The 72,089-nt window shown below is 36.0% G+C and overlaps 1 protein-coding gene across 1 annotated transcript; it reads right to left on the bottom strand.

Moving 5' to 3' along the window:
- Positions 1–13,879: 13,879 nt before the first annotated feature.
- On the bottom strand, positions 13,880–52,863 carry cdh12a (cadherin 12, type 2a (N-cadherin 2)). The gene is made up of 12 exons (XM_043254324.1): positions 52,563–52,863; positions 43,522–43,913; positions 39,015–39,309; positions 34,809–34,928; positions 33,502–33,669; positions 32,823–33,010; positions 26,540–26,793; positions 23,382–23,518; positions 22,691–22,812; positions 21,463–21,577; positions 17,166–17,417; positions 13,880–15,287 (listed from the first exon to the last, which is right to left on the bottom strand). Exons 2-12 carry the CDS (start codon positions 43,753–43,755, stop codon positions 14,770–14,772), a joined length of 2,403 nt encoding a protein of 800 aa, XP_043110259.1. The 5' UTR covers positions 43,756–43,913; positions 52,563–52,863; the 3' UTR covers positions 13,880–14,769.
- Between the last annotated feature and the right edge of the window lie 19,226 nt (positions 52,864–72,089).

The raw sequence follows: 72,089 nt of genomic DNA, 5'->3' as shown, positions 1-72,089 counted from the left end.
TTGAATAATATTGTTTACACTCTCTGGGAAAATAATAGTTGAATTTTAGCTGGGAATGTTGCCAGATATGGTTGATTTCATTAAATGAAGGTGAAAAAAAAAGTGGATTTATAATTATCACCCAGTTAAATCGGCTGTGTTGTTGGTGACAGTTTACATTGTCCCAAAAGCCATTAACTCAAATTAACTTTTTGCACACGAGAGAATTAATCTCTTCATCCTCATGATGTTCTTCCAAACAACCGCTAACAAAAAAGTTCACACTGTATTATGCATTCCTGTATACAGAAATACGATAAAACAAATGATTACATTAAATAATTGTTTATTTGACCATTTAGCCCTGTGGTGTCTCTCTGAGAATTTACTAAAGGTAGATTGCAGAAAATTGTTTTTAAAGTGCCAAACAAACTCAGCAGGGGAGGGCTTTTATTTATTTCTCACTTATTTATATATTTGTTTAATGGGTAAATTCTCTTGAGCTCTGCAGTAGGGATGCATTGCAGTCTTATCTAAATGCTAATCAATGTAGCCTGTCAAATTGTGGAACATTATAAATGACAACTAATAGATGTAATTCATTATAGATACAATAAAATGGAGACTAATTTAATCTGTAAGTTTCATAAGCCTTTTCGTTTATTATTATTATTACTGTTGCAGATAAATATTAATAAAGAACCCTAACCATGGCATTTTGGGTCCTTTTTAAAGTCCTGTGGTGATAAATTGACAGAACATAGACAGATAAAGCGCAAAGACAAGAAGGACCGTAAGGTGCTAGAACACACAGCAAACAATTAAAAAAATAGTACAATTTAAAAAAACACAAAAGCAAAGCAGCACAGGTCAGAACCGTTGTATTTAGTACAGCTTGTATCTTATTATTCCGTAATTATATTTGCTTTCACATAAACCTTTGAACCGATTTGGGCATATGAAGACAAAAGTCTTGACACACACTTGTAACGTGGTTAGATGAGCTGATTGTGATTGTGTATGTTGTATTATTCTAAGTGCAAGGGCAGTGTGACTCTCATCATCGGTGCACCTGTTTTTCGGAACAGCTACCATGAAACCCCAGTGTGAGAGCTTTGGGGTCAAAATAAATTAGCGGCAGTGATTCTGAAGCCTTGCAGAATGGCTGAGAGGGCTGTCAGGTAGTCCAGATGGTGTTTTCAGCGGAAGGTGTGCAGACAGAATCAACACACCCCTCTTTTCAGAAATACCTGGAAGTGTGAGGCTGGTAACAAGCAATTTTAAAGGCTCCTGGAGAAAGAAATAATATGAGACAATGCCAGTCCATGGCAGACCGAACTCTATAGCGACCCTACATGTGACAGGAAAGAAGCTCTGGAGAAAGAGATCCCATTAATTACAAGCTATTGTAAGCAATTTTATGGTGGATCCTACGGTTCCGCTTGAGTTTTTCTCTGCATCTGATGGAGGGACCTTAATATGTCGCGCTGGATGATAAAAATTGTAAATAGAACTGTACCCTGTGCTATTCGATAGCAGTCAGCATGTGCTGGTCTGCAGGGGCTGCCTGAGGGAATGAGCAATTTCAGGCTCCAGAGCTGCGGTGTGGAGGGAGACCCGCTCATGTGCGCAGAATGTGGATGATATCTCTCGGAGAAAGACAACATCTGATATACCTGTACGGCATGTCCCGGTCCTGGAAAGATAGATGGATGTAGAGATGTACAGATATAGATAAAATCATATAATCAAAATTTGTTGATTTGTTTTATATTAAACATTAATTTTGTTTATTCTACTTGTTTTCATTCACTTATTTTTGCAAACATGTAGTAGAAATCATTTCTATAGTATTGCAATGATTTCCACTAAAGCGGGCGCAGTGAGAACCCAAGTGCAGTTTATTTACAAGTGTGAAATCCAAACATAATCCAAACTGACGACTTGACATGAAACAAAGATTTGACTTGAAATATACTTCACTTGGCATGGCACGAAATGGATTACACTCACCGACAGCGGGATTACAAAATCAATACATGATAAAATACAATAGGACTAACATGGCTTCTCACACCAACAGTCACATGACATGTACAAAACAATAGGCAAACAGATCTGAGAACCACATGACTAGACAATTAACCAATCAGAACATTACATCTACACCAGGCAGAGATACACGAGGGCAAGGGAAGCATGAGAGCAACAGAAACTGTGACGAACGTCAAAATAAAAGAAATAGAACATGAAACGAAACCCAAAGCAAACTTTACAAGTATACGTTCTATCATTCAAAAAATTGCGATTTGAGATTTTTGTATTGTTTTTAAGAAGAAATGTCTGGGCTGCAAAAAAAAAGTCTTAAATCAAGAGCTAAATTAAAAAAACCTTTTTACACTTTAACTCAAAATGTGTTTTATTCATGTGGTGATATAGCTGAATTATTTTTAATAATGCAGCTTTGGAGCTCAATAAACATTTCCTATGATAATTTAAAAAAAAATATTCATTCATTCATTTATTCATTTCTTTATTTTTTGCTTACTTTTTTGGGACGTTTTTAGATGAATATAACATATAAAAGAAAAACTTCCTCATCCTTGCTGAATAAAATAATACTTACAATGTATTAATAACCAATCAATCAATCAATCAATCAATATTACTGACCCCAAATGGTACAGTAGGAAGTAAGATATATAGATAGATCTCTCCCTCTCTCTGTCCTTCACTTATTCTCACTCTCTCTGAATACAAGTGACAGCTGCTTGAAGCTAGTTCCAACTGCAGGTATACCTGAAGAATAACATCTTTGGAGTGAACCCTGGCCATTTCTGCCTCTGTGGCCACGAATGTTTAGCCATTTATGCATGATTTCCTCAAATTTCTTTCTTTTAAATGGCAGAATATATGCGAGGGACACGCGTAATTACAGCGGTGTGATTAGTCTGCTTTTTAGAGCTGTGCAAATGAAGATAAATGTACATTTCTCTAGTGCTAATGGCAGATTAAAATATAAGGGGATACAGGGTTAAGAGCAAGGTGAGTGGCAGCATTCTGAGAGGAAACAGCCTAATGATGACAGTAAGAAATGGGCCACACTCACAGTGGGGAAGTGGAGGAGACAACCAGTTTACAGCTCACACACGTCAGACATGAGACAGATTGACGTGTACTGGTGTAAGTCAGTGGTGTAACACATTCTTTCCGAGGACATCGTTGTGTGAAGAAGCAGAATGGCAGATAAGAATCCTGTCAACCCACCGGAAAGAAGATTTTAATTGGTTTGTTGACTTCTAACTAATTCTTACTCAAAGGTATAGAAGACCCTTAGCAGTGTCGGAGCGTCTTGTTACATCTTCTATCGACTGAAAATGACTGTTATGACAGCAACTAAAAATCAAGGGAGTACTGATATTTGAAAAAGTACGGGGGAAATAAAGACAACAACACTAAATGCTGATAAAATGTTTTTTTTTTCTTCTGTGAGAGCTTGGATGCAGACGCTATGATTGACACAAGACTTTAAATCACAGAGATTGATGTATTACGGCGTGTCTATTTACGACTATCATTATTCGTTTTTTACCAGTCCTAGGGAATATTGACCATGACAATCACAGACTTTCTACCACTGAAGCGAAATGAGAAACCTTGACCTTAACCTTTCAGACAAAGACCACTTTGTCATCTCCTGTTACTGTTGTCATGGCCACCATGGCTTTGGGGGTTCTTGGTTTCTCCACTGAATGGTCCATAAATCTAGCGAGCGAGGAGGGTTGCTGGTTCGGTGGGCTCTGGTGGAGATGAAGAATAGTGCCGCTGAGATTGATGGAAAGGAACTTGATTAGGGGACAAGAGGTGATTAAAAAGCTTGCAGAGAACTGAAAAGGACTCCCAGGGGAAGTGGACGGAGGACTCTGAGCTTTGGTATTATTAAGCAATATATTTGTCTTCTCGTGTGCAAGCAGAAATGTGCTAGCCTGTTCAATATGCTAATGCCGTTTCATAATCAAATGCAAAATGTGAGCATTTTCTGCAGCAGAAATATTGTTTTCATGATTCTTTGCGTTTGCATGCGTGCTGCAAACATGCTGACATTTTCTGAATATAAAAAAGAGCAAAGAATAGCAACGGGTTCTCTAGCTTTAAAGGATATGGGTTGGGATTACTCACGCATGACCAGTCTAATCTCTAATAACCCACTGCGCTTTCTATAGTGTGAGGTTGTGTGCATATGGTAAAATTGGAGGGATTTGTGGCCCAATCTGGAATTTGCTCAACCTGAAAGAAATGCATTGATGTTTACGTTTGCAGATGCGGTTTATTTCCTTCCTCAATATATTGCTTAAAGGGATAGTTCACCCAAAAATGCAATTTCTGTCATTATTTTTATATTTACTCACCCTTATGTGGTTCAGCTTGAATATTTGAAGGAAATACTTTTTGAGAAAAGGTGCAAATATAGGGAGGAGAAGAAATTGTTAGAAGATGTTATTTTTGTTTTCTTTGCGCTCAAAAAGTATTTTTACAGCTTCATAAAATTATGGTTGAACCACTATGTCACATGAACTATATTAACGGTTAATGTTGACATAGTTTTGGTGAACTGCTCCTTTAAGCACATGCTGGAATCTCACTAGACATGCTGCTCTCTTTATAAGGACGATTTTAATTGTATGAAATAATTTTATGCTGTGACCAGCTTCCCAAAGCAAAAAGGAAAACGGCCTGATTTTGTGATGGTGATGAACCCACTGGTCCATCTTTCCCTTCTAACGTCATATAAAGTGCCGAACAGTAGTACAGTGCTTTTGCTGTTTGATCATGTTTTTTTAATTTTTTAGGTGTGTTGATGCCCTCTGGGAGAAAACACAACACATTGTTGGAAAACACAATCTGTAGGCTTAAGCCTTAAATGGTGAGGCTTCAAATGAATTTGAGTAGCACTTGTTTTGAATGTATTTGGCACTTAATATCTAATCATTAAAAATACCGCATAAAGTTTCAGGACAAAAGTATGTGAAGCCATTTCTTCATAGAAATCCTGAAATTTGATCAGTCTTTTCCATGTTCTTTTTGAGTGTTGGAAGCAAGCTGTTTTCCGGTGAATGTGCTAGACTTTGGAGTTATTACTAACAAATACAAGTTATTGATAAGAAATACTAGTTTGTGACATCAAGCAGCATAAAAAAGTAACTATTTATGCTACTTAGTTACTTTTTATAGAAGGTAACATGTTACTTTTGCGTTACTTTGTAAATAATATACCTCTGTAATTGTAAATAATGCCTCCCGATGCACTCCCGATTTCTTTCAATATGGGGACAAGAGACATGAAATGGATAAACAAAGTATCTAGGATTACTTTTTTGAAAATATATAAAATAAGTGATATTTTCTTGTAAAAAAGTTTTAACACTATTCTTTAGCATCAACAATGTACCGAAAAACAATCTTAAGTGATCTGACTTGATTTTAGCTGACTCCTGACTCCAGTTAGCTGTTGCTGGAGTCACTAACCTTAGGATTTACACAGTGCGTAAAAAACGTTATTATTATTATCATCATTTTTTTTGTTTGCTGTTTGTTTGAGCTGTGTTTGTTTATTATTGTGCTAACATGACCAATACATGTGAGAATCCAGGTGAAATGGTTTGCATACTTTTTACTGCAACGGTTCTCTAAAAGTATTTTACCAGGGATGCACAAACCTGTCTTTTTACAACAATGTGAAATAATTGTAGTGTTGTGCGGCAGTGCGCTTCTCCAGCAAATGCATGAAGACAAGACTGCGCCCGTGCAATTACTGAGAAATTCATTTTTACTGTCAATATCCTAACTGGGGGTAAGAGAGTATGGATCACATACTATAGCGCTTGGCAGCAGCTTGGTGGAGATGGAGTATTAAGCTTCCATCACTTAAATGAAACTGTTGCACTATGATACAAGAATCAATATTAATTTCAGTAAAGAACAGAGGCTTCAAAACAAAGCTGCCTATCTGTTCTCTCCGATTGGTTCTTTATATAAAGCGAAATAACACTCACTCAGCAGGAGAGAAAATGCTTTTCACTTCCTAACAAAAAGGCATCACTGTATGAAGGTAAAAATACAAATAAAAAATAAATAAATAAATAAAACATGGTGTGCTTTTCAATGTTAACAAGTGATCCCTCTTGTCAGGTTATAAAAGATTCTTTTGTTCTGTTACAATGAATCAGACATGCATTGATGACTGCAATGGAGTCAGTTTATGCTGCAGTAGTGATTTAATACAGTAATAGAGCTGTGAGGGAATGATATGGTCTGACTGTGATAAAACAGTGTTTCTTGACATTTTTTTCTTATGTACCCCTAAAGGCTCGTTCGTATAACTCTTACCAGTTCGTTGGCACCAAACCGAGATGTTTTTGACCATTATAATGGGAATGGGAAAGCATTATTTTTTAAAAAGGCTATTATTGCATCTGTTTAGCTGTAAACAAAAAAAAACAATCAATAATAAATAAGGACTCACCATCATCATGTCACCTCCCTTTGATGAGACACCTGAGCTTGTTTGTCAAATAATCATGCCTGTCAGTCAAAAGTTGATTAACAATCATGGAGAAATTAATTAGCAAAAGACCTTAAAATGAAAGATTTATTTTTAAATGAAACGAGATGGGTTGTGTAGCAAAAGAGAAATCATTTGCAGATTTTGTATTGAAGAAATATATATAGATAGATATATAGATATATAGATATATAGCATGTATCTGTATGTAAATTGTGTGTATAATATGATATGTAATTGCTAGAGTTTAAATAGAGATCTATGCTTTGGAAGAGCTAAATTTGACCTTATTAGACTTAAATAATAAAATAAATAATTTTAATAAAAGTTTAGTTTAATTAAAATGATATTAGATTATATGAGATATATTATTTGGCAATATTATCTTTTTACCAATGCTTGGTCTTCTAATTGGTTCTATTGAAGGGTTTTATATTAAACAAAAAAAAATTATAATAATAATAAATGTTACAGCATGTTAATTAGTAGGCAAAATGTGGCAAAAAAAAAGGTTGTGGCAAACATCACAGTGCTCTTGCAACAATTATTAGCCGAACACATTAACAATTCTCTGAAATAACACATTAATGTTTCTCTCTGCATATAAAGAGCTTGTGAAATGTGACAGCATCTGGATGGAAATACACATGTTTAGAGTGAGTGTCTCATCCATTTAAGGAAATAATGTTTATGAAGACCAAAAGTAGCCACTGTGAATAGACTATAGCTAGCTTCTTGTGACATTGGTGCATAAATCCTAGTTCTAATTTAAAACTCCAACAATTACAACAAATCCGATATCTCAGTTACATACTGTATTTAGTTGAGAAGACGAAAGAAGTATCCTCAGCAGAACAGAGCTGCTCACACTCACAATGTTTTGTTTAAAAATAAGACATGCTAAGAAAACGGTTACAATTTTTGTATTTAAAATTCGTTTTTAGAAAGAAATCATATTAAACCTCTGGAAATCTTTCAGTGTTCAGATCATTGTGACACCAAGACTCTTACCAGTTCAACTGAGAAGGAGAGATTTTGCTCACTTGTCAAGAACTTTTTTTTTTTTTTAACATGAGGTGCTATTAACAGATTTCCTCATATGAATATTTGAATGAAGGTTGCAATGATGTGAATTGTGCTCAATCAACACTCTTCCGCCAGACCCGCAGTTGTCAAAATTTGTCGATTGTGTTATAATCGGCAACAAATACATTCACACAAAGTATGGTGTCATTACTTGTTCATATTGCATCAATGTTTCTTACAGCTCCAGACTTTTTTATGCATGCCAAACTGTTGCTGTGTATTCGGTGCAGCTCTGTGTTTGATAGCCTCTCCTCAGACAGTAAAAAAAAACATTTATCACCATATTTAAAACTGTCCTCATGCAGACTCAAGAAGCGTCGGTATATTGAGAACACTTCCAGACCGCTTTTTTTCTCTGAGAGAAGAGAGAGCGCGACAAGAAGAGAGGCTTACCTCTGAATCCCGGATGGCTGGGAAAGAAACTTTTTAGTGACATATTTAGAGCAATGAATGTGAGTGTGATTCAGCAGAGACTGAATCGTTTCCTTAGAATTCATAGGGCTTGCAGAAAACAATGCATTTGTAGTGCGGAAAAGGGAATTGGGGCCTTGTTATGGAGGAGGGAAGGAAAATATAGCCTCCGAAACACCCACGTGATCCAAGACAAATGTCTCTCATTTTTATTAACCATGACCTATATATTACTTAAAGGAATAGTTCAGACAAAAACGAAGATTTAGTCTTATTTTCTCAGCCTCGTGATGATCCAAACCAGCATGAAGGTCTTTCTCTGATAGAAAACAAAAAGAGTAATTTAGCAGCGACAAGTTTAGCGCTAGTCAGTGAGGACCATTAAAGATTAAACTTTCAATATTAGTAGTAACTTTTCAGTTTTCTGATAATTCAAATAAATCTGAAACCAAGACAAAACACTTGAGAAGCACACTCTTAAAAAATAAAGCTGCCTTAAAGGTTTCTCAAAGCAATGCTGTAGAAGAATCACAAAGAACCATTCTGTCAAAAGTTATCTCTCTTTTCTTACCTTTTCATAATCTGAAGAACTTTCTTGCACCACAAATAACCTTTTGTGAAACAGAAAGGTTCTTCAGATGTTAAAGGTTCTTTATGAAACATTTAGACAAAAAAAGGTTCTACTATGGCGTTGTGAAGCACCTATATTTTTAAGAGCGTACTCGACAATACTAAAGTTCAGAATTCTTAACTTACTTTTAAAGACATTATTTAACTTCCCTGCTCAACACTCAAGCTCCGGGGGTCATATCCATTCTGGTTCTTTGTTTAATTTAAACCGGAGACTGGGTAACTGAGTTGTTCACTCAAGAATATTCGGATCAGTTTGTGAATCAATCAATCAGTGTGATTTGTGAACTGATTCAACTGGTTCACTGAAAATAATCCTTTCACACGAACTTGATCACAAAGTGGACTCTTTTATCATATTTCCCAATGCGTTTCGATTGCTTCAGTTGTTAAATATCAAAGAAAAAGTGAAGATGTTTTTGACTAGCAAAAGTTTCCAAAATTATCAGATAAATACAGAAAACTGCACGCTTTTATCAGGTAATTTTGAGTCGTGTGGTTTGGAAACAACAATTTTTTTTTTTTTACCTATAGTTCCATAGTTATTAACCTCAGTAAAACAGATGCTTTTGAACATTTCTCAAGTATTATTTTTGAAAGTGATTCATATGATTGATATCGCAGGGTAAGCAGGGTAAAACGATTCCTCTAATTAGAGAGGAGTGGAATCTCTTTCCCAGTATTCTGGTGTAGGTCAGCAATCAGTAAAGACCTCTTCAGACTGCACACAGCCTGTGCTTCTCCTGCAGAAAGCATTTCATCTTAGAACAGACATGCTGTTGTGCTTGATTTTGCATTCTTTTTTGAAGTAGCGCCTGACTCAGCTGGAGTTTACATGTTTGATGTGGTTTTGGTGTGATATGGAATTGAACAGAAGGGATTTCTTTTTGAGTCTCTACAATGGCCCTCGACTGCATGTAAAAAGGAAAAAAAAAAGTTCAATCCTTTGAAGTCTAAGACGCCTGCATCTATGAGTTTTATGAAGGATAAATCATTTGGCAGGCAAGGACACTGGCAAGTGTCTGGTTGGAAATTCAGCACTGTTTTTTACACTGATCTGTTGCTACTGCTGATGTTCAAAACACACTTATAGAGCAGTGAACTTTCTGCAAGCTTGTGTAACAGGTAACAGCAATCCACATGACTCCAATTAGTGCCTTGTGAAGTTTTTTTTTAAACAAATACGTAAAGGTTTTTAAACTTTAAACCAAAACTTCTGGGTAAATTATGAATCCATAACACATAACTTTCATCTGTGGATTATGATGATGTTTTTATCAGTTTTTGTTAACCCAGGAATAACATTTTAACCCAAAATTTTTATCTTGACCATATCTGTACGCCTTAACCTAAACTTAAGCATGAGTAATGTCTAAAATCAGAGGAAATTATAGATGAATGATACTGATGTACAAGCACCACTGACTGTAAGCCTAAATTCTTCAAATCTGATTGGTTAATAACAATGTTGTTTCAGGGTCTACAAAAGATGATTATCCAGAAAATGTATTTGCGCGTGGGTAATTAAACATTATTATATAATTTGCTAACATTAAGAAGAGACTTCCGATCATTGCAATGTCATTTAAATATATATATATATTGGATACCGTAAGTGCTTTTGTTCATTAGAAAGCTATTAATTTCAGTATTATCGCGAAAGTGGCTAAATCAATACCTTAACAGAGGGACAATTCAAATAGATGTTGATAAGAGACAATTACGTATGACCTTCCTGAGGCAAGGCCTGTCAAAAGCTAAAACCATCCTTGCTTTACTGTATTAAGGGTGTGACTTACGGCACAATTAAAGCTCGGTGTTATCTGGCTCATTATAATAAGACTTAGAACTTGACATTTAGAATCTACTTGACATTTCTAAGTGCATTAACAGGTTAAGATCCCTCTTAAGATCCCTGTGTCCTTATATGAGGACATTATATTTTAGTGAATTTCTCTGAGACTCTACATATCCTGCACAGAGCACATTCAGAGCTTTTCAGAGAGACCAAATGATTGGATGTTACACCGTGACCACTCCCTCTTCTTGGTCTTCAGATATGTCTGAAATTTATTTAGTGACACAATTATGGAAATCTGATATATTTCACACTTCTTTATTCATGATATGCTGCCCCCAAAACACGTTAATATACAAATTAGATTTAGTTTATAGGTATATTGTACATAATGAGAAAACCCATTTTGCTATTTTTCCTTGGGTCTCAAGAGGTTAAAACTGAAGGTCAGTCATCTTTTTCAATACTTGGTAGGGTAAGATGTCTTCTTTGGATTGCGAGAGCACAAGAATAGTTTAATGATGAAAAGGGAAGGAATTGGAAAGTGGATTTTTTTTTTTATGAAAGGTACATCTTCTTTGATCAACCACTTGGACTATGGACAAGAAGAAAAAAAATGCAGATGCAGCTTGAGTAAAAAAGCAATTTCCTTGTCTCTTCATTTATACAGGTTATAAATAAGGCCATGCATTTCTATTTAGTAATACTGGAGAGTCCAGCAACAGTAAGGGTTGAAATCGACAATGAAAGAGTAAGGTGCACAAAATTGCAAAAAAAAAAAAAAAAAAAAAAAAAAAAAAAAGCCTGTTTGTAAAGCCTGTTTCACACCATGCATGTAAGCAATGCATATTTATTTCAGCACCCATATTAACAGGTTACATCATTCACACTGCTTGCTTAACCAGCACAGCACTGAGACTATTTTTTGCCATGTGTAGCGCTTTGAACAGAAAAAAATGAACTGTGAACGTGTTTATCAACTGAAACCTGAAACCTGAAGTACTTACCCATGGTTTGTGGCTGTAAAATGTATCCAATGGCCTTGATTTAAGCACACATTAAAAAGCACATAAACAGTCCTTATTTCAATCAGACTAAATTCTGAGGATTTGAGCAGTTTATCATCGCTTTGAGGTTTATGTAAACTAGAATCCATGAAAATCATGTTTGTGGTAGTTTTTACTCACACGAATAATTTTTTAGGCATTAGTTCGTAATAAATACATGAATTGTAATGACAGCAAAGATGTTTTTATGTAATGTAGCAAAAAAATTACATTTCAAATAAATGCTGTTCTGTCTATTCATCCAAAAGTATTGGATTTTTTGTTATAATATATTTAATTTTATAATGTTTAAATAGTAATAATAATAATAATAATTCACAACATTACTGTATTTTACTATATTATCATAATGTATGGTGAATAAGAGAAAGTGAACAAAAACAGAAATGTAAAATGTAAAATACAATATATTTTTATTATATTTAACATGAATATAAATCTAATTAAAAGTAATATCAATTATAAATGTTCTATAAAATATACTTACACTTGTTAACAGTTCTAATTTTGGGTGATAAAATGAGCACCTAGGGATGGAGAAACAAAGAGCGTTTATCACAAACATAACTTTATTGTCGAAAGTATCCAGTTGACTTTGTAATAGGTTTATACAATATAATCAATAATGGATAAGAGATTCTTTCATATTCTCTTTTGATAACCGACAAAGAGGTCTCATTAGCTCCACTCACAGGGAGACCGATAGAAAAGACAGGGACAAAATGAACATTAGAATGACTCAGCTGGCCAACACAGAATCACTGGAATGAGCTGTTCTAGTGTAAAACCACGGCTCTGATGAATCGCTGTAGGGTGATGTCAGAGTGCCACCACAACAGTTAGACAGGAAGACAGCAAGCGCAAAGAGCCTGTGGCTATCAAACCTAGTGGCAGAGGCCCGGAGGACACTGTGGAAGGTTGGAGGGGCTCAATCACCATGGAAGCAAGCAGCATAGTCTGGGGCAGTCAGTGAGGGCGATCCAAACAGATGTGTTCATGGGGCATCAGTGAAAAGCACCGACTGTGACGTTCCAGGCACTGGCCTGGCAGAATTCCTGCTAAGTGCTGGTAAATATGGTTGGAAGGATTGCTAACAGGGCAACGATTTTTTAAATGCGGTGATTATCCAGTTTTTTTCTGAATTCCTCCTCTTGGTCCATTGTCACAAAGGTTATGGACTTCTCTCGCTTGGATCATTGCAAATAACAATGTTAACACTTGAAAGACAGATAAAGCAGTTCATGAGGCACTTTTTATATCAAAAAGGGTTTTTTTTTGGTTCTTTGATTTGTAGAAGTATATAAAACAGATGTTAAAATGCAGTCTTCCTTAACAGTGAACAGAAGAGTGTAAAATATGCATGAGGTATAGGAAAGGCACATAGCCAGCCTTGTCAGTGTCTTTCCCTAGCTGTAGACAACAACTTCATAGACACAGTTCACCCCAAAATGAAAATTCTCTCATGTATGCATCCTGGTGTCATTCCAAACCTGTTTGACTGACTGAAAAAATAAATAAATAAAAATGAATAAATAAATATATATAATAAACATTTGTTTCAACTGTTTGTGTTAATATAATCAATGTAAATCACTTTTATTGTACAGACTGTGTAGATGAAAATACTAACTGTTGTGTTAAAGTAAGTGCTGTCTGAAATCAATATTTTGTCCCCACCGACTTTCACTCTACAAACTATACAGGCTAAATATTTAACAATTTTTTTTTTTTTATATTTTCTGTTTTGTGGGTGTTGACTTTTATCAAGGGTGTCCCTATTGACTTTTATCGTATAGGCTGTATGATGCCATAGAAGAACCTTTTTTTCTAAACAGTTCCATGAAGAGCCTTTAAACATCTGAGGAACTTTGTGATCAAAGAATGTTCTTCAGAAAATAAAAAGATAAGAAAGAGGATGACTAAATGACCGAATGGCTCTTCTTGGAACCAAAAATGGTTCTTCTTTGGGATCGCTGTGAAGAACATTTTAAGGACATTTATTTTTAAGGAAAACAAAGCAAACAAAAAAAAAAAAGAAACCAAGAAAACCAATGTCTTTTGCGTTAAGATGTGTTGACTTTTACTGTTGTTCAGTGAAATTTTTACCTTTTTGTCCATACCATGTACATACCATAAAACAGTCTTGTGTTAAGTTAGTTAAGTTAGTTTACCCCAAAATGAAAATTCTGTCATTAATTACTCTTACCCTCATGTCTTTCCAAACCTGTAAAACTTTTGTTCACCTTCAAAACACAAATTAAGGTATTTTGATGAAATCTAAGAGGTATCTGACCATCCATAGACAGCAATGAACTAAAACTGAAATGTTCCCAGCCCCAGAAACATAGTAAAAATACATTGGTAAAACAGTCCATGTGATATCAGTGGCTCAACTTCAGTTCTGTGATGAATAACAATTTACTCAACCATTCTTCTCCTCTGAGTTACGTCTTCCACCATTTTGGAGAGTACATTTGTAGTAGGTATTGATATAATGGTGTGCAGCTTAAATACTGAGTTACGTCTGGGGCGAAAGCATGCGCAGGAACTCAACAGGCATTGGTCACGGTTAAGGGAAAGTGTGCATACGCGCTGTGATACTTTCTAAAATGTAACTCGGAAGAATGATGTTATTGTTGTTTTCTTTGCCCCCAAAAAAGTATTCTCGTAGAAGAATCACAAAACTGAAGTTGAGCCACTTATGTCACATGGATGCTTTTACTGATATATTTACTACGTTTCTGAATATAAGAATATTTCAGTTGTGTTGTTGTCTACGGAGGGTCAGATAGCTCTTGTATAAATATATATATATTTTATGTTCTGTAGATGAACAAAGGTTTTATGGGTTTGGAACAACATGAGGGATATTTCCACTTTGGGGTTAACTAACCCTTTAAGGTGTGGCCATATTACCTAATATTCAGCACATTTTTGCAGGCAAAATCTAATTTCTATAGAAATCCATGAGATCACATTAAGGGCAAAAGATTTCCCAACACAGACTTCAGCTACAAATTGCTCACATGGATTTTCACATTGACCAGCAGCCATTTGGTTTGAAAGTGGCTTTTGTGTGAACTATGCTTCATACATTGCTACACTATTGCCAAAAAAAGATGTTTTTACCGGTTTGGAACGACATGCCGATTTTCATTTTGGATCAAACTATTCCCTTAAGTGCCATGCCTGAAATAAATAAACGTTGTGTTTTTCAAAGAGCGTGTGAAATGCTCTCAGTCCAGTCTGTCATTTAGTGCTTCATTTGCCGTCTTTTCCGTGTCCTTAGACTCATGCTCTTTAAATATCCCAGCCAGTGTTTTGAAGCGAGGACCCCAGTCACAGAGATTTCTGTAATCCTCCTTGGGTTCAAGCACCCAGGACTCAATGGAACTGAGAGACTCGGCCACCGATCCCTCTCCCTCATATGCATACGTGACCAGGGAGTCATACGGAGGTGTTGAGTTCTCCAGAAGACAGTGATGGATGTAGGCTCGGATGTCCTCGCTGTCCTCGTTGGAAACGCAGGCACTAGCCCGATCAGGCTCATCCTCTGATCTTATTTTTTGCAGCTGCGCCGTCTCTTTGATGCCTTTGGGATTGCGTAACGTACCTATGTCAAAGGCTTGGGTGTCCTCTTCCCCACCCCCTTCATCGTCGTAGTGGATCACATTGTCCCGGACGTCCTCTTTAGACGACATCAGCGTGTCCTTCTTCTTTTGTTTTCTCAGGCCCATATAGAGCACCACCATCACTGCAAAACACCAGAGGCGCATAACTTGTTTTGTGGCATAATACGCGTTGACATACATACAGTACAGGACCTTTAAGTGACTACGACTAGTGAAAAAATGGGGTGGTCACATGTTCTGGAGCTATTAGCTGATTTCTTTTTTGTTCTGACGTGGGTTTTCAAAACGGGACTAAAGAGAATGGCAGCCCGAGGGTAGCCATAATGCAGTTTTGACATGCTGTCTGTCACCATCGTAGTGCCTCGGTTGTGTGAGAGGAGGGGAGGTAGTTTTTCTGAGCTTTCATCTCCATCCTCAGAGGCAGACAGCGCTCGCTCGCCCCACTCCACTCAAAGAAAGATGCCAGAGAGAAAGAGACAGGGAGGCACAGGCGCCGCTGCGAGAATTAAAGATTAGACCTAAAAATTTGCGCTTTTTGAAGAAGCAAAGGGGAAAATTTGGCTAAATAAGCCTGCATGTGTTATTAGGGGAAGGTTTTCTCCTTTTGTTATTTTCTTCTTTTAGAATATAATATTTATCGCATTCGAATTATTATTTCTGCATCAGCTCCCCCAAGTGGTTGCCGTATAAAGGAATCTCTGTTTTCTTTTATTTTCTGGCAAATAAAAATATGAAGTCAAAGCACATCTATTCATTGCTCGGGTCAGTTTCTGCTACAGAATTCATTTAGCTAGCACTTATTGCAATACAGAGCTTTTATAGCAATTCTACCTTACAGCTTCTTTTTTCACATATAGAAGGTTGTTTTTAAATAATTATTATAAAGATGATTTAGCATCCTATGCTTTATTTATAACTAGGCACATTGACTTAAAGCTTTTCTTACCTCACTATTTATATTTCATTTGTCCAGCAGTGTTTATATATATCACCTAAAACTGTAAGCAATTTTCTTCTAACAGTCATTCTTTCAAACGATGTTCTTTTAAATAGTGTTCTGTGAAGTAAATTATTATTATTATTTTCCCTAAAAGATGGTTTTGTTAGACTAATTTCATTGATAGCGTCTAATACAAAAATAAAATAATGTTTTGCATAGTTGTACATTTATGGCTTAACTGGAAATGAAATACAGTTCAAATATTTTCTTAACAAGCGATAGGTCGAAATAAATCCTTTTAGTTAAAAGTTAGTTTCAAACGTGTTTGTATTATGGATTTTAACGTTGAAAGTCTAGGACAAAAGTAACCAATGGAATCTAATCTAATGTTCAATTTTGGAGTTACTAAAAAAATAATACATATGTTTAGCAATAATGTATTAAACTGATCAAAAGACTCTGACTTCTGTTACAGTAGACTTCAATTTCAAAAAATGTTGAGAATCTAATCAGCATATTTGCATGATTTCTGTAAGATTATGTGACACTGAATAATAGAGTAATGGCTGCTGAAAATTCAGATTTGCCATCAAGGCTAAATTACACTTTAAAATATATTCAAACAGAAAACTTATTTCAAAATGTAATAATATCTTACAGAATTACTGTATTTTTGATGAAGCCTATTTTAGAATAAGACTCTTTCAAAAATGCTTCCAAAGTTTTGAACAGTAATGTAAATACTGTATAAAGGCTTTTGTAAATTCATGCAAGCTCTTTATGAAATAATCTGTTAGTTTTAATAAAAATAAACCTCTGGGACATCATATTCCCAGAAGTTAATGAAATACCCATATACTTCTATTATTTGGTTTGTGCAATTTTCGGTTCTGCTGTCAAGAGCCTTGGGCCAAATCAAATGACAAACAAATCAGCTTGACTACGCAACCACAACCCCAGCTTTTGTCTCGTATCTTCACTATTTATTATATTAAATGAATAAAAGGCATATTTCTTTGTCTTGCCAGTATTCTGTTGGACTCAAACGTGTCGAACTCACCCAGCAGAATGACAATGCACAGCAGAATGGCCATTAAAGCTCCAGTGCTGAGTCCCATGGGAAAGAAGATAGCTTCCGCACTGCAGGAAACGAGGGAGCCGTCTGTGTCGCAGGTACACACTCGCACCGACACCGTCCCAGTGCTGCTTCGGATCGGATACCCGCCGTCCTCCACAATGACCGGCACCAGGTACATGCTCTGCTCCAGTCTCCGGAACCCCCCTCGCCTGGTCACCACTCCAGCTGTGTTGTCTAAAATCAAGCCCACGAGACCATCACAAGACTGTCTATAATGCAGATTTAGTGCAGGCCATAAATGATTGCACTCGATGCATTTGCATCTGGTGATAATCAGTGATAATCACAGTCATGCTCTCAGGGATCATAACCCGCCATTCCAACATTTCTCCGCAACAGAATATTACGAATTCACGAGCCACTTATGCGGTACAGGGACTGGCCTGATTCCAGAATTAAGAAGAAAAATGGATCCCTTTGAAGTGGAAATAAGTACAGAAAAAAGTGGTTCTGGTTAAGGGGATAACAAGCTAACATGAGGTACTCCTGGGAAAAGCATGATATACCTTTCTGAGAAGAGCCTCTGACACAGCTGGAGTCCAAACAAAAGTAGGATGCACAACACTTCAGGCTGTTGAGGAGTGTTTTAATCTCAATAGCTATGTTTCTTCCAAATATCATTTGCAGTGTTAACTACAGATTTAATGTCAACCTTACTGAAAAATTGTATTGGTTAGACGATATTGTGGCCTTGTAGATAAAGCTTTAGGCTAAAACATTCCCCATGTGTTCTGCAATTTTCTTTTTTAGTAAGGTACTTAACCCCAGGTTGTTCCAGGGGGATTGTCCTAGCTCTAAGTATACATTGTTAAATTGTCCGACATTATATATATATATATATATATATATATATATATATATATATATATATATGTGTGTGTGTGTGTATATATATGTATATGTATATATATATATATATATATATATATATATATATATATATATATATATATATGTTTGTGTGTGTGTATATGTATGTATGTATATGACACACCCATTAAATGGCTGGTTGTCCATTCATGCTACTCACACTAAAGCAAAAGTGTTTCGTAAGAATAGCAGGAAGACACAAATGAGGACAAGTAATAATGACAAGTAGAAATCCTATTACTTTTTTTTCTATAGAAAAAAATAAATAATTAAAACCCTATCAAGACAGGCCTACTCGCCTATTCACAATAAGTACGTTTAAAACTTTTTTTCAATTAGAATAAATTCATTTAAATGCCAAGTTCCAGGTAACAAACTATACTATTATGCTGAACAGACAAATCAGAGAACTATGCCAAACAAATCAGAATAAAAGAACTCAGCAACCACTGCCTTCTCCAATAAAGCAATTTGATTGACAGTTAGAGGGGTCAGTAAGTTTTTTTAAAGGTTTCATGCTTTTTAATGCCTTTACATTCTTCAAGGCTGCATATATTTAACAAAAAATACAGTAAAACAGCATGATTATGAAATATTATGATATATTATTAAATATCTTTTATATATATTATAATGTTTATTTTATTCCCTGTAATGGTGAGGCAGAATTTTCAGCAGTCAGTTTTCAGAGTCACATGATCCTTGAAAAACCTTTTTAATATTCAGATACAGTAGGAAACATTTTTAGCATTATCAGTGTGCCGCTTAACATGTTTATCAAAAACAATAAGACTTTTTATCAGAATTATTATTAATTACATTCGAAATTAAACTCTTTTGTCTTTACTTAATTTAATTTATTTTAATGTATTTTTAAAGATGCTCAATTTTTTAATGGTAGTGTATTTAGAGTTTTATTTATTTATTTTACTCATCAATAGGTATTGTATTGTGTAATTCATTTTGAAGCTGACTTATTTTCTTTATAGCTTATAATGTTGTATTGAATAATAATTCTTCTATTAGATTCTTTTTGCAATCAGTGAGTAAAAACGGGCAAGATTTGTTACCAAGTGCGTTACCAAAATTTTAACAGGGTGGCACCCACTTGGCATCCCGCTCCATGTAAAATAAAACAACTTTTATTAGGCTACTGATATTCTAAAATGAGGAAAAAAAATGACTAAGTGCACCACCATAATCCAGTTAAAAAAAAGAGTCAGTTTAGCCCATCCTCTTTGATTCAAGTGTCTAGCCAAGTGTTTCTTATGACCCGGAGGAAACTGAAAATACTTTTAAATCAAGCTTGAAAACACAGCAGGGCAGGTGCCTGCTGGTCTGACGGTGAGGGCTTTGCTTGGCGCTCATAGCACTGAGTCAACGTGCCGAGATGTGCTTGTCCTCGCCTGGAAGGTCGACTGACCCCGTCATGAGGGGTTTGTTACGCCTGGGCAACTGGGGGATTTCTCTTGACAAGGTAGAAGCCATTAAAGCACACCTTGTGCCTGTTTGGCTGTGTAGCCCTGAGTGACCCTGTCTCTGTGAATCACAGCTGATGATATTCATGTGCTGAGAACACTGGGGACGGAGCTCGGGAGCAGGCAGCGAGGCTGTAGGCGTCTGTACAAATGGATCATGCGGTGATGTGCTGCTCTGGGATGCGACCACTATTCATGTCACAGCACTAGCTCGGGTATTTTAGAGTTTGTTCTCCTGGTAGATACTGTTATATACAGTATATATGTTGTTGAATAACGTGGCTTAAAAACTCTTTGAACCTACTTTTAGGACAGCAACATAGCAACAGCTGATGAATACTTATATTGCACCTTTAAAAGAATAAATAAATGAAGTGATTTCATATAAATATAAGTGTATTTAAATGGTTTTTTTTAAATAGAAGACTAAAAGTCTTTAGACTTGAATATACATTTGCGTTTAGCAGACACGTTTATCCACAGCAACACAGTACATGTACAAGTATATACGGCGCACAGCATAAATGAGTACACTCCCTCTGAATAAATATATTACAGATTATTTAATACATTAAATAAAAAACAACATATGTGTGATTAGCCAATTTTGTTTGAATGAAGGGTTGCAGAAATGAGTACACCCTAGATTTAATTCATATTCTAATACGTCCTTCAGAATTAAGCACATTGCTCTGACCCTTTTTGGCAGTGAGTGTACAAGTCCATGACAAATTTCACATCTGTGCTGTTTAACTGCTGCAGGGCGAGCTTCTTAAATGCTCTGGTTTTTAATGGGGAGAGTTGCTCAGCTGAAAATATGCCCAACAATGCAGGGAACGAGGGGAGGGTAGCATCTTCTGTTTCAAGTTTTTGTATTCCATCACACAGTGGTGTGTGAACTGGTGACAGTGTTGATAAAGCATAACTCTCTTACACCTTCAGCACACATTCATCCCTATAGAAAAGCTTTACTAGCACTGAGCGTCCCTGTGGGAACCAGGCGCTTCTCGCTGTACTCCTCCTCCAGCAACACCACAACATTTTGGCTGCTTTTGGATCTGAAATGATTGACTTGGTCTCTTGAGAGCAGAGTATGGATTCCCAAAAGTCTCTGTTTTACAAATATGAGCCTTGGAATGAGTTTTGCTTTGGCTACAGTATGATTTGGCTACAATCTGGTGGGGACAAGAAGCATGTGTGTCACTGTAGGCTATATATATATATATATATATATATATATATATATATATATATATATATATATATATATATATATATATATATATATACAGAGAGAGAGAGAGAGAGAGAGAGAGAGAGAGAGAGAGAGAGAGAGAGAGAGAGAAAGAGAGAAAGAGAGAGAGATATTTACCCCAAACAAAACAAAAAGAAATATTTTGAGGAATTAAAATAAAATATACATTTTTGCATCCCAGTTTATTTCAGTGGATTTGTAACACTCTTTAAATTAACTTTTGCGTTCACAAGTTTGGAACAACATTGAATATATTTGCATCTACAGGAAAACCTTGTTGTGGCAGCATTTCATTGCAATAAATAAATCAAGTTAATCAAATGAATAATGAATCATATTTCTTAGCAATGCTGAAAAGCAGCGTTTGTACTCCTTAAGCTTATCTTTTCTTTTTTTGTTAGTTTGTTTGTTTGTTCACGCACTTTTTTTCTACTTAAATAGAAATGGTGTGATTCTTGAAGTTGATTGGTTTGGTTTATAACTCGTTACAGACTAATATTTTGATATCCCTATGGGAAAAAGGATACATTCTTTTGGAAAAAGACCACTTGACAGTTTCATGTTTGGATGAATTATACTTAAAAAAAATAATAAAAGCTTAAGCTTTCCAACTTACTTCCATAGTCCCTGATTGTGAAGTTTCTGTTCCTGGTCTGTGAAGGGGATTTGAAGTAGAATCGGTGCTCGACAGCGGGCATGTCTCTGTCTGTGGCGCTGATGATCTGAATCACCTAGAGAACAGTCAACTGAATAAATCACCACAGAAGGAGCTTGCATATTTCGTAAAAAGCACTTATAGTGTTGAAAAGGCAGCAGTAGTCAGTTTGATTGACAGAGCTGACGTGCTTGACTCATCAAACCTCAAAGGGATCATTTGAGGTTGCTTACTGCCTTTATGACTCAACCACATGGGGCGGAACTTACGACGGGTGCTCTGTCAACTCAACAGACTTCTGATGATAAAGTCAAGCATTCTGAGAGAACGACAGGATTTAACGTGTCGGAGAAAAAAATATCTAGTACTCCATTCCCTAAGTTTTTATGAATATGCATTCTTACTATCTGTGTGTGCAAATAAATGTGTCTCAGGCACTAGAAAAACCGTGCAGATCTGTGAAAGTAATGATTATATATATATTGTATTTATTTTAAAACATTTTTGTTAGACATTTAGGATTATTGATTGATTGGAATTAACCCAACTTTAAGATATACACATTTTATCTGTATTAATACATTTGCATTAAATTGAAATAAATATATAATGCTCTATATAACCAAAATAGATGTGCAAGTTAGAAATGAATTAAAAATATGCATAACTTGTAAGCAACGCAGTTTGGTAAATGCCAAAGAAACCACTTTTGTGCTAGCATACTGTGCAAATAACATGTATTAAATTTGCATACATAATATGTATTAAGCATACTTAAATACGTTTAAACCATTTGTTTAAATATTTTGTCAGGAGTTTCTTAGTATTGTGTAACAGAATGTAAATTGATTAATAATTGCTTCCCCCGTGAAAATTGCATATTCGTCTTCAAGGGTTTGTGTTGATCGGTTGACTGTCTTTAGTGAATTCAGAAAAGGCTTTGTTGTGTCATTTTTTCCGCACATTTCTACATATAAGCAAGGGAACTTCGCTCTCTGGTATAAAAGACTGAATAGGGAGACACTGATAGGCAGCGTTGTACTGGGAGTAGCTCTCTTTCAGCATGAAAGGAGAAGATCAAGGCACAGTTCTCTCACATTAATTCACTGCAGCACCAACAACAGGCCCAGAAACTCAAATTGAAGCACAGGTAAGTGATTCACACACATGCACACGCATACACACTCACCTGTCCTACTTTTGCATTTTCACAAACAAATGTCTCATACGCAAAGGCAAGTTCTGGAGGAAATTCATTGACATCCAGCACTTTGATTATGACAGTAACTTTGCTGGACAGCAGGGGGTTGTCTGAAAGATCAAACAAAGTATTGTCCATGAATCAGATCAGTGAAAACCGCAAAAACGTCAGGCGCATTTCATATTTGAAAAGGAAAAAAAGCAAAAAAAAGCAAATGAAGAATTCAGAAAGTCTCTGACGTGTTTTACTGACAGCCGGAAAACCCTCTTGAGGAACATGAAGCTGCTTTCATGTTACAATAAATCCTAATGCATCCACTGTTGCTACAAAAACATAAAGATTTTTGCCGGATCATTCATATCTGAAGAAAACTTTGTAGTTCTGGTTCTCATCAGCAAATCGGCTTGATGCAAAATAATTTACTTATTTATTTGTCTTTTGACAAATCTCTTATTTTAACTGGACTGGGCTTTTATTTATTAATTAGACATTTTATTTTATCCGGTATGAGTAAAGTAATACTGTATTTTCGTTCTTGTCCACTAGATGGAGATGTGGTCTTTAGAAAGGGGACTGGTATAAATGTTTATCCTCATTTCAATCTAGTTACATTATAAATGTTAATCTGCTTGATTATCTAGGCTGTGCATCTGGATAAAATACAATCCACCATACTTACTAACTTTTGTTGCTACAACAGTGACGTTGTGTTCTGTATTTATCTCTCTGTCCAGGGCTTCGCTGACGGACAGAGTTCCTTCAACAGGGTCAATGTCGAAGTGGTTTTCGGAGTCCTTTCTCCACTCAACAGAGTATCTACAAAGCGATATATAAAAGACAACAAGTACAACAAAAAAACAATCAACCAGATGACACGTCATGTTCAGTTAAAGGAATTTCATTAGGTTACTTTGGTAAAGATTACAATTAGCTTCATGCCAATTTAAAAATATACGGATGTTCAACCTTCCCAAAAGTCAAAATGTTGTCACCGTATGAAAGAAGACAAAAACTATTTTGATATATACCGACTTTTAAAATACACTGACAAGTACCAAAATGTATTCTTTTGAGTTCACAGAAGAAAGAGAAAAGCATAATTTAGTGTCTCTTTAAGCGTCTTTGTGGCACATTCAGTAAGTGAAAGGTGGCAGGTAATAGTGGACTCTTTCGTTCTTCCTAGAGATTTAAATCATTCGTCTTTTTTGTTTATTTATTCATTGTTTAGAACTAATGACTCATTCAGGCTCTTTCTCTGATTCGTTTAATGGCCCTCCCTGTAGGCTGTGCCAGTATATGGCCACCAGTGAGCCTGTCAGTTTTGAATCTAATTCATGACTGATTTAGCCCAAAGGATTCAGTTTTTGAGTCTTGAATCTAGTTCAGCTCCATTCGGTCTTGTTCTACTTCTGACTGAATTTCTACCTGGAAAAATGTAGAACTATTATTAGGACTAATAATTCTCACTTTAATTGTGAATAAGGCTTCAATATCGGCCACCCTATGCAGGATAACTCTCAGCTTTATGGAAGAATCTTCCCATTATAAGCACAAGGTCGTTAGTCATCAATACATTTTACAAATTCTTGCAATATTACTCTATACCCACTGGTAAAATGGGAATTTGAGATGTCAGAGAAGGAGACTTTATCAAAAAAGAATAATGAAAAATAATAATAATAAATAAAAGCTAATTATTTTTTTGTATTACTTGTATATAGGCTATAATATATAATAATAATTCACTAGATGCTGATGTAGAATAATTATACTCTCATGAGGTCTCTTTGAACTAGTCTAGCTACTTTTCAGCCCACTGCTGTGACCTGCAGAGACCCCTGCTTCTTTAATATAAGCAGCCTAGTGGATCAGTAAAGAAAGAGGAAGTCTGCTTTTCCCCTATAGCACCAGACCTTTACTGGGGCTGCATTCCTTTCTGTCTCAGGTGTCTCTCTACCTGCTTGCTGGACGTTTTCTGCTATACAAGCAAAACCTCAGGCAGAGTCTCAACTGGGCTTTGCTAATAAGTGCTACTGAACACTGAACTTCACAAACTGCTGTCAAATCACCCCTCATTAAATATTCCATCCTCTGGGTAAGTTTTGTAACTTATAAATTTTAAATAAAGAAAACCTGCCTGGAGGCGGTCTGAATGGATCTAATGGATGTTTGAAAACGTATTATACCCATGATTCATATTAGCATCATTATTATTCGCAATACATGTACATTGCAGAGTTATGTGCGGTGCATAATATACTGTATATCATGAGACATGCTGGTATATCAATCACAATACAGTGCAACATTGCCCACCTATTTCATCCACAGGAATGGAAAACCAACAAACAACAAGCTACAAGGTGAATTACAACATTAAAAACTTGAAGAAAAAAAACGTATTTGAAAAACACAAAAAAGGCAAACTACTTAACAGTCAATGAGAGAAAGTATAGCTGAAGTTAAAGCATTGACTTTTCTAATTGTCGATATTTTGAAAAAGTATGGGTAATGTAGTTTTTCACTAGAATTTTGATGTTAAACAAGTAATTAAGAAGTAATATGTTGGAAATAAATGCAGTCTCGTAGCTCACAGTCTATTCAAAATCAGTTTACTTACACACACATGAAAAAAGTGTGATATATTTAACAGTTCGATAAACAAAAAGTAAGCATTGAGTAAATTACATTTTACACACAATATCTACCGTAACTTAATGTATTTTTGCTCTGCTCAATGCAGAATCAACCACATTGTCTCAGAGCAACAAACACAGCAGTGGCATTGCTAAATAAATCAGGTGTTAAACAAATAATTGTCAAAAATGGTAAAAAAACCACAAAAAATACGGTAGCAAGATTTGCGTACTTAAATTTACATTTAAATACTGTAATTTCGTTAACTGATTTAATGTTAATTATAACAATCTATTGTTATTAATCTACTGTTGTACCTTTGTAACACATTTATGAGAAAGTCACATGATGAATCCCCATCACAAGCAGCTTTTAAATATTAACATGCAGTATGTAGTTTACAGTTATTCACCCTAATTTATACATTCTTTTGCACGTTTTTCACCATTTAACAAATCAACCCCTAATCCTTACCCTGGCCATATAGTAAATAGTAAGTACATGTAGTTCATTAATATTACTCAGTACTTAAATGTAGTTACACTGTAACAAGGACACCTTATAAAGCGTAACCCAATAAGTCTGCATGTAACAATAACTATCTTACACAAAACAATTACCACTCATTGCTGAAAGAGAAAAATCTAATCCGCATGAGCTAAAATTAATCTATAAATGCGACACTAAATATAACAAACAGACAATCCAGAGATGTGAAATATTTAACAAGAGCTGAGACTTTCTAAATTACTACCACCTCCATTTATGTACCTCCATGAAATATTAATATTAAAACAAATGCTTTCGTAAAGACAATGCACTTGTGTCAAGCTCTCAGATGCTTTTAACATCAACATCGTAGCTAACACTTTCAGGCACGTAAATGAAGGCCTAAAAAAAGCAAATGTGCCACATTAAATAAGGTCCACGCTTGCAAACTGCACCAGAAGTTTGTCAGACTGGATTGAATCAAAGCAGTGCACACTCCGCTCAAAACAAGATTGCCAAATGGACTAAACCCATGGGACCACAGGTTTGTTATTGTTTCATGTTGTCTAGTATACTTGGACTTGTTCATGTAGAGTGGTTTTGAAAGAAATTCCCACAGGACATTGTGTATATACACGTGTATTTAAAGGCGAGGAAAAGCGTGTGTGCTGCGATTTGACCCACATCTCTCTGTGTGTGCTTCTCACATACCTAACGGGACTGTTGCCTACATCTAGGTCCTCGGCTGTTACGGCTCCGACGATGATGCCCACTGGTGTGTCCTCGTATGTCTCCATGCTATAAGACAGCCGGCTGAAGACAGGAGGTTCCTCCACATCCAGAACATTCACTTTCACTGTGGCAGTGTCCTTAAAAGGTCCCAAATGTAGGAATCGATGATCGAGAGCTGCGTTTGAAGCTTCTACTTTGAAGGTGTAGGCCTTTCTGGTCTCGTAGTCCAGACGCTGTAAAAAAGAATAACGAGACATCATCAGTCTTGAGAGTGAACTCTTTTTTATTGTCATCTGTGGCAGCAGGGAGGAAATGATGTCAAATTGTTTGTGGCTGCATCCTGTCAAAGAATAACAAAACACCACCAACTTTATTCGGGTCATAAAACTCGTGATCTAAGTAAAAATGCTTTCCACAACAGAGGGCTCATGCAGAGATCAGAAGCGAGGGGAACGGGAAGGAAGGGCTGCCGCTCACTCAACCCTGGAATCACAGGAGGGAGAATAAAGGGAGAGGAGAAGAAAGCAGGGAGAAAAGGCTTTGGCCAGTGGCTCTTGCATCAGTGTGCTCATTCAGCCATATAAAGGCAGAATTTGGCACAGTCACACCTGAAAAGCGAAGAGTTGTGGCAGCTAAGCGCAACTGAACAGACTGCAGATTTCAAAAGTTCGGCAACAGCATTAAAGTCACTTTAATCCATGCTGAAATTGAAAATGCTAATAACTAATGACTTTTTTTAATTAAAGATATATTATTTTGTTAAAAAGTCTCTTATTCTCACTAAGGCTGAATTTTTTTGATCAGAACACACACACACACACACAAACAGTAATATCGTGAAATATTATTCCAGTTTAAAATAATTGTTTTCTATTTTAATATACTTCAAAATATTTTTTTTCTGTGATGCTAAACTGAATTATTACTTCAGCTATTTCTAGTCTTCTGTGTCACATGATCATTCAGAAATCTTTCAGATATGCTCATTTATCATGAATGTTTGGAACATGTCTGCAGTTTAATATTTTTGGGACCTGTGAAACCTTTTTCAGGATTATTTGATGAATAAAATGTTTTGTTTTTTTTTTGTTACAAGCATTTATTCAAAATAAAAATCATTGAAGATTTTAACAAAAATATTTTTTTGCACAATTTAACACATCCTTGGAGAATGACAATAACTACATTATTTCAAAAGGAAAAAAATACCCAAAACTTTTGAACAATATTGAAACAAACAAATATTGCATGCTTATGTGTGTATGTATGTGTGTGAGAGTGGGGGAGCGGGGGGTGGCAAACCTAAAATAATTTACAATTGATGTCTTAGGAAGGAAATTACAAACAAAGCGTGACAGAATGGAGCAGGAAAATTAGTTCAATTAGTTTTGTTCTTTCTCAGATAATGAGAGCAACTGCAAACACAAATGATGATCATGTCCTGCTTATTAGTCTTTCCACTAATAGTTGCTTGATTGTCTGTGCATGATTGTGGCTTGTAAAAAGAACTAACAATATCAACCTTTATGTGCTTTATGTGATAACCTCTATATTCATTGATTTTAATCAAGTTAAGCCAATAATTTCATCATCAAATCAAATCAAGTCTATTTACTGTAAGTATCAAATATTATTTACCACTGCTTAATCAACTTCAACACAGTAGATTATCATAACATTTCAAAAAACCAAAGCAAATGAAACTAAATGAAACAAAACACAACAAATATATAAAATAAATGAAACGAAACAATACAAAAAACCCCAAAACCTTAGGTATAGTGTTTAAAACACTTTTTACCCATGAAAGTTTTCCTATCTGCAACTCTTGATGCACATTTTTTGATGATTCTTCAGCATCTTTATCAACAGATTTTAGATTAGTTCTAAAAAAAAATAAAAATGAATTATTCATTTTCAGCACGCCTCGCACAAATAATTCCTCACCAGAATGCAGTGTGCTGATCTGAAAAGAAAACTTTTACTGCACTGGGGTTGGTTAATGACTTCAACCGAGTGTAAAAAGAACAATTTGTCCCAGTCTGTTGCAAGCCAAAAACAATAGACATAAGTCTTCCAGAACAGCTTAGGGAATATAAGTCCTCAACAACGGTGAAAGAGACACTTTCATCAAAAAAGACAGATTACAAAGACAACTTACTCTTGTCATTGTCAGCCAAGATGTATTTCAAAGACCTCAGTACTATTTAAAAAGCATCAGCTTTATGTCTACACCACACTGATGTTCTGCAGGAGGTCTTATCGCTGGTGACAGCAAACAACAATTATGTCTGCCATTGTCATTTCAAGCTAGCGTTGAAACATACGCCTGCCTCGCTGTCTGCCGTAGCGCTGACCGTCCTGAAATAATAACAACCTCAGACATGACAGGACAGAGAGCCAGCTGGCCAGTATGAAACACAGTGGTCCCTGTATTACAACCTTTGGACGTTGTCAATAGCATAAAGCCTGTAAAGCTTAGCTCACATGTGACCTTAGAGGGAGAATGGCCTCAGTCTGATGGTTTATATTACAAACCCATCGGTTTTTGTCCAAACATGTCTGTTCTTTTGTGCTTCTGTAACAGAGTCACATTGGGCACCTTTAGATGGCACTGTTTATCTAGTCCTTTCAGAGTCTTCTGAGGCGGCTCCTCTGAGACTTTACACAAAGGCCCGTTTCTCTCCGTACCCCACTCAAAAGAGAATGCTAATCAGATGCTAGTCCATAGAGTTGTTTTGTTATTCAATACAGTGCACATACCAAAACTTTAATTAATTCCCCTACTAATTGACATTTATTCATGAATTCCTAACTGCGCTTCTACACTGTAAGTTGTGATGTATTCGGAATCCGTTCCAACTTTGAATTCTTGTTTCCTCAAAGAAATATCAAGGCGGTTTGAAGTTGTGAAGTATGCTAAGGCAAAAGCAACCAGCTTTACGTACAATGAAACAGCTTTTATAAGGCTACTGATATGACCGGATTCTTCATCTCGTGTACACGATTATTTAAAACTACTGTTCGTGAAGGATTAAGATAATCCCATATGTTGCAAGAACAAAGTCCACCTTTCAATCCTTTTGTTAATATAGAGACAATTATCTCTTCAGCCCATTACCTTAACAGATCCTCTTTATACTCAAAGCAGCACTGAGCCTGTAAAGCCACGAGACCCCAAATGTTCAGCATCAGCGTTTCAGAAACGTCCCTGTGTAGCAGAGCAGGGGTGTGATGGAACAGCTCGTCAAAGAGAAATAAAGCGAGAGGGAAGTCTGTTATTGAGGACAGAGGGAAGAAGGGGCATTGTCATTGACCCTCCTCCATGCCCCACGGTGAGGATCCCACATATCCATTTCCAGCGTTTTTTTGGGTCACCAGATATGGCACACCCATTTTGCAATGTAAGGACTATGTCACTTTGTCCTGTGCAGCCTCAGCTTGGGGAATAAAAGAAGTGGAAAATAAAGGACGGCAAAATATTTTCAAAGTGGCTTTCATGTAATGTTGATGAATTTTTAAATTATGAATTGTGAATAATAAATGAATAAATATTTATTTAAAGGCTGTTTATGTAGTACAAAATGAACTATGGTTAGTCCAACATTAGAATTTCACACTGAATAAGAAACCTACCTGCAAAGCCACAGTACTGTTAAAAGTTTTGGCCACTTGTGTAAAAATGCTGTAAAATTAGCATGCTACCAAAAATAATGTCATAAATAGATCCTTTGCGTTTTAAGCAGCTATGTGCTCTTTTTTTCTGGTAGCTTTGCAGGTAGGTCTCTTGAAGCAACTTTGGAGATGTTTCCACAGTCTCGCTTTGATCTGTTTCTTTATGTCATTGCAGACAGATTGAATGATGATGATGAAGAGATCAGATCTCTGTGGAGCGCTGTCTGTCGTCAGACTCAACAAAAATCTTACTGAATTATTACAATGCAAAATGAAATGTAAATTCTTCTACAAGAATAAGGAAGCATATTAAATTGTATTGTGCTTTAAATGAGTAAAAAAATCTTAGACAAATGGGCAAAACCTAGTGACAAATAAACAACAATTTAAAGTAGTACTACAATTAAAAAGTGGTATTTAAATGTAATAGTACTATTACATTGTTATTACATTTAAACAGTAGTATTACATTTAAATTGTAATTTTTTTTGGTTGTATTTTTGTCTCTGATCCATGCATGCATATATATATATATATATATATATATATATATATATATATATATATATATATATATATATATATATATATATATATATATACATATAGAGGGGGGAGGTTAAAATATGCACATTGGTCCAAATTTAACTCAGCAGGTTAATTAGCTAAAAGCATATAGCTATAGTTAATACATTTATTTTTGTTATTTTTCATTCAAGGTAAGATTTATGTTACAAATATTTCTAGTGCTAGTGCTTTTTAAAGGCACCAAAGTGTACAAAGTGAAACAACCAAGCACAGCCCCCAATGCCTCCATACTCTTCATATTCATCTCTCCATCTGCTCTACAGAGATGAACAGCAGCAGTGGACTGTCATTGCATGTCTACAGACTACACTAGCTTTGAGTAATGAAAGAGTAACCCCCCTACTCCCTGGAGGACAAGAACACTCCAGCCTCATCCCCAAGTCTGTACCAAGGCATTTGTTTCAGCTAAGCACTTACAGCACAGCCAGCAAGTCTGTGATTGGCCATGTAACGGGGCGTCTGAGGGAATTTCTACCTGTCACATCACATCAAGAGGTAGATGCTCTGATGGCCGTGGGTGCACTCATTTATTCATGTCCACTAAATATAAAAATACTGGGCTCTTTCTTGGGGAAACTCAAACAATGTATTTTTCAATCCCCTGAGAGGTCATCACCCCTAATACATTTCTTTATTTCACATGTTGGCTAAACAGGAATGGGAAAACAGTGTTCTAAGGACAACCGCAAAGCATATAATGAATTGATAAGTCCAAGAGCAGCCATTGCGTAGTGTGGGTTAAGCATTCGCGCTTTTATGGCTTTATGCATTATTCATTCGGGATGCTATGGATGGCCATCCAGTAATAAGATATGACTCACCTCAGGGTAAACACACACAAGCCCCTGAATGAAGGAGCATGAGGGGTTATTGCTATCATCCTTGAATTCGCGCGTGTTTGAAAAAAAGAAGCAAATGGCATTGTGATTTGCATCCGATGTCATCCAGCCTTAGCCAGCATATAAATATTGCCTAAATAAACATCTAAATACTGTCAAGGAATTCACTTATGTGCAGTAAAAGAGCTCCTGTTTCATGTACAATAATGAATAAGCTACATATTTATCACTTTTGCTTAAGAAATTTGCATAAAAATGACAACATGTTTTGCCATTACTTTATTTCAGCAAATTAATTTAACCCATTTAAATATTTTTAAAAGACTGAACATTAAGTCAGTGTGATACTCTTCTCTTATTAATGTTTGTATATTTAAATATGACACATCAAAACAACAGAAGAAAGAAAATCAGGTTGGGAAAAGCCATTAATTTAATGCAAAATGCCAATGTAATGCTAAATTATAAAATGCAATTAATATTTAAATGTACACTACTGTTTTAGGGTTTGGTAATTATTAATTTTAGCAAGGAAACACTAAGGTTATTATAAGGGTTATTAAAGGGTATAAAAGCAGTGTTATTATTCATAATGTGTATTGCATTACATTTTGTCATGAATACTTATAACCATATTTTAAATGCATAGTGCAATAATTAATTGACAATAAGTGTTATAATGTATAACCGCTGTTAAAATTATTAATGAGATTGTATAATCCGTTATGAGGCACATAATTAATGAGTTAAAAACTACTTAATACTATTAAATAAATGTCTCTACATATGAGCATATTGTAATGATGTCTGAAGCATGTTGTGACACTGAAGACTGGAGTAATGATTACAAGCACAGGGAAAAAATTATTGTAAAGTTAATTAAAATATATGAATATATTAATAATGCAACGTTTATTTTAATTTGCTATAATTTTTTTTTTTTTTTTACCATAATATTACTACATTTTTCATCAAATAAATGTAGTCCTCTTGCATTAGTGACACACAACTTTCCTATGTAACAATCTGCATTGCATCAAAGTTGAGTTACCCTGATGTGTTTGAAACGCATTAAAAAGTCCTCCTGAGCCCACACTTCCGAACAATAGTGCAAATAAAAAATAAGTCACATGCCTAAAAATGACTACTAGAAGCAATACCTTTTTCAGTATGACTGTTCCCTCTTGAGTGTTCTTATTGCTGTAAATATCAAACATGGAGCCTCCATCACCAGGAACAATGCTATATTCCACTTCAGCATTCTTCCCAGAATCCAGATCATGAGCTTTGACCCTCCCCACCGACGAGCCCACAGGTGAAGATTCAGGAACGCGCAGGTGAAAGATACCTGTCGAGAATCACAAACACCTTTCTTAGCGATAAAACTCTCCCCTCAGGAAAAGACGCAAGACTTTACATTTAGAAATTACTCCGAGAAGTAGTTAACAACAATCATCCACTAATCACTTCAGCAGCTCTGGAGAAAAGTGCTAGAACGCTAATCACATTTGCAAATTCAACTCTATTTAGTTGTTTGTGTTTGGCAAGAGCCCTTGAGGACTTAATCATGGCCAATTGTAAATCTGAGGTCCTTCTCGGGTCATGCATTACTGTTCAGTCCCTTTTTGTTATCAGTGCCAGCCATTAACTGAATTAAACAATTCAGATGATGGACTCATGTTTAAGGTTTCTAAAGAGCAAAGCAAATATGAAACCAGATTAAATTCACATTAAGATAAACCCCAGGGATAAACTGCTGCTGATGTAGAAATGCTGACAGTATACTGTAAGCTTCAGTGCACTCTGTAATGATTCCTGCACATCTGCTTTTGAACATACTTTTCGAAAAACGTGGAGGGTTGTCGTTGACATCACGAAGAGTGATATTGATGGTTGTGGTCCCAGCTAAACCTCCAAGCTGGCCGCCCATGTCCTTAGCCTGTATGACCACCTGGTACATTTCCTTAACTTCCCTGTCCATGTTGGGTAAGGCAACTCTTATGATCCCTGATGCAGAGAGAAAGAAAGGTAGAAACAGGGAGCATGTGAGAACATATAGTATACATTTTACCATAAATAAACTTACATAGAGAGAGTTCATATCGGATAAGTAAATACGTAAAAAAAAAAATTAAATCTTTTTCATTTATCTTCAAGAATCATTAAAATGGTTTAACCATTTACCTTTTTTGTGCTATATGGTTGATGTCAATTTTTTTCTCATGTTTATTAACTGCCATTCTGAGTTTCATAAAAAAGTGTTGAGGTTTGTGTGAGGTATAATAAAGTATTTATTGTCCCTCACCCTCACCCGGTATCTATATATGCCTACATTAGCATTCAAAGGATTAGGTTGGTAAAATGCTTAAATGTCTTTTATGTTCACCAAAGCTGCATTTATTTGATTGAAAATACAGGAGAACAGCAATAATGTGAAATATTACTACAGTAAATAATATTACTTATTACAAATAAGTGTATTTTATTGTAATATATTTAGCTAGATTTTGATTAGTCATTAGTGGTACATGATCCTTTAAATAATTCTTGGTCATTCTAACATTCTGATTTGGTCCTCATCATTTCTTATTTTCAGTGTTGAAAACAGTCTTTTAAGGACTGATGGATAGAAAGTTCAAAATTGTTTATAACAATGTTCAAGTGATCAGTTGAATGCACCCTTGCTGGAATAATAAAATTAAATTATTTTTCAAAACAAGAGTATTGAAATTTACTTCAATCAATTTAGTGGATGAAATAAACTCAGTGAAAGTTATGTGAACTGTTTTGCCTTCAGTTCTACGGTTTGGACACTGATAGACAGCAAGATGATTCTTACAGTTCAATGCTGTTCTGATGGACATAAAAGACCAAAAGCAATATAAAGAATTTAACAGCAGGCCATCATTAAATTGTGCTGAAATTTTTTGTGTGTTTTTTATCATGAAAAAGCGAACTCCCAGACATTCTTTTAAAGACTAATCAATTCTAATAGCTCCCCTCTCAGAGGAGCTACTTTTTGATCAGGAGATGACGGCATGGATAAAATGCCAAAGGCAAAGCGGCAGAAAGACTTGTGCAGAATTTAGCAGAATGCAAAAGATCACATGTTAAATACAACAACCCCCCAAAAATAAATCTTTCACCTGTCTTGGGGTCAACAGAGAAATAGGGCTGCCCATGAAGGATGCTGTACACAATCCGTGCGCTGTTTCCATAAGTAGGGTCATCAGCGTCAGTGGCGGTTATTTGTGTCACATATGTGCCTGATTACAAACAAGGAAAAGGTGGTAAGAGGCAAAAAATGACACTAGAATTGCCACGTGCAGACAGTAATAAAGAACAGACCATAGAATCTTGAGAGACTTCTCAATAAATGCAATTGTACTTATGATCGTACTGCGGCTGCAAACAAGCATACATTGTGTAACAGAGTTATGGTTTATGTTTGTCTGAAATTGTTTAATCATGTGTCAGCCAGAGGATGTGTCCTTGCTGAGTCTTGCTTCCTCCAAGGGTTTCCTCCTCATCAGCTGAAACATCTCAGAGAGGTTGCTTGTCAGTGTCGCCTATGGCTTGCTCACTAGAGTTTGTAACGCACTATTCTTTGTACAACTGCTTCAGAACAGCGGGTATTAAAAGCAGTATATGCAACACGTATACAGATACACAGAATATGGACCTCTTTATGATTGAACCCAGTTATTTCAATCAGATTCATTACCCACAGGTGTGTAAAATCAAGCATCTAACCATACATTCTGCATTTACAAACATTTCTAAGAAAAATGACGTCTAAGAAAAATAATTCTGAAGAGCTCAGTGATTGCAAGTGTGGTACTCTGATAAAATGCCACCTTTGCGATAAGCCTGTTTGTGAAATTTCATCACCACTAGATATTCAGAAGTCAACTGTAAGAGGTATTACTGGAAACTGAAAGCATTTAGGAACAGCAGCACCTCAGCCATGAAGCAGGAGATAAAGTCACAGAGCGTGGTGACCTAGTGCTGAGGCGCATAGTGCGTAAAAGTCACCAATGCTCTGCTGATTCCATAGCTGAAGAATTCCTAACTTCCACCGAACTAATATCAGCACAAAAACTCCATGGTGGGAGTCTCACATCACTAAGTACAATGCCAAGCGTTGAATGTGTTGTAAATCCGGTGTTTTCAACTCTTGCCTTCAAGGTTCACTTTCCTGCAACTTAAGAGTTTAAATTAGCCGGTAGAAATTTGTCAATTAGTAGCGACAAACTACTGTGACATTGCTCAAATTGATAAGCGATATTGACAAAGTCACTTTTTACAATATAACAGGAGCACATGCAGCTGAGGTGAGGCAGGTAGCGAATCACAACATATTGGGGCTGCTAACCAATCTGAGCCTACTGCATATTTCTTCGGAAGGGGCTTCAACTCATACAACCAGGAAATCATCAGAGCGTTCATGAGAGAAGGGACAGTGCGGTGTAGAACAAAGGTAAATTAGGTGAAAAATTTTTTTGATTAAATTAGTATTGTATTGTTACCAAGAAGTAATATAATATGACATAAGATTTTGGAAAAGACTTCTCTGGTACTCTGGATTACCATAAAGACATCCATCTGCCTGACTGCATTGTGCCAATTGTAACGTCTGATAATGTCATTGTTTTTCTGGAGCTGGGTTTTTTTAGGGATGTATTTAGAAGACAACGTCATTAAAGGGTTAGTTTACCCAAAAATGAAAACTAGCCTGTGTTATACTCACCCACAAGCCATCCTAGGTGTTCTTCTTTCAGATGAATCTAATTGAAGAACAGTCCGAAATACATTAAATAAAGCCCACTTATCCATAATAAAAGGTGTCTCACATGGCTCTGGGGGGGTTAATGAAAGTCTCCTGTAGCAAATCCATGTGTTTTTGTAAAAAACATTTTAAATGTAATAAACACTTTTCTTTCATGTCAGCTATCTGTCATTCGCAGAAGCTGCTCCTGCAGATGGCATAGGACATTAGTGTAGCATGATTAGTGACGAATGAAGAAAGAGAACAAAACAAAATTCTGGTCATGAATTAGAAGTACAAACTGAGGATTTGTAAGGAATAAATATCTGAGGATTTCGATATAAGCCAAGAGAAGACTGATTAAGGAACTGATTAAGGAAACCGGATGCACATTTTCTTCAAAGTTCCTCAAGTCTTAAAGTATGTAACATATGCTTACATACTTGTAACATACTTAGTATGCACTAGAGAAGAAGAGAGAGTTCTATTAAAAAAGTAATGTGTTAAATAAAGAGTTGAGAGGAATTACTTGCGCATTTACTGAGAATAAGAGAACCCAACAAACTGACGACAATGGTTTCTGTGCCAACGCCTACACCTTTTTTTGCCATAGAATGCCATTCCTTTTGTTACTTGGCAGAAAATGTTTGAGAACATTAACACTACGGAGGGCTCATGGCGTGATGCAAGAAGCATGCTGTACTACTATACTGCTTGGGTACTGAAGGCCAGCGGCTGTTTTATACCCTGCCTGATATGAAGGTGCTAGAGGATCATTTAAAGAGTTGCCTTTAAAGAGTTGAGTTCAATTACTTGTGCAGCAACTGAGAATAAGGGAACTTGATAGCATTCATCGTGAAACTTGTTAATTAGCACATTTTAAGGAAAGGTGATTTGCAAAGTCATTAAAAAACGTTATACTCGCTTCTTCTGAAGGTGAATGATTTGAACAAACATAGATGGATTTAGGAAGATCAGGGGGTGCTTTCAAAAACAAACATAGCTCTGCATCTTTAGTCTCTCAAATTTTGGGAGTAAATGACGACTTCTATGTTTATTATTACATCTAACAACAGAACACCTCAATTGCTTTGGAGTCATTCTTGCCTTCATCTGCTCTGGCTGTGAAACAATGGTGGACTGATGACACCAGCACAGTCTGTGCTCAAATACTGATGTCAATCAAATGATCGCTGTAGGGGCCTGTCTACATGACATCACAAACTGAAGTACAACAATCAGCAGAAGTGAAATAAAAGTGTTTATTTGGTTTGAAATGAGGATAATTTTCTTAACGGAGCTGTGTGGCACTTTTCATTAAGGATATGTGTGCTTTATTTGACAAGACTGTTAAAGAGAAACACTAACCCACTGCAATGAACAATACACTATTTTTGAATATGGGCAAATTTTCCAACAGTTGAGTTTTACTGTTTTAAATCCATTCAGCCAATCTTAGTGTCTAGCAATATCACTTTTAGCTGCAGCTTAGTATAGATTGTTGAATCTGATTAGACCATTAGCATCACAATCAAAAATGACCAAAACAAGTTTTTGCTTTTTTTTTACTTTTTTTTTTTACATTTGACTCTTCTGTAGTTACATTGTAACACATAAAGTTGTGATTTTCTAGACTTATATGGGTAGGAACTATACTCTCATTCTGCCTTAATAATCAAGGAACTTTTGCTGCCGTACCATGAATGCTTCAGGCGCAAGGATATTATGCATCACCTGAAAGCATTTTCAGATGCAGTAAAAAGTGCTACCAGCAGACCTGGATTTGAAAACTGTAAACCTCAAGTGTTTAACTCTGTGGGAGTTGAAAAATATGCCTATTTTCAAAAATAGTGGAGTGTTCCTTCAAAGTTTTAGTTGATGTAAAGGTAAGGTCTCCATATGCCACCACTATCCACTGAATAACCTATTTTTCCCACACTACTTTTTTATTCCTTTCAATTTGGAAATCTGTTACATTTGAAAGTACGTCACAATAGACAATAGTCTGGGTAACACCATATTTCAAAAAATGTGAGTAAGCTGCATACCGTCTCATTACACTTGGAAGCAAATCTAAAAATTCAAAAAAGTAATCGATTTCGTTGTTCAGAAATATAAGAGTCAGAAGAGCCAGAGTTGTGAATGCTTTCCTAAGTGGAAAACCAGTGTTCCTCAGCATTTGCTGTAGGATTAAGCATTTGGGATTAGTTATCAGACTTACTGGCCAGCTGGTTCCCAGCCTGACCAGCTGAAATGTGCCCAAAATCCTTCTTAAACCATCAAAACAAACCATTTTAACTAGCTTGGTCAGGCTGGGAGACTAACTAACCACATTAGGATGGTTTAAGCTGTTTTTTCAGCAGGGATAAATCAGTGCTGTTAATTACTAGGAGCAACAGACTAATGTCTAATGTCTTTTTACTGACCTTGAATATGTATGTGGACAATAAAGAAGAAGAGTTCAGATCGTCACATCAAGAATGAACAGCTCTCATCTTACTTTAAAGCAACATGCTTCGAGGCCAAGATTTTCTCACAGTATCAAACACCCAACCATCTGGGACATAATGAGAAGTGAACTCACCGACGGGTGACATCTCTGGGACGCTAGCCGAGTATGGGCCCTCCAGGAACCTTGGCTCATTGTCATTGATGTCCTGGACTTTGATAATAAACTCCGACTCGGGCTCCAAGGGTCTGCCTGTGAGCACGTCCACAGCCTGCGCTCTCAGTGTGTAATAAGGCTTCTCTTCTCGGTCCAGGCTCCTTAAGGCATGGATGTCTCCGGTGTTTGGCTCGATCGTGAAAATAGAGCCAACTCCTTCACCTGAGAGTGTGTACTTCACCATACTATCTCCCTTATCCAGGTCAGAGTGAAGCTGAAATGTGAAAAGCGACAATGACAAATCTCACTGGGAACTGGAGAGTAAATACTGATTACTGCAATTTACCTGGAAACATATGCAAATACATGCAAATCAACGAACAAACAACCAGACACATTTGTGTTATAAGACATAATAATTTATAAAACACAAATCTATCATATCGAATGGGACTATGACAATTTATTCTAATCCATTTACTAAATCAAATTTGCCCCATCCAAACCAATCCTACAGTATTTCAGTCTCTGATCATGCGACTCTGTTGGTTAACGGAGTGGGTGGTATATTATTACCCATACAGTTTGAGGATGTCCAAAACGGATTGATGTGAATAACTCTCAGTTATTTATTTTCTGTTAGCGGCTCAACAGCATTGATTTATTTACAGCACAGATATTCTTTAGCTGAACATATAATGGCTTTACTGGGGTATTTTTTTTCCAGAAAAGATAAAAAACTGCTAAATAAAAGATTACAAAACATAAGGACTCTAAGATTATAAAGTGTTGCAGGAAACTGTTATCTTTTCAACTCAGAGGAAGCGTAAGGAAACGGCAAATACTTCAGCTGGGGTGAAACTGAGTTTGACTGGAAAGGAAGGATTAAGTTTGAAGTTCTGGAATTAATACTCTAAAAGGAAAAAATAAATCACTGATGTAATGTGAAAGGATGCACAATGTTCAAAGGAGGAGGAACTCTGTCCTGCTAAATCCAGTTGTCCTGCCAAGTATAAAAATAATAAAAAATAATGCATTAGATAGTACAACAGGCTATCAACTGATTCACGTTGCTGATAGCAAATAATCCATGAGCTACAACCAGGTCTTGATAGAGCTAATCTGTGTTTGAGTTAGTTAAATCACTAAACTTTTATGAATGCCAATGAGGCCAGTAAATTAAAAATCCTAAATTGGTGACCTCCAGTGGACCTATAGCAGTGCATAGTCTCACCGTATGTGTTTAAAGGTAAGGAGGATGCTAAGTGGTGACCGTAAAATACCAAAAAAAGGCAAGACTCTCAAGAAGAGTTATTTTCTACTGAAAAGGTCATACTTGGATAGAAAATGTGACAGTGGGGTAATATATCCGTACTGCAAAGGGCAAACAAGAAGTGTAACTTGCTTCACATGAAAAAATAAAGACAAAAAGAAATGTTTGCTAACTTTTTCAGCATTAAGAAATCCTGACTCTTAGAAATGAAAATGGTTTATTTGAAATTGCAGTTTTGTATTTCAGAGAACTATTCTTCTTCTACTCGGGTCTAATTGCTGGTGTACCTCCAATGGTAATTACAATTTATTAGCAAAATAACTGTACTAACTGCAAAATGTTCAAATTAGAATCCAATTAAAGGTTTTCTTGTGACAGCCACTGAAATATTATATATTTGACTACAATCTGCAAAAAGGTTGTTTGGACAGCTTCTCCAGTTATAGTTTTTCTACAGTTTACTTCTACTGAGAAAGAACTGACTGTTTAAATGAGCACCCAGCATTCTCAAACTTCAAATATTGTTGCAGTTGACGGATAGTCAGATTGACATGTATTCAACCTGACCCGTTAATTTTTAAACAAGATATAAATGGACTGAGAGTAACCTATAAATGCAGTGCACATTGTAAGCACAAATCACATGGAAGAACTACTTTTTTTCCCCATATCAGGTTTTTTTCCTGCTCTCTCCAATTAAAGTTTTCCTGTCATGTAACTTTTATGCAACATTTCATGTGTGATGCCACTTTAATTGTGGTGGCAGCTCAAACACTGCATGATGGAATGTGTTATAATTTCCCATGATGCCGCCTTTGATCAGTCTTCCCCAACTAATCATTACAGATATGGCAGGTGTGAAGCCACAACTGCAAGGTTTAAAGTGTTATGATCTAATGAAAATACACTGGGACCCACTATCTTAACTGTACAATGTGTCAGACAAAACACAGTAAATGCGAGCTGATAATATGCTAAAAATGCAACTAAATTAACAGCACTATTAATGTATATACATTTTTTCAGCAACACAGCAGTTTTGATTTAACAGTTGGAAACAGCTTTAATTTTGCTTTACAGTGAAATAAGCTAAGGCAATAATCAAATATGATTTCTTGTAGTCTTTCGATTTTAAGAGATTCCTTCACACAGTTAATTAATTAGAGTTAATGAATTATTTAAATGCATATTTATTCACAGATGTATGTTAGACAGCATTTTGTCCTTTTAAAGAAAATATTTAGTCAAAAGCTGCTGCTGCTGCTGCTTTTAGAACCTTTATGGATCTGCTTAAGTATTGTTTTGCGACAGATAAATGGGGCTGTAAATGTAAAGTAAATTATATTAACTACAGCTGGTTGAACATATTGAATTCCAGATGAACTGCAATATTAACAACCTAGATTTAAAATATCACACATCGCTTTGCAGCTGTGTCGCTAGGTGATGAGATCCACAGGTCTTTGCTTTTAAACTGTTCTTACATACAACATTACCACTGTAGTTTGATGCATGACTACTTCTGTTTCTTTATAGTGAACACATACAGAAATTTACAAACAAATCTCTTTTGAGCAAATTCTTTTAACACACACAAAATAAAACAAGGAATGTCCATTTGAGTCAGTTTGAATCCACTACTGTATGAACTCACTGAATATTTACAGTATATACAGAGGTAGCCATAAAAACTAATTTAGGCTGTGTATTAATGCTTTTTTTAATTTCATGGTGGTTTACAATTAACACTTTAAACTTTATTTTTTAGTTATGCCGATTAAATAATCTGTTAAACAATATACTCCCAGATTCACAGACAAGGTATAAGCCTAAATATTTAAGCCCATATTTAAATTATTCTATTGAACAGGGGCAATATTTATTATCTGAAATAGCTACAAGCTAAAAAAGTAGCTTCTTCACTACATTATTAGAAATGGTTAAGAAAATTCTAAAAGAATAGTGATGATACATTGTCAAAAACTCTTAATAATTACTCTTTATATAGAAGTCTGATCATTTAATGCTGGCATGAGCATCATCCATGCAATTCATAAGTAGCCCGTAAGCAATATTCTTCCAGTGACCTGAGTTAAAGGGGGTTATAGCCAACAAACTCTATTTATAGAGACAGGCTAACATGTTTGTTTGCAATTAAAGCTTTATTTGCTCTTGCTACTGCTGTTCTTAGGGTTATATAAATCAGAGGTTACAGGCAACAGTGGCATTTGACTGATCTTCAGTGAAAAAGAGTTGTTGTTGAGTGTGTTACAGCAACAGAAGTCGAAGTGGCATGTGTTTGAGAACACACCTGTGACAAGCTCCTGTCTTCCAATGTGCATTCGCAAAGACAGGACTCAGTTAGGCCACACTGATTGCACTGGCGTTGACTGCAGACTATTCAATTTAGCCCTGATCCCATTTAAGCTGAAGGTGCTCAATCCAGACCTCCCTTTGTAGAGGACCTTGATATTGAATTTTCAGCCTGGGATAAAATATGGAGCCCTTTTAACCTTCTCCCTTTGCTGTGAATACTAATTAAATGCTTTCAGATTATAACATCCACATTTTTATGTTTGACATGTAACAGTTTTGGTGGACCACTGATGACGGTAAATCCAGTCAGATTGTCAATTTGTTCTGTAGGTGGAAAATTAGAATTCTGAAGCCAAACTAATGAAGTGAACCGCTTTAAAATCACATGAATAGTTTGCAGTTAATAAAAATGCATATACGTCCTAATTTGCAGATGCTGAAAATGTTTTATGGCGCTACACTTTAATCAATTTCTCTGCTGCTTTGAATAAATTACCTTCTGAGAGCGTCTTGCATTATTCGCTGCTCTTGCAAATCTGCGGCAATCAGCGTCTGTACATTTAGCATATGTCTGAATGCACAAATTGTATGTATGAATATGCAAATTTGTCAACCATTTCCAATGCACCGCAAAAACAGCAACAAAAAATAAATAAATTTTATCTTGTTGTACGTTGTACGTCTCCATTGCAACATCTGGTTGCTCAACTCATGAACCATGTTATGGGGTACATAGAATATTTAGTTAGCAACTCAAAGCTTGTCATGAACAAAGAAAGTAAGATGAAAGAACAACTACAAGCTCTAGTTCGAGCCTTTGAACACCCCACAGTTTTATTCCCAAACTCAATACCTTTGACCCTAAAACATCAGCTCTGAGAATCAATATCACCTTACCTTTCCAACATACTGCGGATCAGATCCCATGTATTCCTCCAGAACAAAGAACTGGTTCCACACCCATCCTCTCTTGACTCTGTGAACTCCCATCATGCCGTGTTTCCTATGTGCCATCATGTTCCTGTGCTGCTCCTTCCCCATCCTGCTCTGGGATGAAGAGTGGAGGGGCGAAACGAAGCTTTTGTCTAAGAGGCACCAGAGGAACAGCAGCAAACAGTTCCCCATGAGCATTGGAACAACCTTTAGGTGCAAAGATGGATACAGGTGACTTTTATGGTGACGGCAAAGGAGCGATAAATCCAATAATGAAGAACTCCACAAAGCCTCGGCGGAATAGAACAACTAACATCCATGGAATTCCTGGGGCGCTCGAAATTTTAGCGAACCACCTGCAGGAGAAAAGAAGTAACGGCACTTTAAATCAATGAGATTATGAGGATTTGCAGAGGTGTCTGGGTATCATGTTGGCATGCAATGAAAGCATAAGACAACATCACTGTCTGTTATGTTTTCATCTTCACAGTGTAAATCTTTGTCTGTTCAGCTATAACGTAATCTCACTTGAAGGGCTTTACAAATGCTGAGCAAATTGGCTCACTCGAGTTCGTTTAGCACATTTAGCACTGGGAGGTTTGAGAAACAAGCATGCAGAAAAGACTGGAAGAACGAGGGAGTTTGGCAAGAGTTGAACAACTGTTGGCAGACCTCCAGGAAAGTGGTGGATGTGCAATTCTGTGCTCATTTTCAGTGCATTAGTCTTGAAAACGAGGTGGTCCCTCTTGAATAGGAGGGTTGTTTTTGACCTGGCAACACAGATGGTATGTCACAAGAAGCAAACGCCGGTCCAGATGCTTAGGGTCACAAATCAGACATCTTTCCTCTTAATCACCCTCTAAATAGAGAGAAACTGTATAATTACTTACAAGAGGACAATCCATCACTGTTGTACCAAGTATTATGAGAATTATGGTGGCATATCAAAGGCTTGGAAATTTTGATTGTGTAGCAGATGGAAATGTTTTATGTTAATTAACATAACATGTATGAATGGAGGTAACTAATGAGCCCATGTTAGGAGAGTCAAGGCTGGTTCTAAAGTTCCTGGGTGAATATGCTCGATTCAGTAAATCAATCGCTTAATCTAATTTGAATACACGATACAAATAATAAATAAATAAATCAGAAATAAGCTCCATGAAACCCATGTGACACAAAATTAAAAAAAAAAAAAAAATCACTGGGGTACTCATTGAGTAAATTATATACATATTGTATACCGTAGTAGGGGCTATTGGAAATGATACAGCACTTTCATATCATTTTCATACACCACCAAAAGCTTATGAAGCCACAATTAAACACTGATCTTTACTGACTCTTTCTGCAGGTAACACCATTATTCCAACAGACGGCGACAAGTTAACCTCTTTACTAGTCATTTAGTTGCAGTGTTGGGAGTAACGCATTTCAAAAGTAACGCAATTACAGTAATACATTACGCATTGCTTGTAAATATTAAAACGCATTTCTAGCCCTTACTGGTTTTAAAATGCAATTTTAGCAGCTCCTGAACAGGGTGATATACCTGAGCGGTTGAAGAATACGCTACAGCGCTCATTTAAAGATGAAAATGCATGTGTAGAGTCAGCCAAATAATAAAGTTCAGGCTACCCTCTTTAAATTAATGCCGTTGACCAGGATTTAAACTCTAAAATATAATCGCGGTTCTGTCAGTCAAATGCACGTGTCACTATAAGCACTGCGTATACGGTTTTATCTAATAATTAACATAGAGGTGCGAATACTTACATTTTAGACACATTGTCAGTAGCCAACAAAAATAAATCAGATCAAAACACATTGGCGTTTCATTAATGAATCCGTGTTTTAAATGAACAGCAAATCAATGATTCAGTGAGCCATTCTGCTGAGTTTCTGAAAGAATCAATCAAATCAATCTTAACAAATCGATAAATGACCTGCTAACTCTTATTAAGACAGGGATTTGCCACAACCTACTGGCGCTATTTTATATTTCAATATATTTTTATTTGTGTACGTTAAAGTTAAATATTTCTTCACTAAGGCTATTTTTTGTAATCGTTAATAATAACTTCATCTTAAATTGATGTGCATATTAATTAACCGTTAATTCATTCGATGAATTAATAGGCAAATTATGCGATTAGATAGAAAATAAAAATTCACTTTACAGGTCTATTTAAAACTTAAAAAAGAGGTTTTGTGCGTCTTGCGTCTTTAAGGGATGCATTAACTGGTCCCTAGCTTTATTGCATTTGGTGTCTCTGTCATAATTTCTCATTCAGTCATTCACTTAAAGAAAAAAAATATTTATTTAGAAATTAAACAAGTGACTTGAAAAAGCTTACATATTATTACTGCTAGGTCTACCATTTACATAATTCTGCTATTTTCTTCATTCAGGGCCAAAATTCCTTAATAGTAACATAAGTGAGTCATTGAATCATCTGCTCATCTGAATCATTCAAAACATTGATTCTTTTGGAATGCCACTGCTGCGTTGCTCAGAGCAATGATTAGTTCTGCTATGGCAATATTGTGTCTGGAATCTCATTTTCTCAAAATTAACTTCTTGTTTATTCAACTGTTGTGTAAAAGCAATATTACACAGATGGGGAATCATCCTTCGGCATTATGATAAGTGTACATATGCTAAATATTGGCTTGTTACATTGTATGTATAAAATAAGTTATTCAATCAACAAATTAATTGATTAGACTCTTCTTTATATAGATCAGACAATAATTAAACTGATCAGATCAGCAGGACACAGTCAAAAAAAACCCAAAAAACATGACTTTTAAAAGAAGCACACTGCAGTGATTTCAGAGCACAGGGAGGGACGAGATAAAACAATATTTTCTCATATTCTCACAGGACTTATTTCCTCCCGCCCTCTCCAACCTTTATGTCATACCTGTTACAGTACATACTGTGCCCAAAGTTAATATATTGGTTTAATATTTCTTCAACATGCACAAATCTGACGGTATGGGAGATGAAATATGTTTTAGTTAGAAGTGATTTTATGCTGCAACATGCAAAAAATACATGCAGATAAAGAGGTAAGGACAACAAACAGCATAAGCTTGTGCAACATCAATTGCCAGACAGACCACCAAGCAGAGCAAATGATTGCAATACGAATCCCTGGAGACCTCTTGTGTGCCGTAGTAGCGAGATGTCTTATGGTTGGCAGGACATTGTGTCTCTGCAGCAATATTATTATTCCCCATGGAGAAACCTCAGCAATTGTCTCAACACTTAACAAGCTCAAAGACCTCAAGTGCAGTGCACCCAGAAAGGGCACTTTCGGTGTCTGCCAAAAGGTCATCACACATTAAAACTATACCCTCATTATTTTGCACTTTTCTTTTTTTTTTTTTTGCTTGTTGACTATGAAAGTTTACTGCCAGTCTGTGGTAAATGAATTAACTGGTGTATTCAGGCTGACGTGATCTAAGGTGATGTAAGTGAACTTTACTCTCTGGGTCTGTTGCTGAATAAACATGCGACTTTCTAGCATGCATCACCCAGCAGATTCACTGAAGTTACGCTGTCATATCATGTTAGAAAAAGAGGGCTGTTAGGCAGAGGCTGAGGACTCACAACCACGCTAGAGACGTACAACCGAGTGATGTCTCAGAGGAAGAAAACACATACTTATATATCACCATTGAAAGTGGTAAATGATATGATATGATATTCTTAAATATGCTCTCTCTACTGTTTTACAAGCCTGACGGCAGTGTGCCTGGGTTATTCAGAGCAGAGAAGGATATGCAAATGAAGGAAATCATATAATTAAATCTTAAAACGTCATTCAACAATGCAAAGTTGAGAGTTCCCCTGTGATTAAAAGTGATTCCAATTACCAATCATGTTAGCTCCATAAAGCTCATCCAACTGAAAGCCTATCAAGTTTAGACACATGGATTAGACAGCAGTATAGAGAGAGGATATCCTGTGTTAACATTTGGTCTTAAGCAATAAATGAGTGTCTGCTACATGACAACACTGTAAGTGACTTATTGTGGAGGTTATAATACACCGGTAGATGGCGACAACTAAATGTTATGAGTGTTATGATCAATAGACTTGTTCATCGTTCGTTCACTCAGCCAACCACTCAAAAATATTTTTATTTATTTATGTATTAAGTTTCTTCTGTGTTCACATTGCACAATGGATTGGCTACTGGAGGCTAAGCCCACCTCACACTTTGTGATTCAATTAAAGCCTATTAGTGGCTGTTGTGATTAAATTTACGTTTGACAAAATCTTTGTTTTTAATGTGAGTTCATGCGATTATGTATTTAAATTATGCATAAATATATTTTCAAACGCAACAGCAGTGCAATCTCTGGCACGTCCTGATTTTGCTGAGTTCTATGTGTCCCTGTCAACATTCTAATCCAAAAAAAACCCCCAAAAAAACAATAGTCTCGACCATATCTCAAACCTAATTTTACCCATGAGTAATGCCTAAAATCAAAGCAAATTATAAATGAATGACACTGATGTATAAGCACCAAAAACTGATTTTAAGCCAAAACTTCACAAAAACTATAAACCAATTCTTCAAATCTGATTGGTCAATCACAATTTTGTACAAGGGTCAACAAAGATGTTGATCCAGGAACATGTCGAACAACTTTATTTCAACAATTTTGCAAATTTTCAGTGAGCGAGAGGGTTGTAAATATTAGATAAGAAGTTAACGGAACAATATATCCAATCCATCCAATTAAATATGGCAACTGCGGTTTTGTGTTCGTGTAAAGGTACACTCATGCCTTTACCCATATTTGTCAAAGTACATAACAATCTGTCAAAATATAAAGATCTGTTTTGTTTCCATTTTAAGATTGAAACTGATGGCTGCGCTGTTTCACTTTTGTTTATCATCTTGTGGATTTATTCAATCCTTCTTCCCAAACATTGTCACTGAAATTGGATAAGTTGCCTCATGTATGCCCTTGGCCAACTGTAGTCCCTCAGAGAAAACATTCAAATCCCTTTTTCATTTGTGCTCAACAAGAGGCCATGGCAGAAACAACACGGTTAGCCCAGCAAGACCTAGAAGTGCACTTCACAGGGCCAAGTCTTTTGAGTCTCAGGGCATTTTGAAAATAGATGTGTGGGTGTGAATGTAAGTTGTGCATTTCGTGACTTTTGAGCACATGGGTTTCTGAACTCTGTGTTCCTTTGCTAATAGTACTGTATGTATGCCCGCCCTCTTATGCTCTGCTGCTCTCTTTCTTGCATGAATGATTGTCATGTTTAGGATGCATTAACATTTACCCATCTTAGAGATGAGAAAAGTGATTCCTGTGCTGGCAAATCTGAATTTTCAATCTTCACTGTTACTCTAATGCTCTGATTTGATGCTCAAGAAACATTTTTTATTGTTAACAAGTTCTTGCTGTTTCACATATGTGGAAATTATAACACGCACCTTTCAAAATTCCGAAAATGATTTCTGAATGATCATGTGACAGTGCAGGTAAGAGAAATTACAAGCTACAATGGAAATAAATTGCATCTTCCTGCATTGTTCAACTTTTCAGCATAAGAGACATAATTTAAAAACATAAAGTGTTTAATTATTCAAAGCGTTTTGACTGGTTTATATATAAAACATAATAACACAGTTTTATGTGTGTCAAACATGACATTTTATAAGCATGATTTATTAGCGAATGGGCTGATAAGGTATGATTTATTACAAACTGGAGTCTTGGTCAAACATCTGTTCATCTCACTCCAGTGTGAGTCATCACTGATATTTAAACGCTCACAAATTGCTTAATTGTGCCTGTCATCCATTCATAATGATCATCCTTTTATAAAAATAGTTCTTGTGAACATCACAGCATAAAATATGAAAACCTGTTACATTTGAGAAATCTCACTGTGGCTCATAGAAATGCTTCTTACTGCTCTTTACTTTTTTCTCTGTGATATCATGTGCTGCCCAAAACAGTGTATGCTTTCCTCCCCAAGGCTGAATGATTTTCAGCACCCACACTTGCAAATATTTTTATTTAACTGAGCTTCTAGCTGCTGCAGTCTTTGGATCCTCTTTTTTCTGTGATTCTATACAGTATGTTTGTTGTTTTTTTTTTTTTTTTTTTTTTTTTTTTTCAACTGATGAAAGTGTTTTCCTTTCTTCGCTTTCTTCTCTATATCTTGTTTTTATGAATCTTAATCTTGAAACGGAATTTGCATAATTTACATAAGTGAATCACTTCAAACCTATTTGCAAAAAATATGGCTACTATACAATTATAATACATGTAGTGTACATACAGACTATATTCAATTTCTTAAGAATTTTTGAAGAGGGATAGCTAACCCAAAATTTTTTTCATTAATTACTCACTACTGTCATGTTGTTCCAGACCTGTAAAACCGTTGTTCATCTTTGGAACACAAATGAAGTAATTTTTAATGAATTTCAAGAGCTCTTTGACCCATAGACATCAAGGATCCTAACACAATCAGAAACATAGTAAGAATGGCATTAACATTCCTTGTGACAACAGTGGTAATATTACAATGAATATTACGATCACGCCCTCACGCCCTCAGGTCGTTTGGACATGGTGGTGTTCAAGATGTAAAAAAACTATAGAAATACTGTTCGTTTTCTCACACAAACCGCCCATTTCGTGTCTTAGGCCATCAATGTATCGCTACGATGGGGTATGGTTTAATTTGGATTTCTCTGAGCATGTTTTTTTTTTCTCTCATAGGGAAAGTTCTCTGTACCGATTATTACATGACTGAGAGATTACAACAGTTTGACTTAAAAATCTCAAAATTGGACCTAATGAAGAAAAAACTTAGATGCCCTTGGGGTAAGCTGATAAACTTCATATCTTGGTTTCAAAGTGATGTCTTTAATGACAGGATGTTTGTTTTTGGGTTAACTATCCCTTTAATATGCATTTCTGGATGTCTAAGTAATTTGGTTTTCTCCTCTTTTGCTTTGATGACAACGATGTTCGATTTGATCACCAAATTTGGAAACACCATTGACTACTTGTGTGCTTAAATAAATCACTATTATGTTTGACCAGATCTATATCTGGCACATACAGCACGGTATGGGTGTGTTTTTAAATAAATTACTTGTTCTGTTAACCTGGTTCTGATTCAGGTTGATTTGAGCATTAACTCCCTCATGGTGCTGGAAGAGCAGAAGTTCATGGCCCTTTTAAAGCTATTTGTTCCATATACGCCTTGTACCATGTCATGATGATTTCTTATTCTGTGTTTGGAACAGTAGAGTGATTTATCATACCTTGAGTTTCATGGCCGATATCGAATTTTGACCAACATACAGAAATACAGGAGTGTTACAGCTGGTAAAAATTAAAATAAATAAATATATAAATATTTATATTTCTTTTTTTCTTTAAATGGTAATTGTAAACTACATAATATAAAATAAAAAAGTAAAAACAAATGTAAAAACACAAGCATATTTTTCTTTTTTTTTCCACCAGCATTCTCATAGCTTTTGTCTTAGTCTGTATTTAGCTACCACATTAATGTAGGCTGTGGTAAATAAAGAGATGTGTTTAATTGTGCTGTTGTCCTCTGAGTCTTAGATCCAATGAAACACTGTGTCTAATCTCATATTCACAGAGTTATTGGCCCTTCCAGATGAAGCCCAAGAGAACAACCTAGACTCTGATGTATTAGCGTTTGAAGGTCTGAACACACATGGCTGATGTTAAGACCTCGAACAATGGCTTTCCACGCGGACTATTATCAGCAGAGGTGAGATGTTGAAAGCTGTGCCGTTGGGAAATAGAGAACAAATGTTATTGTGTGTTAATTTGGCAGTGAATGAATATTGAATGGATTTCTTTGTCAAATGCAAATGTATGCATTACACTGTGTTTAATATGCAAACAATGGGATAATTGCACAAACATGCAAGAATATGCAGGCATGAAACCTAGTCTAGTCTGTCATAGGGAACCTTTTCAAACATAGAATCATCCATCATTGTTATATACTGTGGCATGAGGCAAGTCAGATATACACTGATGCTCGGTCAGGACATTGTCATTCTAATTGTTTACAAGAAATGACTGAAGATTTCAGCCAGACTTAGTTTATTCAGGGGGTCTGTCCTCTGGCTTGTGCATTGTCATTATTTGTTTATAGTGAACTTCTTTGTTTGATACCTGAAACAAGGTTCTGTACTGACAGTGTGACAGTAAAATGCGAGTTTGTCTGCCAATTTTTATTCCGAATTCACTTTCCATCTCCATCACTGTGAAGATAAAATGCCTGATGTTAAAATTCATGAAGAACATCTTTGAACCATACGCAATCTGTGCGAAATCTTAAAGGTATAGTTCACCCCAAAAAAAATCATGTACTCTTCCTCATGTCAGTCCAAACCTGTGTGACTTCCAAGATTTTTTAAGGGTTTTGATTGCATGAACCCTGAAACATGAGCACTGAAACATTTTTCTAAATATCTTCTTTTTTTGCTTCCGCAGAAGAAAGAAAGTCAGGTTTGGAATGACAAGCGGTGAGTGAATTCATTTTTTGTTCAACTCTCCCCCTAAATATTTACATTAACCCTCATATTCGCTTGAATACTATTCATTTCTTATTCATTAAAGCACTCACTTTGGATAAATATTTTACCCTTATCCAGTGCATCACAAAGAACTGACCCCAGCATCTGCTTAACAGCCGCAAAACTGTCCATCACATGCTTCACTTACACCTCGAAACCACACTCACACATTACGCATGTCTACACTTGTTTTTTTTTTTTACAAGATGTGTCTCATTCCGGTGTGCTTGACTCACATTACTCATGTGAGGAACAACCTCTGAATAACGATCGCGCAACAACTGCAGAATCTCTCCATCAGCAATTCAGTTTTTCGCATTTAATGTGGATGAAATTCCCTTTGTAGTCACTTTAAAACAGGTTGCTCGTAGAAAAATTAGCTCATACCTTTCAAAACGTCCCGCAAAGTCTCCTGAGGATTAAAGCGGCGTAATCCAGACCTCCAGTCGCTATTGCAATAAACTCTTCGATCTCACGCACACGCGCTCTCTTTCTGGTCTTCTCCTCAATCACTCTCTGTAATGCGCTCGCCCTCTCGCTCCCTCTTTGGCTCTTTTTAACTTGCCCTCTCTCTCTCTAACACACTGTCTCTCCCTCTCTCATCCGAGCATTGTGCAGAGCTCTGTGAAAACAGAATGTGGGGGAGAGCAAAGCGCTTGCTGAATTCAGTATTCACCCCTGCAGTGTCAAGGGGACAGAGAAGTGAGAGAGAGAGAGAGAGAGAGAGAGAGAGAGAGTGAGAGAGTGAGGCTGGCTGCTGTAATGCTCATATGCGCTCAGGACTGATGCTCTCGGTACTGGGTGCCTGTGGGTGTCAGAGGCTGCCCGTCTGCCGTTACTTCCCTCCCAGAGATTGGCTCTCCTCCCCCTTTAAATTGCTGGATTAATGCAGGTCCCACCAGTGCTAAACATAGTCGGTGTAGTCAGCTTTGCTGCGTTACCCTCAGGGGATATAGAGATTTTCATTGAACGAGCTGAAGGGTGTTTTTTTTTTGTTGTCACATTCAGTTGTTTGCACCTTGCGTGTGAACATAGAACATTAATGTATTCTCGAAATCTTCTCGCTAATTCGCTTTTCCAACTGTGTGGGGATTTTTTTGCCCTTTACAAACTATACTGTGTGTTAATCAATTAATAACTTTGATGTGTGAATCCCTGAGTGAAGTTTGACCCAGTTAAAGAGACTTTTGAAGTATCTTTTTTTTTTTTTTTGTGGTGGTGCTTACATGCGTTTTGGATGGGAAAAAATTCTTATAGATTGCTTGTGTTAGAGGCTATATCAGCCTCTGTACTTTTTAATCTAGAAGAAAACGTCTGAGTTACTTTTTCCATGCCAGTTACCTTGATTTTGAATAGCTCTCATGTTGCCATGTTGAGAAAAATCGGGAGTGAGATGTGTGTGCCATGTGAACATGTACTTGTTCATCTCACCTGCACCAAAAACAAACAAGCAAAAAAAAAAAAATCTATATTAAATATTCTATATTAAATAAAAAATTCTGTATTATTTAAAATTAATCAAATGCTAACTCTGCAATAATTAAATATGTTAACTAAGACAATTAATGCATTTAATACCATTTTGTTTATGGACATTCAATGATCCAATTAAACTATACTAATAAGCATAAATGACACATCTGTGTTTCATTTTTGTTATTGCTGAATAGTGTTGAACTGCTCAGTCTCTTCATGCAATTAGGTTGAGCTGCCCCCTCTACTGTACAGACATAAATGTACATTTCCTTCTGCCTGAGGCATATTTATTTCACTTTTGGTGTGAAAGGTCTTTTATATTTGTAAAACAATTACTTTTTTAGTAACTTTCCCCATCACTGCTGATATTTTCATCTACATATAATCGTGTGATTCAGTCTTATGACAAGAACTCTGAATTGATCCCTTCTGATTTTTTTAAAATGTATTATATGTTTCAATAATATGATAAGTAATTGTATATAGATAACTTAATATTTTAAAAAAGGTATTTAACAGCTCTTATGAAATGTAATATAATTATTGAATATAATTTTTTAAAATATTTTATTTATTTATATTTTATATTTATAGTAATAATCAATACAGTATTTACATTTCAGCTGTGATTTTCCCTCAAAAACACACATGCTGTCTGTAAACAGTTAACTGAGATGTAATATTTTACATTGCTTTGGATATTTGGTTTATTTCGACGTCATCTTAAACAGCACATTCAGTGGGGAAGAGCCTTACAGCAGTGTGCAAGTCCCAACAAAACTGCTAATGCTCACATGAAACATCTCACATTATGGAATTACCTTTTTGTTGTTGTGGTTGTTTTTGTAACCCCCATCACAGGCACAATCAGCTTGAGCAAGAAAACATAAAACGAAGACCTTGCGGTAAGCACAGATTAATGTTCAGTGTGCAAATAGCAAAATGGGCTTTAAAGGCATCTATGCGAGTAAAAGTGTGCTGACTCTGGGCAGTTTAGATGAGATGCAACACAATCAACAGCAGGCACGACCACTAAATATCTCTACCTACAACCTAGCAAGCACTTAAACAAGGCACCATTATCTTGTGTAATTGGATCATTAACCGTAACTCCAATCCTGGTCCGGTCTTTCATTTACGTACAACCTACGTATGCAAAGCCATCGTGCACACTAATGGTGTGGCTAAAATCATGCTGGGTGATACAGAGTGCGGTTATTCGTGTTTCTGGGTTTCCTCATCACAAACACTTTACCTTAATTTACTGCCGGTCAGGCATTGGCGTGAATCCCCGAGTCTGATCATCCTCGGAGCAGATGGCATGGCAAGCTTCCATCATGAGTTAGACTAAGAGATAATCCTCACAGCACATGGTGGGCTATAACACAGAGACTCTTTTTTCGGAGTGAGGGGGTCCAAGTGTGGGGGTGGAAAGTCTCTAAAGTCCTACAAGCTTCAGTGGAGGCCAAACCATCAAGGCGTTGAGATCATCCAGGCCTCCAGGTGTGAGTCCAGCTTCTACTGGACACGGTCTGTGATCTCTTAACTACTCACACACATAGTGCATCGAAAGGGGCAGATGTGAACATATATGCCCCGTTTTCACCTGGTATTAACATTCAGTGATCCGATTACAGCAGGGGTTAGAAAATGAGTTCCATAATGTTGTATGATCTGATCGCTGAAACTATTTTTGAAGAACCACTGGTTAATACAGGTAACTGAACTGAAGCAAAAATCAGCTTTCTTGCTCAACACATCAGAGTTGGGGTGATATTTTAATATATATTTGTTTGAAAGCATCTTAATGGTTTAGAAGTTTTGTATTCACAATTGTAATTTCAAAATGCTTTACATTTTTTAACTGAGCCTCACAGACAGATCTGTTTTAAATGTCACACACATATACATATACACTATATATATATATATATATATATATACACACACACACACACACACACACACACACACACACACACACACACACACACACATTATTTTTTTATTTTATTTTATTTTTATTCCTTTAGCAAGGACACACTGAATTAATCAAAAGTGATGTAAGGACATTTTACAAAGGATTTATACTTCAATGGTGTTCTTTTAACTTTCTATCTATCAAAGACTCAAAAATGTATACAAAAATAGGTTTTACTTTATTTTGATGGTCCCTAATGAAAATTCTGTAGACAATAAATAATGCTTTGCACCTATATTTTAATTAACTGTTATTAGAATGTTAGCAGAGTATTAGTAGACTAGTAGGGTTAGGGTTAGAATAAGTTGACATGTTCTTGAAAGGTTAACTGTAGTCAGTAGAATGTCTGTTGATAAATCATGACAATAAAGAGTTAGCACATAATAATCAGATTATACTCTAAAGAAAGTTAGCTGACATGTAGTTGTAAAGTTACTTATTGTAAAAATAAAGTGTTAAAAATATTATGCAGAACATCTATCTTCAACACTGATAGTAAGAAATGTTTTAAGCACCAAATCAGCATACTAGAAGGATTTCTGATGGATCATGTGATACCAAAAACTGGATTAATGGCTTAAAATGTCTGTTTTGTCATGACAGGAATAAATTACACACGTTTACTTACACATAATACATTTCAAAATAAGATTTTGTAGTTATGAAATGTTTCTGCTTTAAAGGAAAACTTTTTTTACTGTATTAAACAGTGGTCTATGTATTTTGATAACATTTTAGAACAGGGATCACTGTTCACCATTAACTACGACTTTTCCCTCAATAAATTCCTTAGTAGTTAGCAAGGTATTTGTTCTAATTTTCTCTATTGGGTGAAATTAGAGATGTAGAATAAGGCATTGACATGTGCTTAATTACTACAAATAAATGGCTAATATTCTAGTAATATGCAAGCTAATAAGCAACTAGTTAAGCGGCCATAAAATAAAGTGTTACCGCATACTTTTTTTTGTATTTAATACATTAATTTTAATTTGATGGATCAAGGTTGAATTACACTTTATTTGCCCATCACCAGCTGAATTTGTCTGTCTTTCTTTTTTTTTTTGGTGGATAGGGACAAGAGATAAAATATAATCATCTCAGTGTGTGTATATATATAAGAAAGTCATTAAAACTGTCCGTCATGATAGGAAAACAAATGTGTGATTGTTTTGTTTAGGGAGCAGTGTGGGCTCTGAGCTCTACCACAATAACAGGTTGTTTGGCAGTTATCCTCGCCCATTCACTTATTAATGAACATTATTAAACGCTTTATTGTGCAGCAAAGATTTCAATGTCACAAATGTTTCACCATACCCGCAGTGGGAGATTCAGCATAAAGTTGTGACAGATGGGTAGGGATATCATCTGAATAAGGGTATTTGAAAGACAATCCGTTGCATTGCTGATGAAAAACCACATATAATTTATCAGGCAGGAGAGGGAAAAACACAGTAATTTTAAGATTTCCCCTGTGCTCCTTCCATCAGATGGCGTGTGACAGTGATGGTTCATTTCTCTGGTGAACGTAAATCCATATGGAGCTTGCTGCGATTCAGTTCCTTTGAGAGAAGAAAGGGCTCGGAGTCCAAGCGCAGTATCTAAGAGGCACAGGAGGAGTGAAGGAGACCACCTTCAGACCCCATCAACCCTGCCGTGCTCGCGGAGAGGCCTGCATCTACTGTGATAATTTGATCGCTGAGGTGCCATCATTGAAATGCATGAGAGAAGTCTATTTTCTCTGCCAGTCTATTTCCCTTCACTCTCTTTACATGGAGAGCTCTTTAATTTGTTTCGGCCTCGTCATTTCACACACGGTCAGCCTACATCCATTCAGTCTCATTAGATCCACGACCAGAGCACTTGACCGCGGCTGCTTGACCGTCTTTTCGAGTAAGGTGAGGGGCCTGCTAAGTCTCACAAACCTGATTTGCTGGAACTCAATGAGTCTTGGTGCGTTCTCTCCACTCGTACACGGCAAATTGGTTTTTGTAGAGGAAGAGATTCCACCTGACCTCATTTCTGGCCATACACTTGGCTTATGGGATTAGATCGGGGGTCTGAAATCCCCTGAGCTCCATCCACTATTATTTTACATGACGCTCACCTGAGAGGAAACTCTCTGGTACTTGAAAGAAAGTGTATTAAATGCACTCTGATGCGTTTATGGGGGCAAGCGCAGGCGTCAGAATGAGCTATTTTTACAGATTCTACATGTGAGAACGTTAATGTGTTGATGCATGCCATTCGCTGTGACGACCATATGGCATACTGCTTCACGTTGAAAAGATGTAAAAAGTGCACCAAAGGCAACTCTGAAAGGTTTACTAATGGATTGCACAATATTGTAGTATAGTAGGTGTTAGACTGACAAGCCCTGGTGATTCAGACTGTTGGGATCTGACTTGATTTATGCCAAGAATAGAAAGCAAACCACTCAGAGGCAAAAGCTTCATGACATAATCTTTCTTTGAAACATATGAAACGCCTGCAGCAGTCGGGCAAAACAATAAAGCAAAGGATTACTGAGAGTTAACCTGTGTTTGTGGGCAGGGTAGTGATGCTTGGCTGTTTTGTGATATAAAGCTAAGTAAAAATAACATTTAAAAATAAAGTACATATACTGTATTTCTAGGTGTCCTTGTTACAGACTGTACATGTAGGCTACTTACTGTTATAATAACAACAATTAAATATGCAAACCTACATGCATTAAAAAAAAATAATACACAAATTAAAATAATCAATTCTTTATTCAGTTAATATTTGGATACAATTTTACACTGAAATAAAAAGTTTCACTTCTTATTTTTCACTTTTCACTCAGGATTGTGACAGACACCCAGGTGGATGCAGTTGAGTGAGTACAAACAAACTTCAGCAAACACGATGCCTCCAGGAGAAGCACAACAGGGCTGAAATGTTGGCTAACCATGCATGTCTTTTCTTTTCTTTTCTTTTCTTTTCTTTTTCTTTTCTTTTCAACAAAAAAAAAACAATGCACATTATCTGACATTATGAAGTTAGTAACAGAAACGCTTGATTATGCATTCTACAGTAACAGGGCTGCGATATTGAATCAAATGGGAATTCAATCCATATTTTGATTCACAATATGTAGATTTGATTACATTTGATTTGATTAGATCCAGATACATTTGGACAAATTCTAGGTAATATTTTGTATAATATGAAAGAATTTTTCTCTCATTATTTGTAAATCAGACAGCACTTGTTGTTATGTTTATGTGATGTTTTGTTTCTCCAAGAAGGACCGGTTTGGACGAGTAATGTGTGTGTGTGTGAATTGTTACACACTTTCCAAAAACAGAAAACAAGAGCTCTCTCTCTCTCTCAGACAGAAAATATACATATACACACAGACAGAGAGAGAGAGAGAGAAGAAAGACACACATAGTGCACTTCATGTGTTTAATTTATTATAAAGAACCAGATTAAAAGACTCACTAGATCACAAATTGCAAAATACACTGTAAAATTTCACGAATGAGAACTGCATTTAAATACAGAAGTGAAATTATGCCAATCAAGACCATACAGATCTCATGCTTTTGGTACCTGCTACCTACCTTATGTTCTGCACTTTTAACTAAACTACCATCGACAGAGTTGTCATGTTTTGTTTAGATTTGGAAGGTTGCTTTGCAGAACACGGTGTTGCCTTGTCCATTATAAGTGTCATTATAAGTGATGCTTATTAAAAACATCTCTGGGTTTGTTGTTGTTGCAATATTGTAGCATTTGGTTTATTTCCAAGACAAAACATTTGTTTTTAAGTTTATCACGAGCTTGTTCTGATTTTTTTTTTTCTAGCAAGATCTGGCAACACTAATGAGTCCAGACATACCTTTCCTGTAATTTATTGCGCCCAAGCATACAGAAAAGTGACACAATACTCACTGAAATACATAATTAACAGCTAGTCATTCAGTTTGGTTCCATACATGACACATGGAGTTTTGTGAATGCAGTTGCCACTAACGGTATTTTTTTTTTAGCAGTTAATTCAGTTTTTGCAATTGTCCCTCCTGTAAATGAATTGCCTGTTTACAGAACAGCATATATAAAGAGTAATTTTAAATTACACCAAACATTGGTTGCACTGTTTTGATTCACTAAAAGGAAACAGTTGGAAACAGTAATTTGTTCATGAATTGGACTACTTAAGTAGCGTTTTTTTTTTTTTTTTGACTTACTTACTACAAAGAACTAGTTAATTTTTTTTTGTTTTCTCTCTGTTATTGCACGCTGCATTCAAAGACAACCTTCATTTCGCACCGATTTCCATCATTTTACTCAACCCTGTATTTTAGGTGTGATTTACAACTGCAGTTGTAACGGCTACATGCGTATTAATATTTAGTAGCATTGAGCCGGGGGGTTTACGAGGTGGCGGGTCGGTGATGGTACAATGCTTCTTACTCACAGAGCGCAGCAATCAGGGCTGACCAGAAAAACAGTGCAGACAAAACGCCTCTTTCAGTTGATGCATTTAGCTGATGCATCATGCATCACAATCAGCCGCACCGGAGACGAGACGGCATATAACAACTTACAATATCACTGGCATGTTATGTCAATGAATTTGCGTGACGCGTTAGAGAACATTAAAAAGCAAACGGTGTAACGGCACATGCCAAGAGGGCAAATTGTGAGGCTAAGCTTAGATAATTGCCTCTAGCTGGCTGCAAAATAAGGACACGTCAGATACCGCGGGGAACATGACAGTGACTACACAATTAAATCAGCCATCTTGTCACCCTTTTGCTACAGTGCTTCACGTGTTAGATCACCTTACATTGTTTACTGGACTTACATTGTGTACCATAGGAATTGGATTTGGTTTTTGTGGACACAGTCCTGGCTGCTGACTGATAAACAGCCAATAGAAGGACAAATATAGGGCATTGCGCTACTTTTGTTTAGTTCTATCATTACAGCATCATTCGACAGCAAAACAAACCTGTGGAAAATGAAGCTACTCTGAAAGCCGTTTGTTGTAAGCATCTGTGCACGATGGTTGTTCCAATAGTGTCATCAAAGAGCATGTCTCAGAAAAGCAGCGCGGTATTAGGAGCAGCTCATTCAGTGGGGTAATATCGCATCTGGCTAGCTATAGTTGAAGCCCAATTATAAGCTGCAGATTTGGACTGGCCTGATTTTTTTGCTGTTAGAAATTGCACTAGTAATGAAGCGGGGAAGATCAAACAGAATGTCAGCTGAGGAGATTAGAGGGCTCAAAAACTTGCACATTTTATAAAGTATGCATATGTATATGTACACTTATGTTCAAAAGTTTGGAGACTTTTTTAACATGTTTGAAGGAAATCGTTTGTACTCACTGAGGCTGCATTTGTACATGCAGACTAAAAAGTGGAATATTGTGAAATAGTATTAAAACTGAAAAAGTCATATATTTTAAAATGTTTTTTTTTTTTTTCTGAGATGGAAAGGCTGAATTTTCAGCAGCATTAACTCCTGTCTTCAGTGTTACATGATGTTTCATGATGATTATCTGCTGAAGAAACATTTCTTATTAATGTTTAAAACAGTTGTGCTGCTTAAAATGTCTGTGTAAACTATAAATATATATATATATATTTTATTTTAAATAGTGATGTTCTGTCTGTCTGTTTGTCTGTCTGTCTTTTTTTTTAAACCTGGAAATACATAGAAATTCTGCACAATGTATAGGTTAAATTTATTCTTACTATATCTTACTACATTGTGAACTGTACATGAAATCGAAAGTTCTTGCTTCTGACAAGATGCTTTTAGACATAGGCCTACTCATTAGTTCTGAAATTCATGGTTCATTTCAACTTTTCACTCTAACTGTTATACAGTATACTGCTAACATAACACTTAATGGAAAAGTATAAAATTTGAACAATTTGATGTAGACACATTTTCAGTAGTCTCAGCATTTGTTGGCTGTGGACAATTTATGGACACTTGTCCAAAAACAATGTTTCTGTATCCACATAAACATGTATAGGACTGTTGGTGCTATTGGATTCAGGGTATTGCAGCACAGCAAAAACTCTCACAAAGTCCATTTAATAAGACCTTAGAGACGCAGCCCAGAGCGATATTCTGATTCAAAGATCTCCTTTAGACGAAGACCCTCAACAGCCCGAGTCATTCGCCATGTGCAGCAGGACGATGAGGAACCTCTGCTGGAAATTTGAAGTACCAGAGTAGGCTAGAGTTAGATTAGATTATTACATTTTTTAATTGCTGTATGTCGTAAATAAAGTACTCTTACTAAAAGTAGTGATGTTTTAAGCTACAGTTATGGTAGTTTTAGAAGCTTGGTTGTTTGCAAGATGTTAAACAATATTTAACAACATAACACCCTATATACACACACATGTATATAGGGTGTTATGTTGTTAAATATTGCGAAACATCTTGCAAGCAACCAAGGTACTCTCGTACTTAGGCACTTTCTGGCTCTCTCATGAATACAAGTTTCACTATTACTAGGTCATTCATAATATTTGTGTTTCATTTTTTAATAACTGTATAATAAAACGTATATATTTCTATACAAGTTATCCTGAAATATCTCATAGCCAGGTACCTCTTTTTGCACTGAACTGAAGCTAACTACATTTTAATAAAATAGTATTTTGACCAGTGTAAGTGGTTTGAAGCTTGTCAAGACACAGTTCAGCAGGCTCCTCCAACACTTCTGGTGGACAGATAATTCTGTATGAACTTTGATAAAACATATATTGTGCACTATAGGATTGTGGAAAGGAGAGGATGCAGATGCCATTTGTATTCAAGTAGCCTTAGGCAGATCTGTGAGCCATTCAGCACTGGGAAATGTCTGCTGCTAAGCATGAGTTCACCTGCCATGTATGAGTCGTAGTCCATCTTCTAAAAACATATCCAACTGTCTTTCACCCTGCTGCTCAGGAACTGGGCCGTCTGCACGTTCAGTACACCTACGGCTGGCCATCACCAGTCGATGTGGAAAAATAACGAGCTGATGAAAACCCCCAGAAAGACAAACACGCCGACTGTCGCAGCAGCATTGCAGATGTTTCCTTGCACATGCTAAACAAAGGAGTTGAAATCAGAATGAGCAGGGGATCTCTGAAAGCCTAACTGCACACTTCAGGAATGATAATTGCCCTTTAGCCCAACGTCTTACCCGGAACAGAGACCGAAACTGGCACTGATCAATGGCAGATCGCAAGGTGACCTTATTGCATACAGTTGCATGTCTGCATTGGGAAAAGGCCCTTTTTGAATTCCTGATGGCATCTAAATGATGAAATGTCATCTTATAGGGTCATCTCATCCATCAACATCATACGTCTGTGTACGTACATGCATATGTGCTCGAACTTTAAAGCATATGCAATGATCTCCGTGTAATGTGTTGGTGCGTTATACACATCGAAAAGACTGATAACATTTGGTGTACAACAGAAGCAGGATGTTTGATGGTCTTTTCACATCCACAAACGACCAGTAAAGGTGCAAAAATACCACGTAAAGGCTTCTGAACCATTAGAGTATCAAGCCATATATACATATATATAGTACATCGCATTACCCTGAATCTATTGGCCTCAGCGTTCCAGAGAAGATCGCTATGAGATTCCTGTGACATTTCATTTGTTCTCACAGTGGTGGGCAAGACTGTTAGAATTTTAAATGTGATTGATGTGCTCCAATCACCATAAAAATGGGAGCACAAACATAATGGAATACTGATGGACACAAAGCACATCCACCAAGGTCAGGATCTCCTCATTCTACCCCCACATTCTCAACGAGCGACCGCTTTCCAACCAAATGCAATTGCGCTGCAATAAATCTGTACCCACCGTAATCATCTCCTGCTGCTGCGTTTAAAATATTTATACGCGTGAATTTGTTAAGGATATGATTTGTCAACGCGAGCAAATGGTTTAAATGGAGCTGCTTAGCATTTTAAATGGGATTATAATATCGGGGTGTTTATTCTCTTTGCCAGTCTTTTGAGGTCTCACATACGTCAGGAATGCTTCATTTGCAAACACGGGCAGTCTGTTCACAGTAATGCATAAATAATGTTGTAATGGTTTGCATTTTTTTTTTTTTTTTTTTACAAGTCATTACTTCAGGTCATTATAATAGAGTGATTCATTGATCTGTCTTATATATGGCACGGAATGTGTGCTCATTTAATCATGTAATATTTTAATTACTTGATTTTCGGGGGTTAAAAGAATTTTTAGATGTAATGTGCTTTCACTTTTTATTTATTTTTCTTTGATAATTGCTATTATAGTTTACATGGCCCAAACTAGATGCAGCTTAAAAAATGCATAACAAAAAAATTCTTGAAATTAATAACACTAGAATGTGTCTGTCTCTTTGGAGGGGGAAATATATTTCAAGGACAGCTTTCTTATTTGGTTCTTTTGCTTTCATCAAAGTGGCTTGATGAAAACACCTCCACAGAATAGACAGATTCAAATGCATCCAGTATTGATTTTCTCAACGAACCTATTTGCCTCATATGGGCAAATGCTTCTGCTTATCTCTCTACCGGCTGGAAGGGTATATTTGTGGGCCGGGCATCGCAGAATAGTGCCAAGCATGAGGTTTAGATTTAATGCTTGTCTTTAAAGATTCTCCCTGCTTCTCGAGACAAATCACATTCAGTGTTTAATTCGTCCCAGTCTGAGATTGTCTTGTCTTTAAAAGCCACTGCATACTCAACTTAAAATGGAACCATAGATCTAGGCATTTGTTTAAAATATAGTTTTTTATTAATAATAATAATAATAATAATAATAATAATAATAATAATAATAATTATAATAATTATTATTATTATTATTATTATTACTATTATTATTACTACTACTTTAGTTCATTGTAGTAGATTTTTATGATAAAGACCAAGGTATTTATGCACAACATGCTAGAAAATATAATTCAGGATGATGATAATATGTGATATTATCTAGCAGGTTGGATATTGTTTATTATTATTATTATTATTATTATTATTATTATTATTATTAAGTAGTAGTAGTAGTAGTGTTATTCAGTATCAATGCAAACATTTCTTATTTTAAGGAATATTTGTGCAAACTATGCATTTAAATCAGATGATTATGATGATGTTAGTAGTAGTGAAAGTAAATTTTAAATATTAATCGTTAATTTTTATTTGTGCAGAATATACTGTAAATTTTGATGTTGTTGCTATTACTAATAAAGATAGTAGTAGGAGTAGTAGTTGTAGTAGAAGCGTCATTGTCAATATCATTTCTTTATAAAACGGGTATTTAAAAGAAAAAAATTCTAGAAAATGAATTTAAAATGTTGTTTTTTATTATATTATATTTTTATATTATTATTATTATTATTATTATTATTATTATTATTATTATTATTATTATAATTTTGGCATTAAAATATTTAGTCTTAAGAATAGTAGTAGTAGTAGTAGTTGTTTTATTTAATTTAATTTATTTTTTTATGGCAAAATCTTTATTTATTTATAAGCCAGAACATTAAGATCATTACAGTCAACATAAGAAATGCACACTAAAAAGGGGATTTTTCATCTCTAATGAGGACATTTTGAGGTATGCTAAAGCACTAAAAGGAATGGCAGTACTGTAGCAAAAAGCGTAAGAGTATAAAATAATCTGACAGCAGATATATTAGCAGTATTTGAGCTCTTCTCTCATACATTCTTCCTAATTAACAGCTAAACGTTCACTTATGTAAACATTTACTTCGATAATGAATAAAAATGCATTCCGAGCCATTTTCTCCTTCATAGTAAATATTCATAAGAGTGAGAGTTCAGTATCAAGAGTTAATGAGGAGGAATAGTGTTTCACTTTAACTCTATATTGAGCCTCCAGGGACTCCTGGATAATGGCAAAAGCAGTGGTTTCAGGATTTTTTATACTGTTATTCCCACTGGACAATCTCGACAATCCCACCTTAAACCACTTCCAGCTGTTAGAAGAATGAATTAGACGTGACGTCATCATAGAAGCTCTCTATTAAGTCACACGCCACACAACTCTTGTGTAAAACGCTCTGATATTCCCAGGCCTCCCACGGCCACGAGCCTCATAAATATTCATGTGGAGATGTGACATCTCATCAGCTTGCTGCTGAGGAACTGAATCTAGCTCTCATCTCTCTCAAATGCCCAGTTGCTGGTGGCTGGCAACTACAGCCTTTTCAGATGCTAATACTGGATATATTTCGCTCACATCACAGGCGGGTTGCTTCTGCATGTCAATCCGCAAGCAATTTTAGGAGTAAATTGTTTTGATTATGGGAGCCAGTGCCATTTATCGGGTAGTTCTCTTTGAAGCCTGGGTAATATTATAGAGAAAAAACATCGCTTGATGGGAGTTAGTGTCACTGTCATTATGCTAAGGTTACTACACCACAAATCAAAAATTGCTGCGGTTTACTCACAAATATGTTGCCCGCATTGAGTAATTAAAGTCTCATAAAATAATTCTTGAAAGTTGCTTTGCTGTTCATAAATAAAAACAATAAAAAAATCGAAATGACAACAAATACATTAAATCTAATACATTGTTTGAGATGTGATGAGAAACAATAATATTAGTGATATTAGTATCCAGCAGAACAATATCGCTCTAGAAAGCATCTGATTGGCCAAAAGATGAATTCTGTAGTATTTTGATCCATTATTATATAAGTAAAAAATTATCATAAATGTAATACCTTTTTGATTTCATGATTTCATTAAAAAGACGATGCACTTCCATTCAAAGGTATAGGGCTGGAAAGCGTTGTTAATTTGTTAATTGCTACCCAATGTTACATTGATGTTATCCAAAGCACAGTAAAGACAGTAATATTCCGTGGTAACATTTAGATTTGCCATTACAGGAATAAATTACATTTTCAAATAGCAAAGTTGAAACGGTGTGGCAGGCAGACAAACTAAAACCACACGTATTAAAGACGAGACCTGAAACAAACAGGAACTTATATGACAAAGTAAATGACTTAATTAACTCAAAACACCTGAAGACAATGAGACAATTAACTGAAAGTAGGGCACACAGAGCACAACAAAACAAAAGAGTCCAAATATGTTTAAAGTTATGTTAAATTGTAATTTACAGTAACTGTTTGCTATTTGAAAAATAATTTATTCCTGTGGCGGCAAATCTGCATATTACTGTATGAAAAAAAAAAAAAGTCTTAGAAAAAATAATGTGACCTTAACTTTTGATTGGTGGTTTACATTTTAGTGTTAAACGTGTGTGACTAAAACGTGTCTTTGCATCCTGTGCTTTTAAGTCGACACTAAAAACTGATTTAGGCTTGCTGACATCCTGGTCAAGCACCTCAGGCCATGTTTAATATGCGATCACTGGATATTTAAAGCTGTTGTCATTTTTTCCCCAAATGACTGGAAAAAATTAATGAAACGTATTAGAAATACATTTTGTTCGCATCATTTGCATGCGGGTGTTTCTGTTTAAAGTGCTTTGACCTTTACAAAGTTCATGGTAAGTGGGTGAGGATTTTATTTATTTTTAGTTTTGATAGCTTAAATCTGTTCGTGTAGCCTGAGGCCTGCAACAAGAAATACATTTTATTTTGTGGCCTGGAGGAGGTGCTGACAGTTAATTATGGCATTGGCTAATGAAGGTGAACAAGTGAAGTTCAGAAAAGCGTCAAAAAACATTTGTAGTTGAAATTATCTCATACAAGCACCCCGGATCATTTCAAACCGCAAACGTTTCATTGTATATTTTAACATTTCAGTTTGCCCGTTCTTTTGTTGTGTGAAACAACATGACCTTTATCAATCCTATCAGTTATTAATTTTCAGTAGTTTTTCAAGATGAATAGATATGACCGTGCACGAATAGATATGACCTTTGATGAATCAGTGTTCCCATGGCAACTTTTCAAAGGAGGAATCTCATACCACTGTATTGTTATTTTTGACTCCAAATTATTTTGACTCACTAAATGTATTTCTCTCACTCTTTCTTTAAAAAAAAATACACATGAAATAGCAAGAAATGTCATGGGAAATTGACAACTTTATGAAGGTGACTGACCTTATAGGACAGATTGAGATAAATTGGGTTCTTACTGGTTCTTCTAAAAGCCATTGCACATGTTCGGTTTATTTGCAGCCAGTGAGAGCTGAACCAATTTTTTCAACTGACCTAATTTATTTTTAGTATGCATTATATATACTCCATAAGCATGCATGCAGAATTAAACCAGCGACAGCCGCTCTGTTCCAAAATCTAGTGAGCTGCCTACTTTGACAGCATTTTAACACATCATAGGAATGGTCCCAGATGTTCAGAAATGTAAGCAGCATATTATTCGCTCTTTTAGGATACCTTGTTTGGCAGGTTCACATGTATCCTTAATGAGAAAACAATCCCAGAATGCCCTGCAATGAGGTCAGTGAAAAAGAACTGCTAATTGGCAGACAAGACTATTAAATAAAAATATAATAACAATTATATAATCCTGTACCAAATAATATTAATTGAAATACATGGAGTTCAGATGTACTGTTTTCACAGTATTCGTATATTCTACGCAGTGTTGATATTGTTGATTAATTAAAGCTATTTAAAATGCATGTTTTGTTAATTGGAAAAAATACGTTTTTAATTACATGAACATTCGAAATGCTGGCTAGGACTAAAAACGGAAAACGTTTAAGTACACTAAGATTGCTAAAAAAATGAAGCTAAATAAAAACTAAAATCAGGCTAAATAGAAGAAAATTATTAAACATTCAATTGAAAATGAAAACTGAAAACTGAAAATATCAATATAAAAGGTAATTTGTCATACTGGATCAACATTGGTCACGATTATGTGCTCATGGGGCTCACTCAGAAGATTTTACATAGCCAAAGTGGGTAGTCAGTGAAAGTACAGTGATGTGTCAGAACTCATAAGCAGTCTATTACAGTGACAACTTTGTAGGCCAGGCTTCCTCAACCCTGGTCCTCGAGGGCCACTGTCCTGCAAATTGTAGCTCCAACCCTAATCAAACACACCCGAACCAGCTAATTAAGCTGTTAAGGATTACTAGTAAGGGACAGACAGGTGAGTTTGATCAAGGTTGAAGCAAAACTGTGGAGCACAGTGGCCCTCCAGGACCAGGGTTGAGAACCCTTGCTTAAAGCTACACAAGGAAAACATAAGGTGACCATAAGAACCATTTTCACAGGATACGTTCAAAGTAGTTCGTTCATCGCATGACAGCCCCATAAGATTTAAGCAATGCAATACTAGCCAGTAAGAGAATTGATTAGTTCATCTCGATTTTTTGGGTTTGAGCAGTATGAGCCAGAAAAAAAACTTTCAAACTAATTCCAGTACAGAACCTATAGAATATTGTGCATGTGCTCCCCGTGATCGTTTTTGACATTAAAGATTCACTCAAAATGACTGAATCTTTTTAGAATGACCCTTTACTACCTGGCAACCCTGTCCTTTGAGCAGCTCAGTGGGTTTCTGAACACAGCAAAGGTGTTAGACCTATAAACACAGTAAAAACCCAAATGAACAAGATTTCACAACTCAAAATGGATGCGATGTGTGCTTTAGTCTGCAAACTGCCCCAGTGCTCACATCCACCTAAGCCATTTTCCAGGATAAAAAGAGAAAAGCACTATAACAGGGCTTTAGAACATTGCAATGTTTTCCGGAGGGGTTGTATTTCCATTTCTCTCTTTCTCTTTTGAATTCATCCCACCAGGTGCTTGTTATACAACAAACCAGGGATGCCAGGTCATTCTGAGCTACTCTCATGAAATATTGACTCCCACCTGACTTGAGTGGATATTTTTTACCTAACTTTGAAAACAAGCCAGAACATATTAAAATATCTTATGCATATTTCATGCTGGTAATTTCAGCCTCCCTGTTGGAAGTTTTAGACTTCAAGACAGATTACGTGTAACTCATATCAGAGCGCACAAGTATGCTGCTTAGCAGTCCACTGACATGTTTTGGTTTCCTACCAGGCATCGAGATTACACTGGATTTTGTTTTAGATGCTTACAATTATGACAATCACACAACCTCAAATTGAAACGTTTACTTCACTATTAGAAATCATGCATTAAAACACTGGTGTCATTCTACCTGCATGCATTACAGACATAATTAATTGGTTTTACGCTGAATTTAAACATATATGCATGCTTGTACTTCAGTTAACAGTTTGAAATAAACGTAAATGTCTTTCGTGGCCTGTCTGAGGAAATCCCCCATTTGTAAATGATACTGAGCAATGACAGCGCTGCCTAGAAGGTGATGGTCTATCAAGTCAGTAGAGGGCCAAATGTCACCAGGAAAAAGTGTGACTTATAACACCCTTGCTCTTTTCAGATAAGTCTCAGGCAGGGAGGCAGGTAATTTAAGCTTGCGGTCAAGCATGGCAATAACCTTTAGCATTATCAATGACACAAGTATTATTCACAAAGACAGACTGTTTGAGTGATGTACCTCCAGCATTATTAAAGCTGAGTGAGTGCCCTTATTTCGTATCACACTGAAGGGCTGGAGACGAAAGAGTAGATTTTAAAAGAAAATTCATGCAAAGAGAGAAAAAGAGTGAGAAAGTTTTTGTTTAAAGTCTAATGTTAGTTTAACCCAACAGGGATTAGCAATGACTTCTGAGGATCCAACTTTTAATATTTTTAATACTGTTTAAATTAAACTAAATTCACTTGTTTAAAGAAATTAGAGGCCGAATAAGAACCCTGCTACTGACTAAATCATCAATAATTCATCCATGCACGCTCAGCTTGATGTTTTTATCTTCATTCTTTATTCCTCATTTATTTAAAGGTGCACTCAGTAATTATTTCCTCATTAAAAAAAAAGTTTTACCCCTAGAGCTTTTGAAAAAATTGTTTAAAATCCTGTAGACTCTTATGAGGTGAAGACACCAATAAGTAAGCTATTAAAAGCAGATTCAATTTAAATGGAGCAGGTTGTCTCACGGGAGTTGATTTTTGGAGATCAAATGACCAACTGAATATTACTCATTTTTATTGGCAACCTTCCTTTTATGTGACAATTTTGGGTTTAATTAATAATGCTGGCTATGAATAAATTTCTGCAACAGCATCGGTAACTGAAATCTTTTGTTGGGTGAGTGATGCTGCTAGTGAAACAATATAATAAATTGTGATAACCATATGTATATATATATATATATATATATATATATATATATATATATATATATATTTTATGCTTTAAATAGAGTCTTTATTATAATAATATAATAATATATAGTTAATTTAGGTCACCAGCGTCAGTAATCCTAAACCTAACTCTAATTTAAACAAAAAAGAAAATAGAAGACAGCAGGAATATTAGATTCTGTCACTTTAAGATCTGCCTGGACCCAGTTATACGTATTTTTATTTGATGTTTACATCCATTTAAGACTTTAATTGCTCTGTTTACGGGTAAACTTGCGAACAAGGAACTTTTTCACATATTTAACCGTTAAAGGCCTATAAAAAGTGAAAACAGCTTAAAGTCACTTGTTTTTCATACAATACTGTTTCAAAATATGCTTCAAATATGCAAATGATACATTTTCATGACCACATAGCACTGCGAAATCAAGAGATAGAGATACTGTACTTGACTGCATGCTCTGGTAATTGTCGCACAATATTAGCACTGTTCCTTTTAGAACATGTTGAGTCAAACATGAAAGTAGCTCTTACTTCTGCCATCAGTCATTGCTATGCCTTATTCATGTGGTTATGTATGCAGAGGTTTTATTTACATTTTGTGCTCATTGCTTATTCAGATGTTTTTGCGACTTTTCGTTTGACTGGTCATAAGACCCAATAGAACGTACTAGTTTTACATGCAAAGTGACATTAAGACAACACAAGACACTACTGGCATTTATTTTGTACCGTGCTAAACCCTGGTTATTTTAATTCTAAATCCACTTGCAACCCCAGGTAAAGGCACGTTTAAAGACACCCTTATTTTCACATTATCGGAGTAACACATGAGCAGCGTGAATTGTTAAGATATCCTTGTTGCAAGATATCCTGCGGTGAACAGATTAAAATCATACAGATTGATGCATTAAACGCTGAGTTTCTGAGCTTTTCATTTGATGTGCTTCATACGTAATATTTTAAAGATGACTCGAATGGCTTCGGTCTTCATCACATTAAGCCGTTTTTGGAATAAATGAAAAATAGCAGCGGAAAGAAAACGCCTGGTGACCTTCAGACAACTCTAAAGGCGACAAATGAAATGTTGATTCACAAATATGTTGCATGATAGAAGATGCTTTTGAATTGCTTATATATTAAAGCATGAGAAATGTACTGTGAGAGAGAGAGAGAGAGAGAGAGAGAGTGCGGAGAGCTGCTAAAGCA

This window comes from Puntigrus tetrazona, chromosome 2 (genome assembly GCF_018831695.1).
Source record: "Puntigrus tetrazona isolate hp1 chromosome 2, ASM1883169v1, whole genome shotgun sequence".
NCBI classification, from domain to species: domain Eukaryota; kingdom Metazoa; phylum Chordata; class Actinopteri; order Cypriniformes; family Cyprinidae; genus Puntigrus; species Puntigrus tetrazona.
This window is presented reverse-complemented; position numbering and strand designations above follow the sequence as displayed.

Excerpts from the sequence above, each read along its gene's own strand:
- cdh12a (XM_043254324.1), bottom strand. The coding sequence starts at position 43,755 with ATGCTCATGGGGAACTGTTTGCTGCTGTTCCTCTGGTGCCTCTTAGAC. Across the intron at positions 34,929-39,014 it reads CCCAGAGATGTCACCCGTCG|GCACATATGTGACACAAATA; the intron begins GTGAGTTCACTT and ends GTTTGTAATCAG. Across the intron at positions 17,418-21,462 it reads CACAATCAGGGACTATGGAA|ACAACACAGCTGGAGTGGTG; the intron begins GTAAGTTGGAAA and ends GCTTGATTTTAG.